The 71,433-nt window shown below is 46.5% G+C and overlaps 2 long non-coding RNA genes and 1 pseudogene across 3 annotated transcripts; 2 read left to right on the forward strand and 1 right to left on the reverse strand.

Annotated features, from left to right (window-relative positions):
• Window positions 1-19,805: 19,805 nt before the first annotated feature.
• On the forward strand, window positions 19,806-41,483 carry LOC105487610 (uncharacterized). 2 transcript variants are annotated; one of them, XR_011623210.1, is made up of 3 exons: window positions 19,806-21,047; window positions 33,111-33,309; window positions 34,842-41,483. It is a non-coding gene; the product is annotated as an uncharacterized lncRNA (long non-coding RNA). The 2 variants fall into 2 exon arrangements; XR_011623211.1 differs by having other exon boundaries at window positions 33,111-33,255.
• A 43-nt stretch (window positions 41,484-41,526) lies between these two features.
• Window positions 41,527-46,444, reverse strand: LOC139363254 (uncharacterized). Its single transcript, XR_011623212.1, has 3 exons — window positions 45,648-46,444; window positions 45,154-45,227; window positions 41,527-42,726 (listed from the first exon to the last, which is right to left on the reverse strand). It is a non-coding gene; the product is annotated as an uncharacterized lncRNA (long non-coding RNA).
• A 103-nt stretch (window positions 46,445-46,547) lies between these two features.
• Window positions 46,548-49,370, forward strand: LOC105487609 (cytochrome c pseudogene; annotated as a pseudogene).
• Window positions 49,371-71,433: the final 22,063 nt, after the last annotated feature.

Consider the following 71,433-nt stretch of genomic DNA (forward strand, 5'->3'; position numbering starts at 1 on the left):
TTTGCTCCTCCAGCACTGCAGGCCAGGTGAGGTGTTGCTGGTGGTCTGGTTGTTCAGGGAAGGTTTCCACAGCTGGGGCTCCTTCCAAAAGTGCCTGGAGAAATTCCTTTCACCCCTTTCCATGAATCAGAATCAGCTAAAGAAAAGCCAGGGGCCCTGGCGTATGGAACCAGCCCAGGAAGAAAATCAGCCATGAGATTGCTTTGGTCTTTTCCATGGGCAGAGACGTTAGTAGTCTGAACAAATAGGTATTCAGGATTTGCAGCCCAGGCCACTGGAAGCAGCTGCAGGGGCTCCTCTGGTGGGGCTGGGCCTAAGGGGAAGCAGGTCTCTAACCTGGGACTGCTGCATGAGCACAGATGACTCTCAGGGCTGGAGCTGAGGAACAAGGGATGGGATCCTCCAGAGAAAAGCTGCAGCCCCAGTTCCAGGAGTGGAGTCTGGCCTCGGGTAGAATGAGGAGCAGCCGGTAACTGACAAAGACCCCAGGCTCACAGGCACAGAGTCGGGCAGCAGGGGAGGCTGCGCCAGTGCATCCACCTGGCTCCCGTGGAGGACTAAGGAGACAAAATCAATGTACGTGAAAACGACTTTAGCAAGATCCAGTGGTCAGCAAGAGGACCACCAGGTGTGGGTGATGTGTGGCTCTTTAGAGGTGGCCCAGGCACAGATTGAGAGTAACAGAACTGGCTTCCAACCAACACCCATGGTGCAGCAGCAGATGTGTCTCCTCCTTTCCAGGACTACTTGGGAAGGCACTCACCCTTCTAGTGATGCTCCCTGTGTTTAGATGTTGGGAATTTCCTTTTCCGTATGGCCTTCAGGGCCTGCAAGTTCTTCTTGGCACTTTCAGAGGAGATACATCGTCGTTTTGTTAGGACAGATCTGATTCAGGATACAAACAAGAGTTAAAAGGGATCAAGCCCAGAGAACAGCAATGATAAGGCAGGGTAATGGCATATGAAGCAAAAAGTGAGATGAGACCATAAATGATTGAAAACCATGTGTTTTGTGGTCCATTGTTAATCAGCAATTCTAAAAGAGCACTCCAAAAATGTCCAAGCAAAGCTAGCCTCACTGGCACAAGACTAAAGCCTTCCAAAGCAGCCTGTGTAAAGGAACTGTACTCATTTAATTCCCCCCAAAGTTCAGGCATGTTTTTCGAAATTCAATCTCATTATATCAGTCTTGTCTCATAAGGCCCATTCTTCTTGGTCTTGAAAGTTATTTGATTAGGTTGACAGGATCAGACTCAGAGATCTGAAGCAGTTGAGCCCAGATGGCAAATCCTCAGCACACATACCACTGCCTGCACCACTCACACTCTTGGCAGACATTGCTAATCGGTTATGACATCTCGTCTCATCACAGGATCCCAGGGGGCACTGCCAATTTATGGAAACTTGAACAATAGTTAGAGTGCATTTGCTATCCCTGGAGGAAAAGTTGTGGATTCCACAACTTTTTAAAGAACCTGTATAAAAGGACTTGAGTTCCAAGATGGTAGCATAGAAACAAGCTGGATTCACTCCTCTCCAAACCCACAAAGCCTAAAACAAATATATAGTGCTGAGATTCTCACCAGAAATATCCCAGAAATCAAATACAACGATAAAACCATTCCTGGGGCCACAGAGAAGTGAAAAAGCTGTGAGCAGATGGTAGGAGAATTGGACTTCCTCATCCGTGACACCCCTCTTCCTATTCTGCCCAGTACCAAGCACATGAACATTTCCCCCATCTCACTGTTTCTACATTGGAAAAGGTGAAATTGATGTAGACAAATAGCTTCCCCACCATCTTGGGTTCGCTAGCAGGAGATCTGTCCCTCTCTTAATCCACAGGAAGCATCATGAGTGCCCGAAGGGAGAAATATCCCTGAGGACAGCCAGAGACAAAGGAGACAAGCAGGATTCCCACACCCAGCCCTGGAAACTCTGCTCTGTAACTCAGTCCCGGAAACTTTGTTCTGTAATTCAGTCACAGGAATTGCCAAACCAGAGTGGCTGTTCAGCAGCACCAGGCTGTAGGAAGTTTGTCCCACAAGCCTCCTGGGCACAAACCCCTAAGCCAGCTTCCCACACTGCTGGGATATCCCTTTCGGGACCTCTCCCATCCAGAAACAGCAGTGTTCTAATCCTTTGCTAGAGCTGAGGCAAAACTGGGTTTAGGGCACCTCTTGAAGCCATAAGGGATGCAGTAGTTTAGTGGTAAGGAACCTCTAAGCAAATATATTCAATAATAACAAAATAAAGCTGGGTAGAGAAGACTGGAATAAATAACCAGTCCTTCAATGCAAAGACATAGATGTTCACCCACAAGAAACAACAGTAAAGAAGGAGCCATGATCTCCTCAAATGGACAAAGCAAAGACAAAATGAAATAAAAGAAACAAAAACTGACCCTAATGAGAGATCCATATGCCAGCTTTCCGACCAAAGAGTCAAAAGAGTAGTTTTAAGGAAATTCAGTCATCTCCAAGATAATACAGAAAAGAAGTTCAAAATTTTATCAGAGTAATTTAACAAAGAGTTTAAAATTTAAAAATAAAACAGAAATCTTGGAACCGAGAAACACATTTGCTGAACTAAAAAAAATTAGTCTCTCAATAGCAGAATGGACTAAGCAGAAGAAAGAATCAGTAAGCTGGAAGACAGACTATTTGAAAATACACAGAGGAGAACACAAGAAAAAAATAAACACAGATCTCCTACAAGATATAGCAAATGACCTCAAAAGACCAAATCTAATAATTACTGGTGTTAGACAGGGGGTTGAGCAAGAGCAAGGGGTAGAAACTTAATTGAATAAATAATAACGGAAAATTTTCCACAACTCGAGAAAGATATAAGTATTCAGGTACAGAAAGGTCAGAGAACACCAAACTGATTTAACCCAAATAAGATTTCCCCAAGGCATACGGTAATCAAACTCTCAAAGTTCAAGGACAAAGAGAATTCTAATACCAGCAAGAGAAAAGAAGCAAATAATATATAAAGGAGTTCCAATTCATTTGTCAATAACATTCCCAACAGAAACCACACAGACCTAGATGGAGTGCAATGACATTTTCAAAGTGCTGAAAGAGAAAACACTTCCATCCAAGAATACTCTATGTAGCAAAGTTATCCTTCAAGTATGAAGGAGAGATAAAGACTTTCCCCCAAAAAAGTTGAAATAATTCACTAGCACCAGGCCAGTCTTACAAGAAATGCTAAAGAGAGTTTTTCAATTTGAAAGAAAAAAAAAAAAAACTACTGGGAAAATAACTGAAGATAGAAAACCCACTGGTAAGATTAAGTACATGGACAAACCCAGAACTCTAATACAGCAACTGTTGTGTGAAATCCACTCATAACTCTAGTATGAAGCTCAAAAGAAAAATCTATCGAAAACAACAATAGCTACAGCAACCTATGAAGACATAAGCAGTATAAAAATAAATAAGTTGAGACAACTAAAAGCCAGCTGGGGAGGGGGTAGACCTAAAATGTAGACTTCATTTTTTGTTTGTTTCTATTATTTTCCTTGTGATTTAAGAAAAGTTGTCATCTCTTTAAAATAACTTGTCATCTCTAAAATAACTGTAAGATGTTTTGTGTAAGCCTCATGAAAACCATAATGCAAAAACCTATAATAGACTCACTAAAAATAAATAACAAATTAAAACATCCTACCAGTGAAAACCATTTAACTAAAAAGGAAGACAGGAAGAAAGGAAGGGAGGAGCTACAAAATAACCAGAAAACAAGCAACAAAATGGCAGTAGTAAGTCCTTACTTATCAATAATGACACTGAATGTAAATGGACTGAATACTCCAGTTACAAGGCATAGAGTGGCTGAATGGACAAATAAATAAGACCCAACTATATGTTTGGGCTTTTTGTTTGGTTGGTTGGTTTTGAGACACGGTCTCACTCTATCACCCAGTCTGGAGTGCAATGGTGTGATCACAGCTCACTGCAGCCTCAACGTCCCAGACTCAGGTGATTGACCCACCTCAGTCTCCCATGTAGCTGGGACTATGGGTACACATCACCATGCCCAGATAATTTTTGTATGTTTTATAGATACAGCATTTCACCATGTTGCCCAGGCTGGTCTCAAACCAGCTATATGTTGCTACAAGAAACCCACTTCATCTATAAAGGCACACACAGACTGAAAGTGAAGGTATGGAAAAACATATTCCATGCAACTAGAAACCAAAAACAAGAAAGGCAAGATAGCTATAATTATATCAGATAAAATAGACTACAAATCAAAACCTATAAAAAGAGACAGAGAAGGTAAATATTTAATCATAAAGAAGTCAATTCCTCAAGAGGATATAATGATTATAAATACCTATGCATCCAACACCAGAACTCCCAAGTATGTAAAGCAAACAATAATAGATCTAAAGGGAGAGACAGATGACATTACAATAGTAGTAGGGTACTTCAATGCCCCGCTTTCAGTAATGCACAGATCATCCAGACAGAAAATCAAAAAGGAACCATCAGAGTTAAACTACACTCTAGACCTAATAAGTTTAACTGACATTTACAGAACATTTCACCCAACTGTTACAGAATACACATTCTTTTCATCAGAACATAAAACATTCTCCAGGATAGACCATATCTTAGACCACAAAAGAAGTCTGAACAGAGTAGAAATCATATCAAGTATTTTTTTCTGATCACAATGGAATAAAACTAGAAATCAGTAACACGAAGAACCTCAGCAATGTCACAAACTCATGGAAACCAACAAGCTTCTGAATAACAAATAGATCAATGAAGAAATTAAGAAGAAAACTTAAAAATTCCTTGAAACAAGTGCCAATGGAAATATAACATACCTAAATCTATGGGATGCAGCACAAGCAGTGCTAAGGGGAACATTTATAGCAATAAACACCTACATCGCAAAAGTAGAAAGACTTTCAATAAACAGCCTGACAATGCACCTTAAGGAATGAGGAAAGCAAGAACAAAGCCAACCCAAAGTTAGTATAAGGAAAAAAAGCAAAGAAAGATTACAGCAGAAGTAAATGAAACTTAAAAAAAATAGAGAAGATCAATGAAATAAAAAGGTAGTTATTTGAAAAGATAAACAAAATCAACAAAATTTTGTCTAGGCTAAGAAAAAGAGAGAAAATCCAAATAAATAACGTCAGAAATGAAAAAGGAGACATAACGACTGAGACCACAGAAATAAAAGCTATCATTAGATACTACTGTGAACAATTATATGTCAAGTAATTAGAAAACTTAGAAGTGGATAACTTTATGGACACATACAACCTACCAAGATTGAACTATATAGAATGTATAAAATCTCAATAAACCCATAATGAGTAACAAGATTGAAGCCAAAATAAAAAGTCTCCTATCAAAGAAAAGCCCAGGACGTGATGACTTCACTGCTGAGTTTTATCAAACACTTAAAGAAGAAAGAAATTGAAGAGGACATCAAAAAATAAAAAGACATTCAATGTTCATGGATTGGAAGAATTGATATTATTAAAATGTCCATACTAACCCAAAGAAATCTACAAATTCAATGCAATGTATATCAAAATACCAATGACATTCCTCAGAAATAGAAAAAAAAATCCTAAAATTTATATAGAATGACAAAAGACCCAGAAGAGCCAAACCTATCCTAAGCAAAAGAACACAACTGCAGGAATCATAATACCTGACTTCAAATTATACTACAGAGCTATGGTTATCAAAGCAGTGTGGTACTGGCATAAAAACAGACACATAGCCCAATGGAGCAGAATAGAGAATCCAAAAACAAATCCAACACCTAGAGTGAACTAATTTTCAACAAGGGTGGCAAGAACATACATTGGGGAAAAAACAGTCTCTTCAATAAATAGTGCTGGGAAAACAGGATATCCATGTTAAAAAGTGAAACTAGACCCCTATCTCTTGCCATATACAAAAATCAAATCAAAATGGATTAAAGGTTTAAATCTAAGACCTGAAACTAGGAAACTACTAGAAGAAAACATTGGGAAAATGGTATAGGACATTGGTCTGGGCAAAGATTTTTTGGGTAAGATCTCAAAAGCACAGATAGCCAAAGCAAAAATAGACAAATGGCATCACATCAAGCTAAAAAGCTTCTGCACAGCAAAGGAAACAATCAACAAAATGAAGAGACACCTACAGAATGGGAAGAAATGTTTGAAAATTATCCATCTGACAAGTGATTAATAACCAGCATATATAAGGAGTTCAAACAACTCTACAGGGAAAAAAATCGAACAATCCAATCAAAAAATGAGCAAAGATTTGAATAGATGTTTCTCAAAAGAAAACATACAAATGACAGGGTGGGTGTGGTGGCTCACACCTGTAATCCCAGCACTTTGGGAGGCTGAGGTGGGAGGATCACGAGGTCAGGAGATCAAGACCATCCTGGCTAACATGGTGAAACCCCATCTCTACTAAAAATACAGAAAATTAGCCAGGCATGGTGGCGGGCACCTGTAGTCCCAGCTACTTGGGAGGCTGAGGTAGGAGAACGGTGTGAACCCAGGAGGTGGAGCTTGCACTGAGCCGAGATCTTGCCACTGCACTCCAGCCTGGGCAACAGAGCAAGACTCCATCTCAGAAAAAAAAAAAAAAAAAGAAGACGTACAAATACCAAACGGGCACACAAAAAGATGTTCAACATCATCGATTATCAGAGAAATGCAAATCAAAATTGCAATGAGATACTGTCTCACTCCAGTTAAAATAGCTATGTCCAAAAGACACACAATAACAAATGCTGGCAAGGATGTGGAGAAAAGGGAACCCTCGTATACTGTTGGTGGGAATGTAAATTAGTATAACCACTATGGAGAACAGTTTGTAGCTTCCTCAAAAACACTGAAAATAGAGCTGTAACATGACCCAGCAATCCCACTGTTGTGTGTGTACCTAAAAGAAAGGAAATCAGTACATTGAAGAGATATCTGCACTCTCATATTTGCTGAAGCACTGTTCACAATAGCCAAGATCTGGAAGTCACCTAAGTGTCCATCAACAGATGAATGGATAAAGAAAATATAGTACATATACACAAAGGAATACTCTTCAGCCATAAAAAAAAAGAATGAGAGCCTGTCATTTGCAACATGATCAAAACTGGAAATCATTATCTTATGTGAAATAAACCAGGCACAGAAAGACAAATGTCTCATGTTCTCATTTATTTCCTGGATCTAAAAGTCATAACAATTGAACTCATGGAGATAGAGAGTAGAAAGATGGTTACCAGTGGCTGAGAAGGGTAGTGGGGAGGTGTGTGGGGGTGGGAGCTAGATGGGGATGGTTAATGGGTACAAAAAAATAGCTAGAAAGAATGAGTAAGACCTACTGTTTGATACCACAACAGGATGACTATAGTGAATAATAATTTAATTGTACATTTAAAAATAACTGAAAGAATTTAATTGGATTGTTTGTAATGTAAAGGATAAATGCTTCAGTGGTGGATACCCCATTCTCCCTGATGTGATTATTATGCAATGCATGCCTATATCAAAACATCTCATGTACCCCATAAATATATACATCTACTATGTGCCCACAAATTTTTTTTGAAAAGGACTAATGTCAATTTCACCCAAACTCTTCAATAAGACTGAAGAGAAGGGAATACTTCCAAATGCATTCTGCAAGGATGGCATTACCCTGATGCTAAAACCAGACAAGGAAACAATAAAACCAAATTATAGGCAAATATCACTGATGAATATAAATGCAAAAGTTCCCAACAAAACACTAGCTAACTGAATTTAACAACACATTAAAAAGATCATTCACCATAAACAATTGTGATTCATCCTAGGGATGCAATAATTGTTCAACATATGCAAGTCAATAAACATGATACATCACATTAGCAGAACCAAGACCAAAACCATATAATCATTTCAATAAATATCAAAAAAGATCTGATAAAATTCAACATCCCTCTATGATGAAAACCCTAATCAAACTGGATATAGAAGGAACATACCTCAAAATCATAAAGTCCATAAATGAAAACCCACAGCTCACATCATGATGAACAGGGAAAAGTTGAAAGCCTTTTTCCTAAGATCTGGAACAATGCAAGGATTCCCATTTTTACTACTCTTATTCAACATAGTACTAGAAATTCTGGCCAGAGCATATCAGACAGGAAAAAGAAAGGGAATCCAATTTGGAAAGGAAAACAGTAAAATTAGCCTTGTTTGCAGATGACACGATTTTATACCTAGAGAAACCTAGGCTCCACCAAAAAACAAAAACAAAAACAAAAAAAAAAAACTCTTACAACTGATAAGTGAATTCAGTAAAGTTGTGGGTTATAAAATCAACATACAAAAGTCAGTAGTATTTATTTACATCTATAGTGAAAAATCAGAAAAAGAAACCAAGAAAGTAATGCTGTTTACAATAGCTACAAAGAATATAAAATAGCTAGGAATCACTTCTTTAAGCAAAGAAGTAAAAGACCTAGAAAAAGAAAGCTATAAACACTGATGAGAGAAATTAAAGAGGACACCATAAAGCGGAAAAATATTCCATGCTCATGGATTATCTGAAGTTATCCAGGACTATGGAAGAATTAATATTGTTAAGATGACAACACTGCCCAAGGCAATTTACAGGGTCGATGCAATTCCTATCAGAATGCCAATGACATTCTTCACAGAAGTGAAAAACCCTAAAATGTATATGGAACCACAAAAGCTTCTGAATCGCCAAAGCAATCCTGAGCACAAAGAACAATGCTGGAGGCATCTGCCTGACTTCAAAATTTACTACAAAGCTATTGTAAATGAGTCAGCATGATACCAGCATAAAAACAGACATATTGACCAATAGAACAGAATAGAGAACCCAGATATAAATTTGTGCCTTTACAGCCAACTGATTTTCAACAAGGGCACCAAGAACACACAATGGGGGAAGGATTGTCTCTTCAGTAAGTGATGCTGGAAAAACTGAATAATTATATGCAGAAGAAACTAGGCCCCTGTCTCTCAGCACACACGCAAGTCAAATCAAAATTGAAGACTTAAATGTAAGACCTGAAACTATGAAATGACTACAAGAAAACATGGGGGACATGCTATAAAACATTGGTCTGGGCAAAGATTTTTGGGGTAAGATTTCAAAAGCGCAAAGAACCAAAGCAAAAATTGACAAATGTTGGGAGGCCAAGGTGGGTGGATCACCTGAGGTTAGGAGTTCAAGACCGGCCTGGCCAACATGGCGAAACCCTGTCTCTACTAGAAATACAAAAATTAGCCGGGCATGGTGCCAGGCACCTGTAATTCCAGCTACTTGGGAGGCTGAGGCAGGAGAATCGCTTGAGCCCCAGAGGCGGAGGTTGGAGTGAGCCGAGATCATACCATTGCACTCCAGCTCAGGCAACAGAACGAAACTCCATCTCAAAAATAAAAATAAAAAATAAATTTAAAAAAACACGACAAATGGGATCACATCAAACTTCTGCACAGCAAAGGAAACAATCAACAAAGTGAAGACAAAGGTTGACCACAGAGTGGGAGAAAATATTTGGAAACTGATCACTTGGCAAGGGATTAACAACCCCAGTATGTAAGGAACTCAAACAACTCTATAGGAAAAAAATCCAATAATTTGATTTCTCAAGAAATGTCTATTTCTTGACATTTGACAAGACAGACAAATGGCCAGCAGGTATATGAAATAATGCTTAACATCACTAATCATCATGGGAATGCAAATCGAAACTGGAATGAGGTACCATCTCACCCCAGTTAAAATTGATTTTATTAAAAACAGACAGTAACAAATACTGGAGAGAAAAAAGGGAACCTCAGACACTGTTGGTGGGCATGTAAGTTAGTACAGGCCCCCATGGAGAACAGCATGGAGGTTCCCCAAAAAACTAGAAATAGAACTACCATACAATCCATCTACTCCACTATTGAGTGTACACCCAAAAGAAAGGACATCAGGATATTGAGGAGATCTCTGCACTCCCATGTTTATTGCAGCACTATCCACAGTAGCCAAAACAGAGAATCAACCTAAGTGCCCACTGACAGAAGAATGGAAGAAGAAAAGGTGGCACATATACACAATGGAATACGGTCAGAAGAATGGAAGAAGAAAAGGTGGCACATATACACAATGGAATGTGGTTCAGCCAGAGAAAGGAATGAGATTCTGTTGTTTCCAGCAACATGGATGGAACTGGAGGCCATTATGTTAAGTGAAACAAGCCAGGCACAGAAAGACAGTAGCTAAAATAGTAGATCTCATGAAGATAGAAAGTAGTGGTTACTGGAGACCAGGAAGGGCAAGGGGTGTAGGAATGAAGAGAAGTCGATTAGTGGATACAAATGTACAGTTTGAAAGAAGAAATAACACCTAGTTTTTGGTAGGTTTACTATAGATTACAATAATCTATTGTATATTTCAAAATAGCTTGAAGAGAAGAATTTTAATGGTTCTAGCAATAAAGAAAAGACAAATGTTTAAGGTGGTGGATATCCCAAGTGCACTGATTTGATCTTTACAAAATATGTGAATGCATTAAATTATCCCATTTAGCCTGAAACCAAGTACATTTATAGCACATCAAATACATAAATAAAGTGATGAAAAACCTGAATAAATGATGAAACACTGGGATCTTATGTAGAACAAAATAACATTGTTAGTATGGCAATTTTACATGCAATAAGTTTTAAATTTAATTTAATTTTAAGGCCAGGCACAGTGGCTCATGCCTATAATCCCAGCATTTGGGGAGGCCGAGGCAGGAGAATCACTTAAGGCCAGGAGTTTGAGACCAGCCTGGGTAATGTAGGGAGACCCTGTCTCTACAAAAAATAAAAATAAAAAAATTAGCTGGGTGTGGTGGCGTGTGCCTATAGTCTCAGCTACTTGGGAGGCTGAGGCAGAAGCATTACTTGAGCTCAGGAGGTTGAGGCTGCCTTGAGCTCTGATCACACCTCTGCACTCCAGCCTTGGTGACAGAGTGAGAACTTGTCTCTTAAAAAAAAAAAAAAAAAAAGAATTCTTTTTAAATGTTTGTAAAAGTATAGATAAAATAATTTGGAAAAATACGAAGATTTGCATTATCAAATATGAAATACATATTACAGAGCCATAAAAATAAAAAGAGTGGTGTTGTTACAGAAATCAACCATCAAACAAACAAAAACCAATGTAATAAGGTAGAACCTCCAGAAGCAGATCTGTGGCCATTACAGAGACAGTCCCATGAACACTGCAGAAAGGATGAATGTGGCAAACGTAGCTGGGAAAGCACTGTTTTGGATCATAGAGACTTGAAATCTTTTTTTTTTTTTTTTTTTTTTTGAGATGGAGTCTCACTCTGTCACCCGGTCTGGAGTGCAATGGTGCATTCTCTGCTCACTGCAAACTCTGCCTTCTGGGTTCACGCCATTCTCCTGCCTCAGCCTCCTGAGTAGCTGGGACTACAGGTGCCCACCACCAAGCCTGGCTAATTTTTGTATTTTTAGTAGAGGCAGGGTTTCACCATATTGGCCAGGCTGGTCTCAAACTCCTGACCTTGTGATCCACCCATCTTGGTCTCCCAAAGTGCTGGGATTACAGGCATAAGTCACTGAGCCCAGCCGAGACTTGAAATCTTTTAAAGCTCCAGGTCTGCTGCGTCTCTGTTGAAAACTCCTTTTCCACTGCCTGGGTAGACAGTTGAGCCTCACACGGTGCCTATGCTAATATCTTGGTTCACACCACAGCCTGGAAATGACTGCCTCCCACCAGCCGTACCTCTCTAGGGCCCCAGGGGGGTGCCCACGGAGCCTCCCTGGCAGCCTCCCCTCCATTTCCCGTGGGTGAGAGCAAGGAGACACAGGCTTCACCTTCCCTCTGGTCTGAATAAATTTAACAATAAATTTATCCCACGGCCATAACATTTTCCACCATCCAGAACCAATGTTTATATCACTGAATATGGCAACCTTGGTGTTGGAGATAAATGCTTATAATAAATGCTTATAGGCCGGGCACATGACTCACGCCTGTAATCCCAACACTTTGGGAGGCCGAGAGGGGGGATCACAAGGTCAAGAGATCGAGACCATCCTGGCCAACATGGTGAAACCCCATCTCTACTAAAAATACAAAAATTAGCTGGGCACAGTGGCAGGCGCCTGTAGTCCCAGCTGCTCGGGAGGCCGAGGCAGGAGAGTCACTTGAACCCAGGAGGCGGAGGCTGCAGTGAGCCGAGATCCCATCACTGCACTCCAGTCTGGCGACAGAGCTAGGCTTCGTCTCAAAAATAAATAAATAAATAAATAAATATATAAATAAATAAATACTTACAATAAAGTTATTCTTTCCTTGTTTAAAAAAGAAAAAAAGCCTGCATGCAAGAGAGGCAGGTAAGACCAGGCCACGAGAAGCCCTCGTGATTCACCCTCATGGTGGAAATCCCTGGCAGGCAGCACAGTGGGACAGAACCCACTGCTCCTTCTGTGGGACGCCCCAGCCGCGGGGCAGCTCGCAAGTGGTTTCCTGCCCAGAGCCGCCCCTTGTGCACGGCAGCTGCAGCTGCTTTCAGGCCACAGCCACAGAGCTGCGTGGCGGGGGTGGAGGCCGTGGGGCCCTGAAGCCGAAAATCTGCAGTCCTTGGTCCTTCACGGGAAACTGTTTTCTAGACCAGGGCGGAAAGAGCCAGACTCCTTCATCAGGATTCTTTTTAACCTCAAGCACTAAAGTTTCATCTTCACATAGGCGTGAGAAGGTGCAAACACACACGTGATTTATTCCTACAATGCACGATTCCAGAGAAAACCTGCCCCCTGCTCACTCCCTCTCATGCTGGCACACCGCACTCTGGCACTGCCTGTAGCTTGTCACATCAAACCGCTGAGCAAGTTTGTTTGCTAATGGGAATAAAAGCAGATTGTTTCCAAAAGAGTCTGAAATGGTCATAACCAGGTGTCCAAGTGGTCAACTGACCCTGCAACACGCTGACCATGATGCCCTGTGGCCGGGAAGACGCCTGACATTTCACAGAGCTCTGCGCTGTTCCCACACACACCAGCTCACCTGATTGTCAGAACTCGCCAAGGTCATGTAGAAGGGGCTGTCGCGACTTTAAACATCAGACCGAGATTAAAGGACTTCAGGATGAAGCATGGGGGAGGGTCAAATGGGACCAAAGCCCAGCCCTCCACTGCTGCAGCTCCATGTCCTAAAGGCCCCTCAGCATGACCCAGTAGCCACTATTTTCCAGTGAAGGTACCACCCTGGGCATCTCCCAGAAAATGCCTCTCACACCATGTGGCAGGTGCATTCCAGGTTGCAGCGTGGATGTGGGGTCTGAGGCACAGCCCTGTGAGAGGGGAGCACCAGGCCTAAACCCGCGAGGGCAGCAGATCTGCAATGAGGGGCCGTGCTGTGTGGGCTGTGCAGGCTTGGTGGGCTCTGTGTTCTTGGGAAGATGCTGCTGGAGTGCCTCGTTCCAGCTCAGAATTCCCAGAACCTGACAGACAACCGCGGGACAGGAAAACCTGTGTATAAAGCATGAGGGTCCCACACAAAACCTCGCAGGCCTGATAGAAGAGGAATCTGTCCCAGCCTCACCACCTGAGTCTCATCGTCCTTGCATATAAAATGGAAATACTTGTATTCTTCCATGGTTGCTAAAAAGATGAAGACAGAATATTTGAATACAATTGGCACAGGGCTGAAAACAGGAAAGGCACCATTCATTTCCCCGGCACAGGACCTAGCACGTGGAAGGTGATGTCATTTCCCCAGCACGTGGAAGGGGCCTTTGTTTACTGAGCAAAGCACCTCGCACCTGGGAGACACTTTCAACTGCCCAGCACAGGACCGAGCATGTGGAAGGCACCTGCACTTACCCAGTGCAGCACCTACCACTGGAAGCTACCTTCATTTACGCAGCACAAGACCTGAACAGGGAAGCTCTTTACCTAGCACAGGACCTAGCTGTTGGAGGCTGCCTTCATTTACCTAGCCCAGGACCTGGCACACGCAAGCTACCACCGTTTACCCAGCACAGGTCTGAGCTACTGGAAACTGCCTCCATTTACCCAGCACAGGACCTAACATATGTTAGACACTTTCATTTACTAAGCAGAACACCTGTCACACAAAAGGTACCTACATTTGCTCAGCAAACCACCTAGCACAGGAAGGTAGCTTCATGTACCCAGCACCGCACCTAGCACAGGAAGGTGCCTTTAGTTACCCAGCAGAGCACCTACCACATGGAAGGGACCTTCATGTACAGCACAGCACCTAGCTAAAAGAAGCATCATCCATTTACCTATCACAATGCAGAAGACAAAAAAGGTGCCTTCGTTTGTGCGTCCAGTACTTAGAACAAAGAATACACCATGCGTTCACTGGGCAGGGTGCCTGGCACATCAAATATACCATTTACTGGTAACTAACTAGCATATGACCAGCAAATCCCTCCATCCATCCTAGAAGATCACAAAACTTCTATCAGAAGCATTAATCTAAGGAAATTAATGTCAGGATTCAGTGTGGCCAGGCTCCAGGGTCTGCCTGGGTGAGGATGATAGCCAGAGTGGCGAGCACCCAGCCCTGTGTGGCCATGAGGCCTGGACAAGGAGGGAGACATCCCTGCTGCCCCTCAGCAAGCATCCACTGCCTCCCTCCCACCCATCACAAGGCTGCCTGCAGCTGCACAGGGGCCCCTCCTGCCTTGGTGGCACAGCCGGGCCTCAGCTGGCACCTGCTGCCCCTCATCCGACCCGGCCTCCACATTTTACATATCAGGACGTTAATTTTGCCATGTCAATTTTCTGATTTCAGAAATGTTAAAATGTTTTGAAAAATTCAGTTTTGAATTGAAACAACCTGTGGCTTGTTTTTAGTTTAACCAAGTCTTCCCAGGCACTTCCCTGTGCTCCTGGAGTCAAATCTTGCCCGGTCCTGGGGTAGTTCAGACAGGCCCTGACCATGGGGCCTCAGAGGCAAACCGTGCTGGCATTGTGTGCTCTGGCATGGCCCGTGAGGGCTTCTGTTTTGTCCCCTCCGTCCAACACCAGGTGCACGCGGAAACTGACCCTGTGGACATGCAAGGTAGGGTGGCTGAGAGCCAGGGCTATGGGACGAATCCTAGCCTCCGTGGCATTCAGGGAAGCTGCCAGACCCTCCCAGGATTCTGCCAATGGCTGCCTCTTCCCATGGATGACACCGGGTTTCTCTCCTTGACAACAGAAAAGAAAGGCCCCACGTGGGTTTTCCTGAAACTCAGCTGTCTGGGGAAAGCACACAGCCTAAGCTCCCACAGGACAACCTTGATGGCAGCAGCTGCCAGCAGCCGGGGGCAGAGGAGAGAGCTGAGGGAGTCGGAGTCAACTCTGCCCCCATGGTGTGGTTCTGAGGCAGAGCAGGTGAGGGTGAATTTTGTGTGTCAACCTGACTGGGCCACACTGTGTTGAGGTGTTGAGAGATTCAGTCTGCAAGGGTGCATTCGGATGAGATGGACGTTTGAATCGGTAGACTCAGTAAAACAGACCACCTCCCCAACGTGAGTGGGCCTCAGCCGCTCAGCTGAAGGCCTGAAGAGACCAAAGAGGCCAACCGTGCCCCAGGGAAGAGGGCACTTCTGCCTGACGACTGGAGCTGGGACCTTGGTCTTTTTGGCCTTCGGATTTGAACTGAATTGGCTTTCCTGGGATCTTAAGCTAACTACGGGTCTTGGGACTTTTCAGCCTCCACAATCTCAGGAGCCAATTCTTTATAATAATCTCTTTCTCTCTGTCTATTTCTCTCTCATTATCTGCCTGTCTATCCATCCATCCATCCATCCATCCATCCATCCATCCATCCATCCATCCATCCATTTATTCACCCACTGACCCTGTCTATTTACCTATTATCTATCTATCTGTCTATTTACCTATTATCCATCTATCTATCTGTCTGTCTATCCCATTGGACTGTTTCTCTGGAGAACCTGGACGAATACAAGTGTGCAGTTGAGAAGCATATTTGTTTGGATGAGTAACTCTCTCATTAGCAAATGCTTCTTTGTCCACCTGCACACAGCAGGCACTTAATAAATGCCTGCTGCTCAAAAGAACTGCTGCTTCTAGCTCTGCTGCCAGCAGGTGCACCTTTTGGCAGACAGCCAATCCGAACTGTACGTCCAGGGACTCTGCCCTGCTGACACAGCTCCAGCAAACCCTGCTTGAAGGCACAGGTGCAGGAGTGTGAGGTGGGGCTCCCAAGGCACCCGCCCAGCTGTGACTCCACCCCGCAAGATCAAGACCTTGAGAAGCACTGGCCCGTGCACGTGCTATCACCCGGTGGCAAACCAGGTGAGCACAGACGCATCTGTGCTCAGACCCGGCAGGCATCTGAGTCCTGCCACAGAACTCATCAGAGGCTTGTCATTGACCACTGTCCCCGCAGTGTGCCCAACAGTGACATCCCTCCTCAACTGGTACTTCCCATGCCCTGTGTTTGATTCATCACCCATCTGCAGGTGAGGCCAATGTGACCTGCAAAGGGATGACCTGCCCATGGCCATGGGCCTGGGTTGCTGGGGTCCAATTCCTGTTTGGCTCCTCTGTACCAGCCCCCAATCCCAGCCACTGACAGAAGCTCAGTCTGGCTGTGGTGAGCGGCCTCAGGCACGTCCCCTACAGGTTCTCTCCGTGGACCTGTCTCTCCCAGCTGCAGAGGACAGAAGCACCAGGGAGGGGGCGGGGGGATGGGGGATGCTGGTGAGGCATGGACTCTGTGGGTTCCTCGAGAAGCTGAGAAGCTGTGATCACCAGGATGCAATGTGCACTGGACACAGCCCAGCCTCGGCTGCCTGTGCATGTGTTTGTGCAGGTGTGCAGGAGTGCAAGTGTGAGCGAGTGTGCATGAAAATGTGTGTGTGCATGTGCCTTGTGTGTGTCAATGCTTGAGTGTGTGCACATACATGTGTGAGTGTGTGCATATATATGACTGTGTGTGTGCCTGTGCGTAGGTGTGAGTGTATGTGTGCATGTGGGTCCATATGTGTTTGTGTGTGATGGGTGTGCTTGTGAGTCCGTGTGCATGTGTGTTTATATGTGTGATGTATGTGTGCAAGTGTGTGCATACGTGTTTGTGTGTGGTGTGTGTGTAAGAGAGTGTATGTGCATCTGTGTTTATATGTGTGGTGTGTGTGTGTGCTGAGTGTGTGCGTGTGTGAGTGCATGTGTGTTTTTATGTGGTGAGTGTGAGCGTGTGTGCATATGTGTTTGTGTGTGGTGAGTGTGAGCGTGTGTGGGTGTGAGTGTGTGTGCATGTGTGTTACTGGTGCCAAGGGAGCCTATCCCAATGTAAACACAGTGTTGTCCTGAAGCCAATTCGGAAGATAGGAAGGAAGGCCAGGTAAGCGGGGCCATGGCCTGCTGGGCCACTAACTGAAGACCCAAGTACCACAGCGACCTTGGGCTCTCAGCCCCAAGAATGTGTCCTTGGGCCTTGAGGTGAGTGACGGCTGCCCCGGCCAGCAACCTGTGCTGCTGCCTGACCCGCAGAGAGGCATTGTCCCTGCCTGAGTGGGAGGCTGTGGGGTGGGGGTGAGAGGGAGGAGAACTCAGCTAGAAGCCAGAGCAGTGCCAGAGCAGCTCTAGGCAAAGGCATGTTTGCACCTGACCATGAAGGAGGTTCCAGAAAGGGTGGGAGGGATGGAGAGAAGGGACCCTCAGCCCCAGCCCCCAGCTCAGCTTGTTTGCAGTGTGTCGCTACAAAGGACCCTCACTGGCCCACTGCTCACCTCAAGGCAGCCCAGGCACACACAGGGAGGTGCTCATCCAAGACCGCGTGCACGGCTGTGAGGGTATGAACGTGCCAAGGGAACATTCTCTGTGTGCCAACGGTTCACTCAGGGCCAACCTGAGAAAGAGTTTGTCTGGCACTCCGACCTTCCCCCCAAACACATACCCACCCCACACACTCACATGCAGACATCACAGAGACTGAGGGCACACCAAGTGTGCAGGTGCAGGGTAAAGACGCCCGTTAATTCCGTTTGCAGCTATGTTGTTTGGAACAAGGGCATGGGGCCATCTCTCAAGTCTGTGCACTACCGGAATGAAGCTAGTGGTGCTAAGAGGGTGCAGCCAAGAGCTAGGACCTGGGGCTGCTCCCAGCCCTCTGGAGCGTCCACAGCATTCGTCCTTAGAGACTGGCCAAGGCCAGCATGGCCCCTGGTTTGATGACAGCATAGAAAAAATGCAAATGAATGACTGGATTTCCCCCCATTGCTGGGAAAGCAGATTGCAGAGACACAAAACCCCTGGTACACCCAGGATGGGGGTCACACAGACAGAGCAGAGCAGAACGGGTTTTCAGAGCTGAGTATCTTTGTGTGTGTTTATTGTTGCTAAAAATAAAAGCAGGAAGCTAAACATAAGGAGGCAAAACGATTTCCTCAGGCCAAAGTGTCGAGATCTGGAGCTGCTTTCCCATAACATTGCGTTCTTCTTGTTAAATATTTAAAACGTAGACATGAGACAGATGGAGTGAGGTGTCCACACCCATGAGAACATGTGTGTGACGGTACCATCATGTATTAATGTATGTGACTACACTCGGTTAATGTTTATCCAAGGATAAACAAACAGCCTACAGAACATTAACAATCCATTACTGATTATACAACGCAGCGCGTCAAAACCCAGCGTCCTCTCAGCTAAAAGAAGTGGGTGACTCCAGTGAAGGCAGACACTAATCTTTCCTGGCACTTCCAACCAATGCTGCCTGTAGAATGGGGCACCATGACTGCAAGAAGAATTAACTCCTTCAGGATCTCTCCCACTCTCCCTCCCTGGCTCACTCTGCTCCTTGCTGACCATCCCTACCTCAGGGCCAGCGCCAGCTCTGTGTCCCACACAGGGAGTCTTTTGTCCCCGGTCGTGGGCACGGCACAGTCACCGGAAGTGGACGCATGCTCCCTGCTTGGGGACTTGCTGCCCACAGATGGCGGGCAAGAAGCACAGGGGTTTCTCATGTGTTTTGTTTTGCAACTGGTCCGTCATGACTCGGGGCTCCAGGCTGGGTTGTCTAAATGCTCACATCTTCCTGGAATTCACGTGCTCTTTGAACAGGATGCCATTGATTCTCAACGCTCAGAAACTGCTGTCATCTTCTGCAGACATCACAGAGACACAGAGCCACGCGGGGAGGTGTGATGAGCACAGTTCCTGCTATTCCCGCAGGCACATCCCAGGAAAAGGGTCAACTGTATGCCAAGCCAAAGACATCGGCATTATTGTCACCTGCTTAAAATCAGAAGCCCTGCTTAATTCCAGATCTGTGGCCTGGCAGAGCCCAGGAATCTGCATTTGACAAACGTGTGTGATCTGAATACACAGTGAAGTGTAGTAACCACCGGCCTAGGGAAGACTCAAATGTAAGAGATAGGCGCCAAAAGCAAGACTCTTAAACATTTAACGTCACACATCCTCCTGAAACACTGGTGAAAGCTACAAACCATCCTCAGAATTATTCCTTTACAAAGGTGCTTAAACTCTAATTTGTATTGTAAACTATACCAAGTATCATTAACTATGTAATTGTATCTTAATATACAGTACTATGTCTCACTGTGCTATTTTGGGTGTCCCATAGAGATGACATTTGGAGCCCTGGTCTAAGGAAAACCAAGTTCACAGTTTGGGTGTTTACTGTCATAGGGTAGGTCTTCAAATCTAAACTCTAGAGTTATTCCCCAAGTCATCCAGAAAAGTATTAGTCCATTCTCACACTGCTATAAAGGTACTACCTGAGACTGGGTAATTGAGAAAGAGGTTTAATTGACTTAGTTGTTCATGACTGGGGAAGCCTCAGGAAACTCATGTGGAAGGCTAAAGGGAAACAAGCACCTTCTTCACAAAGCAGCAGCAGAGAGAGAGCAGGGGAAACTGCCCTCTTTAAACCATCAGATCTCGTGAGAACTCCCACACCATCACGAGAACAGCCTGGGGGCAACCGCCACCTTTAAACCATCAGATCTCGTGAGAACTCCTACACCATCACGAGAACAGCCTGGGGGAAACCGCCACCTTTAAACCATCAGATCTCGTGAGAACTCCCACACTATCAGGAGAACAGCCTGGAGGAAACCGCCACCTTTAAACCATCAGATCTCGTGAGAACTCCCACACCATCACGAGAACAGCCTGGGGGAAACCGCCACCTTTAAACCATCAGATCTCGTGAGAACTCCCACACCATCACGAGAACAGCCTGGGGGAAACCGCCCCCATGATCCAATCACCTCCCAGCAGGTCCCTCCCTCCACACATGGGGAATCACAATTCTAATGAGATTTGGGTGTGGACACACAGCCAAACCATATCAGGGGCTCCTGAGGGATCCCATTTCATGCTGCCTTTATTCAGAGGAGAGGAGCAAAGTGAGAGACGATGTGGGAAGCCCCGTCTCCAGCTACCTGAACCGGGCATGGCCGAGGCTCACAGGAGCCGCACAGGCCTCGCCTGCCTCATTCCTGCAAGTATCTCGTGACAGGCAGGGCTCTGCACACTGAGGAGCACCTGGAGGGTACTCACAGACAGAGAACTCAGGCCTCGCACTGAGTTTCAGCTGCCGCACAGTGAGGTGAGGCGGACGCTGTAACCGCAGTGCTTCTTACCCACCTGACATGGAAGGAGTGTTTCCTGTTTCCAGAAGGTCCCTCTAGGCTCTGGCTCAGGGATGCGGCTCAGACACAGAGGCCCATGGCAGTGGCCCTGCTCTAATGGCAGAGATACTCAGGGGTCACAGGGAATGTGACCTCCTTGCTGCACGTTCAGCCTTGGGAACGTGGGAACAGATTTACTCCAGCCCCTTTCCTTCCCACCTGCAAGAGCTTGTGGAGGTCCTAAAGCTCTGTGACTTTTGAGGAAAAACAGGAGGAAAAGTGGGAGCTGAGGCCAGCAGAGAAGGAGCCAGCGCAACCGGGAGGAGCCAGAGGCTCTGCTGAGCAGTGCAGGGGAGATGGACAAGGCTGTCCCGGCCTCACTACTGCAAGGTGAGGTGGGTGCCCGAAGGGGAGGGCTGGGCCACAGGAGAGCCGGCGGGAGGCAGCCGGGGAGCAGGGCCTACAGACTTCGGGTAGTGGCAAGGGCCCCAGAAGCTACCTCCTCAGATACAGGGCACTGAGCCCCCAAAAGGAGCTCCCAAAGCTCTTTCTGGATCAGAACCCGGAGCAGGGCAGGCCTGCAAACAAGGAAACCTGATGCCAGATGCAGGACAGCTACAAGGGGGAAAAGCTGCTGCACAGGAAACACAAAAATGTTTCTAACAAGAGGCGAGAGTGAGTGGAAATCAGCCTCAGGAAGGACCCGTTGTTATTTAAGATCTATGAAGTCATAGATGCCAATTTGATATGATGTTTGTGGTAGGCGAGTCATAACCTCCCCTGGAATATGGCCACGTCCTAATCCCCAGAACCTAGGATTCTGTGACCTGTGAGGCAAGAGGGACTTTGCAAATGAGATTAAGTTAAGAACCTTGAGACAGGAAATTATCCCGGATTACCCTGGGCCCAGTTTACTCTGGGTAATCACCAGGGTCCCTGTAAGAGGGAGGGGTCAGAGAGAAGGCCCCATGGTAGCAGAAGCAGAAGAGGCTGGAGTCATGGGCTTTGAAGACAAACGGGCCAGGCCGGAGCATCCCGGCGGCCCCCGGAAGCTGGAAAACAAGGAAAGGCAGGATGCCGTCAGGCCTCCAGCAGGAATCAGCCAGCCAGCACCTTGACTTGGCCAGTGAACCAAGGCTCGCCTTGTGCTCTCCAGAACCGTAAGACAATATGTTTGTGTTGTTTTAAGCCACTACATGTGTGGTAACTTATTACAGTATCAACAGGTAACTGATACAGAGTCCTCACTGCTTTATTTTACTGAATAGTTAAAAAGCCCCTAATGAGTTTGTCAGTCCACATTTCACCTTAGTCACCTAATGTTACTTTTTCTATAAGATGTTATTCTTTATAACTACACATTTTTCTATTGCAAAGGTTTTTAGAAACCTAAGTCATAAAATTCAGAAAGACTGAGTTCCTTCCTCACCCTCCCCAGAGATAAGTCTCCATGCGCACAGGGTCCCCGTCCTTCACCGTAAAAACGGAGAACTACTGGCAAAACAAACCTCTGGTGGTATCGTTATTCCAGGCTTCTGGGGAGAAGGCAAAACAGCCTGGGCTGGAGTTACTCACATCTGCACACAGCAAACTCAGTCCCGAAGCCGCTGGAGAGGTGTGTGCACACCCCCTGTCTTGGTGCACAGTATTTTCTCTTTTGCACTTTGGAGAGGACTTGGGTCCACTGTGGGCTTATTCCCTCCAACATCTGTGTTCTGCCCTGTGCTCTGGGCATGGGTGGAGCTGGAGCTCCCACACACAGCCCGGCGGCTCTCAGGCCTCCTCCCCAGTTGCCAGGGTCTCACAGGCACTAGTGACCCTCCTTGCATTCCCACAGGCACACACCCTAGAGAAAGGAGCCCCTGGCTGGGCTCCCACTATTGGTCAGTTCCATAATGGACACATTCTCCAGTGGTTGCAAGGCTCGCTGTGTCTGAAATACCAGTAGATCCTCCTTCACGGGGTGTAGGGCAGGGGAAGGAACAGGCTTGAAGGAGAGGAAGATGAGCTCAGAATTGGACATTTTAAGTTTGAGTTATCGTGTGTTGTCTAAGCAGAGAAATCCAGCACTCTTAGATATCTCTGGATCTCAAGACAGAGAGCTGGGGAAATTATATAGACTTGGGAGCCATTAGCATTGAGTTCTCAGTTAGAGTCCTGGGAATAAATGTGATAACCAGGACGAACGTGTAGGTAGATGACAAGGCGGTCAAGGATGGGATTTGGGGAAATGCCAACATTAAGGCCCAAGAAAAGCGTCAGGTAAACAGAGTGTGTCATGGAGACTTTAGAAAGCGAGAAGGAGGATGAAAGACAGTGATGACTGAGAAGCTCTGCCTGGGAGCTGACAGGGGTACCTCCTGGTGGCCTGGGGGAGAGGACGAAAAGCAAGGGGGTGATGGAGGAGGGAAGGGAGGGGAGGAGCTGAATGAGCAAGGCCAACTTCGTGGAGGGGACAGAGGAGACTTCAGCCCACCTCCACCACGAGGGGAAGCCAGCAGGCCAGGAGGGTAGACGCGAAGCCTCGTCTCGGATGGGGAGAAGGAGGGGCTCTGACAACGTTTGTCGGCCACGGGAGGACTGTGTGCAACGGGCTTCTGTGTCAGAAAGTGTCTTCGCTGTGGCGGCTCCATCAACACGGTCCCTTCCTCAGAACCCGCCTCTCGTGGGTTTTCCTGAGCTTGCTGCCCTGAGAAGCTGGAAGTTGTGGGTGCTCAGCCTGGCCTCATTTGCCTTCTGATCTGATGCAGAGAGCAGAGAGCACCCCTCTGGGAGGATTCTTGCCAAAAAGAGGGCACCTAGATCTAACCACCAATTTCTAGGAAACACAGCTAAGAGAGGAGGATGCAACGAGGACCCACTCAGCGGTGTCCAGAATGTAGAAAATTCTATAGGAAAAATTACCCAGTGTCTTCAGTTAAAATGCACTTCACAGAGGAAGAAAACGGCTACAGACTGAAGGACTTTCAGAGACGTGCCATCCAGAGGCCAGCTGGGCGTGTTCAGAGTCCGACACAAACACGTCCCACGTCCATGGTCAAAAAACCTTCAGAGGCCCCCAGGGAAAGTGAACATGGACTGGGTATTGCATGACATTAGGGAATTATTGCTAATTATTAGGTGAAATAACTCTATTGTGGTGATGTAAAGAAGAGAACCTATTTGTTAGAGACGTGAAATAGATGGAAGAGATTACACGTTGTCTGGGATTTGCTTTAAAGTATGTGGGGACACAGCTGGAGGCAGGGTAGCAGGATTTTGCTGATTTTTGAACCTGGGTGATGGGGTCACTCTACTTTTCTCTTTACATTTAGATGTGCGTGAAAATTTTTAGGATAAAGGATTTTAAAAGAGGAGATTTACTGTCACCACTGCAACTGAGGCTGTGTGGCCTCTAACACCCAGAGTCCGTGGTTTCTAACAGGATTTATGGTCTCTGGTTCTTCTTCTCCAGGAAGATGGCCCATCCTATTTCCCCAGCACTCCCTTCTCTCATTTAAAGGCCCCAGACAGCAGCCCTGCGCTCAGCGTCCCATGGTCCCTGCACAGACATCGGCACCTCCACGCAGGCCTCCTCCCCAGCCTTGAGATGCACAAAGCGAATTTGAGGCTGCAGCTCGGGGATCACATTGGCCCAGGTGGACAGGCGGAGAGCCAGCCTCCTGACACTCCTGAAGGGGCCTCCATGCCCTTGACTTGCCCAGGTGGACAGGCAGGGAGCCAGCCTCCCCACACTCCTGAAGGGACTTCCATGTCCTTGACCCCGTGTTCTGAGAGCCGGAGCACAAAGGCCACCATGACTGTGACGACTTAGGATGCTGTATTTTGCCGGAGGTTTGCAAACAAAAGTGAGAGTCGGAGGAATGTCAGAGTAGGGAGAAGAGAAGGAGGAATGAAAACCAGGGCAAGAAGGTCAACATGGAAACCTGTGGCTCCATGACAAACGTCTTTTAATGAGCTCAGCTGTGCCTTTCTAGGCCCACAATCAATAGGCAGCCGTTTGAATGGCCATTGATGAGCAGAGGTAACAGCTGCTGAATGTGGTGGCCAAGCAGGCCTGTGGGTTTGGGGTGCGGCCAGCTGCTGTTTCAGAGATTTGTTACACGTGACAAGAGACACGCAGGGCCCTGTGCAGCCAACAGAACAGGCTGCCCTCGGGTGTGGCTGCAGAGCTTTGTGTGGAGCCCTGGCGTGCCTGTCCTGAAACCAGGTGAAGGTTTTTAAACGCCAGCCACCAATGCTGAGAAGTCAGAGCTTCATTCTCACTACACCCAGGATAGTGGTGGAAGGAGAGGCCAAAATTGTCAGTTCTGTGAAGACGGGAACTCAGGCCAGCCTCATTCTGCCCAAGAAGGGATTCTCTATAAAAGATGAGGCAAGAAGACTTCGATACCTTAATAACCACTGGCTAAACATGAATCAAAAGTGTTTATGTAATTGAGTTTGGAGGTGAAAGAGGGGCAATGGTATTCATGCAGCCAGAAACCTTATCTGGAAGAGAATAATGAAGAAGATAAAATGGCCAGGCACAGTGGCTCACGCCTGTAATCCCAGTACTTTGGGAGGCCGAGGCAGGCAGATCGCCTGAGGTTGGGGGTTCGAGACCAGTCTTACCAACATGGAGAAACCCTGTCTCTACTAAAATTACAAAATTAGCCGGGTGTGGTGGCACATGCCTGTGTTCCCAGCTCCTAGAGAGGCTGAGGCAGGAGAATCGCTTAAACCCGGGAGGCGGAGGTTGCCGTGAGCTGAGATCGTCCCATGAGCTGAGATCGTCCCATTGCACTCCAGCTTGGGCAACAAGAGCGAAACTCCGTCTCAAAAAAAAAGACAAAATGAAGTTGTAAGCTTTTGTATTGCATCCAGTTGGTATTTCCACTTTTGTTAAATTGGGGGAAACACTAACATTTTCAACATTTGTGGGTTGCCTTCAGAATTCTGAAAGTTGAGAGTCCCCGAGCAGTGTCCATGAGTGCTGTCCCTGCAGAGGAAGTCCTGTCCCTCCTACAAGCAGCTGTCTCTAACGAACCCTGCCCAGCTGTTTCCCTGCGTTGCAGACACTACAGGTGATCAACAGAGGGTCAGGCTCCAGAGGGGAGACCACACCAACAGGGTGAGTGCACCAGGACCCCAGGACCAGCAGTCGAGGGATCCAGCATGGTCATTAGTGCAGCCTCCTGCTTCAACGGATGAAGGCTACGTGTCAGCCATCTATTGCTCCTTAGCAGCCTAATCAACAAATATTGATGATCTCACACCATTTCTGAAAGTCCAGGATCTGGGAATATCTTTGCTGGGTGGCGCTGACTCAGCAGTGAGTTGGCAGCTCGATGAGGCAGATGGAAAGGATGAGGAAAGAGATATCCTAAAGTGATGGCAGCTCCTCACTGTAATTATGTTCCATCAAGTCACCGCCAACATCAAGTCAGTGAGTCCTGAACCATCGCTCCTCTGGCAAAGTTCTTGAAAGCTTCTGGTCCCACTTTCATCAACCAATCAATCCGTAAGCTTGTTTTATGTGCGTTTCTGTTTAAAGACAGCTGATTTAATATGGGTCGTTAACACTTGTACTAGTCCATTCTCTCACTGCTATAAAGACATAGCTGAGACTGGGTAATTTATAAAGAAAAGAGGTTTAACTGACTCACCATTCCACATGACTGGGAGGCCTCAGGAAACTTACAATCATAGCAGAAGGCAAAGGGAAAGCAGACATGTCTCACATGGTGGGAGGAGGAAGAGAGAGAGAGAGAAAGGGGAGGTGCCACACACTTTCAAACAGCCAGATCTCATGAGAACTCACTCACAATCACGAGAACAGCAAGGGGGAAATCGCCCCCGTGACCCAGTCGCCTCCCACCGGGCCCCTCCTCCAACACTGGGAATTACAGTTCCTCCTGAGATGTGGGCAGGATGCAGAGCCGAACCATATCAACACCCAAGTCACCGCCTAGGGCAGCTTCTCAACGTGAGGCACAGCACCGCCTCCTCTCAGCCAGGAAGACTAGCAACTGCACTTCCTCATGGAGCCTGGGTTGTGTGTAACAGCACAATGTCTAACAAAAAGCATGGAAATGTGAGACTAACTAGGGTGTGAAGAGCACTTGTTTACGGCATGAGCTGAAACCAGAGGGCAGTGACCACTCCGCTGGGAACCTGGGCCTTGGAGACACAGACTTTTCATCGTTCTTCCAATGTCATCGAAAGACCACAGAAGTGCCAGGTACTGATTTGGGGAAAATAGATTCAGCAAGTGGTGGTTTCACAAGTGGTGAATCTGCAGTGACTGAGGGTCGACCACGGTGCTGCTGAAGGGAGGCATGTTGTGAAGGCCGGGCGGGAGCTCAGGTGGGGCCAGGCTGCCGTGGCCTCCTGATGAAGCAACATGCTCCTAGCTTCGGCCTGGAAACTCCGTGAAGGCTATGAGTGCTTGGCTGAGCTTGACCTCTTCAGGAGGCTTCTCGAGGCCCTAGAGAGCCAGCCCGAGTGACTGACAGCTTCACAAGCATCCACCAGGCAGGACACATGACCTCCCAAACACATTGGTGACCCTCAGCTTTGACTGACAGGTGCTGAGCCTCTCAGAGCACATTGTGGCCTCTCCGGGGCATCAGGGAGCTCCCACAGGCTCCTCTGCAGCCCGCAAATCCCGTTTCCTGGGGGAGGATGGAGTTGTGCCTTCCTCTTTCCTCTGACACCTGTGGCCCATGTGCTCCTGCCCCTGGAAGAGCCTCATCCCATCCAGCTGCTGACGCTATGCTGATTCCCTCAAAACAGTGCCTGGTGTCCCACCCTCCTTTAGTAATGAATGACGAACAGGGTTGCATCTCAAGACCCCCAGAAGTGACAGCTGAGTGTGGGGACCACAGATAAAAGGGGCTGGGGACGCCACACCCCTGGGGACTTGCCGGGAGGTGATGGAGCAGGGAGGGCTGCGTGTCGATCCCCCAAAATCATAAGCTCTGGAGGCGACCACTCAAGAATGTGTGGTTTCCCCAGGCACAGGGAGCAGGAGAGGGTGCAAGGTGCTGTTCCCTGGGGTGACCTCTGCGGGGCCCCACACCCTCCTCAGCCAACAAGAGCTCACCCGGAAAGGATCAGGGTCCTGCCAGCCCTGAAAGAGGTAGAACCTAGCCCTTCCCCTCCTAACAACTTGGTGGTCTCTCCCCAATACTCCCCTTATAATAAATTCCATGACCGGCGCCAGAACGCGGCACTGCGGCAGCCCCCACACTGCTTCTGACAGCAAAGGCTCCTCAGGAGAAACCCAGCCCTGGGGAAGAGATCACGCGCACATATTAATAAACCGACTATTTGTCATCAGTGGCTTCCATAGAACTTCTGGCGGGGGAATGACAGTGGATCACGTTTCCTGGGCTCTGGCAGGCACTAACCTTTGCATGTTACTGTCTTACATGATCTCTACTATAACCTCATGGGATCTGGAGATGGGGGCCCCCGGTTACAGGCGAGAAGCTGAGTTTGGTGGCTCCAGCTCACTCAGGCTCACAGTGGTGCGATGGGGATTCAGGCCCAGGTCGCCTGAATCCAGAGCCCACAGGCTGAATCTGCTCATAAGGGGCTGTCAGTCCAGCTTGCCGCAGTTCCTACAAGGATCTGTGAGCCTAAGTAGGTGGCACCCCACCCGTAACACCTGCGTCCTGTCTGCACACCTGTCTTGGAGGCATCATCCCCAGTGTTGGTCCCTGATGAACAGGGCCACTCTCTGTTCATTTTCTCCCGAAAATATCCACCCTCATCGCTCTGGCCCCCAACTTGGTCAAGCAGCAGGTGTGCTTTTCTGTTCAAGGAAGGCTGGAGAAGAGTGAGAGAAGAGGAAAGACAGAAGTAAACAAAGTATTTCAAGCAGGCAGCTAAGAACCTCGGCCTTGCAGGAGGCTCAGAAGTGCACCTGTGTCCCTGAAGTAACCATGCCGGTACCAGCTGAAGAGCTCTGAGCTGCATTCCAGGGGGTGCAGTTCTAGTGCCCTACCTACCATGGAAGGAAAAGGATGGGCAGCATCTCGGGGCTGAGGTCCTTAAATACATGGCTGCTTTGGGGGCAGGAGAGGGAAGAGGCAGCGAGAGGGCACCAGAGCTTATCTCCAAGGAGCAGCACTGGGAGCCAAGCTCCAGAAGGGCAGGTGTCCAGGCCAATGAGGAGGTACAGCTTGGCCGTGCCACCAGCCAGGTGAGAGCATCTAATCAAGGCAAGAAGGGGGCTGTGCCAAACCTTCAGGACCTAATCCTGGAAGTCTACTGCCTCAGAGCAGCCCACAGCCTCTGTCAGCAGAGGCCTCCCTCGCAGGCTCATATCTGCCAAGATGCCTTCATTGACTTTGCAAAAAGGAGGAGTAATATGGCAAGTGGGACGTCCACAGGAAACACGTCAACCAGGACGAGCTGTGTAGTTCAGTTACTCAGCTGCAAGAAACCTGTCAGTCCCAGGGATTCTGTGGGGCACAAGCAAGTTTATCGGGTCTGTTTTTTTCCATTACCACACCCTAAATCTGTAGGCTTTTCGGCACACATGCAAATATTTTCTATAACACTAGTTTGTATTTGCATATTAAAATTCTGTTTTTGTGCTTTGTCTTCAATGAGTTCCAAAATACATTTGCATAATATAGCATTTGCCTATTTTATTCTAGCTACGTACATGAGGTTGCCTCCACCTGGTTTCTATGGTAAAGTACACAGTCTTGCACACCTTTGTCTTTTCTCGCTTTTATTGTAGGTTTTGTTTTGGCTGGCCTTGGGTATTATTGTAGGTTTTGTTTTGGCTGGCCTCATGGTAGCAGGTACAGACATCACTCTAATCGTGGTAGCAGGTACAGACATCACTCTAATCCTGCTGGACATCGTTTTTTTTTTTTTTGTTTTTGTTTTTTTTTGTTTTTTTTTTTTTTTTTTTTTACTTTAAGCTCTGGGATACATGTGCAGAATGTACAGATTAGTAGCCATAAAAAAGAATGCGTTCATGTCCTTTGCAAGGACATGGATGAAGCCAGACGTCATCCTTAAAGAGTGACACTGCCGTTCCTTTTGGTGGGAAACCCCATCCCAGAGTGAGCCATGCCCCCAGGACGTTTCCTTTCTCACAGCCGCGGGTGTTTCTTGCTGTGGCGGCAGCTGAATGTGGCTCTGGATCAGTACAGTCCTGCACTGGGGATGGAGGAAAAGAGACCTGAAAACACAGAAGGAGGGACTGAGACCATGTTCCAGGTCAAATTTCTCTCATCATCAAACCTGTCTTACAAGATGGAGCTGTCCTGTGCATGTGGAATGGCTCCATTACAGTGAGCTTGTTACATTCAACTTTTTGAGAACTATGTGCCCACTAAGGAAAACGAGGAGCATCTGAAATAGTCACTATTGATGAGAAAGGCTCATCACGTTCATATGTCCTTGTCATGCCAACCCTTTCATTAACATACTGAGTCAAGATGATGTCAGTGGCACAAAACCATGGCTACAGTCCCATGATGATTCAACTGGAATTAAACCTTTCACTAAACAATGTCGGCTCTCTTCCCAGAAACTGGGATCTGATACAGTGTGATTTGGGACATAGCTTCTACACCACATGGATGGAGGGTCCGCTCAGTGTGAAGGCAATTCACTGGCTACAAGCTAGCCTCCTTCATTTCCAGTCTTGCCCAGACTTGGAAATAATGGCCTCAAAAGTCAGAAGCTAGGTAGTCATCCCTGTGAAGTTATAGCCATTGAAATAATCACTTTATGGTTATAAATTATATAAAGAGCCTGACCACCTATCCCACTCGTCTTGAGAGAGGATAACCTAGGAATGTCGGCTCTGCATCCCCTAAACCGACAGCCCGATCTCATGCAACCCAGGCCAAAATGGCACCTTAGCTGGAGAATTCCCGTTCTCCAGGCAGCAGATGGGGAGACCCAGGATCCCTGTCATTTCCCATTTGCTGGAACAGTGACAGGGACGCAGCCCAGGCAACTGCCTGTAAGTAATCCTTGAGCCACATGACTGGAAGCTGCAGAGTGGCTAATGAGGAGAAGGATGGTTGCCCGGATGCTTCCTCAAGAGGTATGGTAGCTAGCTTCCGGATGGCTTCATTGGGCCTGCCCGGGCAGGGACCCCTTCCTTCCCAGAGGGGCTCCAAAGGTCGGGAGTGAGCACACCTTGGGCGCAGCTTGCACCTCTTTGCTTGGGAAAGGTGATGGTGCGACTGGTCCGCCACATGGCCAGTGCAAGGTTAGTCTGAGTTTGGGGGTCCAGTCATACTTAGTGGTGATTAGATAACTCTACAACCTAAGACAGCTACACTCCTCTCCTTGGACTAGCCCTCATAATTCCATCTTAGTGGCTCAAGATCCCCTTAGGAAGGATCACAGAGTCTCACAAATAGATAAATTTAAAGGGTAAAAATGAGCTAACTGAGAGTAGAGGCAAACATAGGAACAGCGAGGCCATGAAAATAACCTGAAGTTAATCCACGATTAACTTTCAAATGTGTCTTGAGATTCTGAGATGAGAAAAGCAATACATTATTCAACAAAATATATGACAGTCCCTGTTCTCAGAAAGTATTATTGGGGATATGTGAAAGGCAGATGCAGATATAAAATATATACTTTATGATTTAGTGTAGTATTTAAGTTCCAAAGGAGTGGTTTAAACAATAACTGGTATAACCATTCAAAAGAGGAAAATAATTACAGACTCACCTGGTCAGAAATAACTTCTCAAGGAGCTGAGACTTAGAAGGGAACTCAGTGCAGCACTGGGATTGGCAAAGAGTCCACTGAAAGAACAGAAGTGGTGAATTCAAGGGGCCGCTGGGAAGGTGTCCAGGTCTAATGGGGAAGGAACACAGGGACTCACCAGACCAGAGCAGACCATGAAAGTGGGAAGCAGCTGGAAGGAAGGAGAAGCAGAGCTCTCTTCCCCAGAAATGTGTATCTCATCTTCCAGAGTTCAGAAGAGTCAACCTCAGGTTTTATTCAGTACAATTAAATAAATGAACATCTATTGAGTATCAGCTGACAATTGCTTCCCATTGGTCAGATTAATCTCTAGTAAAACAAAATAAATAGGGTGGGAACTGTCTTGGTTTTCTGAGACTGACTGCTGTGGCTCCAAAAAAGTACTGGCTTAGGAAGACAGCCAAGGGGTGTGGGATAAAAGTCTTGTCCTAAAAGACACCAGTTCTCCCCGGGGGCCAGAAGGGCTGCCATCAGTGACAAACTGCTACTCACTCTTGAAGACCTAGTAAATTCAACTGATGGATTGAGTCCACTCAAAATATACAATAGTGTATTTTAGACACTGCAGTAACACCTGCAGTCTCTTGTGAAAGGAAAATAAATCTCAGGATCCCAAAATCACTAAACCTAAGGGAAGTCAGGGTGGGAAGTGTGTTGGGCAAAACTGCCTCCCACTCTATTCCTAAACAAGATGGCTAAGAAGATTTTTAACAAGCTACGGACCACCCTCACAGTTTGCCCACAAGGAAATTCCTCGTGGATGAAGGACAGACAGAACTCAGTCATCCCTCTGCTCACATGAGACAAATGCAGCTCGGATCACTTCCTCTGCCCTGTTGTGTCACTCAGCCAGAATAAGGCACACGTAACTATTCCTGTAAATTGCGCATTTAGTGAAAGGCTAATCAGAAACTCAAAAGAATGAAGCCATTTGTCTCTTATCTACCTATAACCTGGAAGCCCCCTCCCTGCTTTGACTTGTACCATCTTTCCGGACAGAACCAATGTACATCATACATATAATGATTGATGTCTCATGTCTCCCTAAAATGTATAAAACCAAGCTGGGCCCCGGCCACCATCACCAGATGTCCTGAGGCTGTGTCATGGCGTGTCCTCAACCTTGGCAAAATAAACTTTCTAAATTAACTGAGACCTGCCTCAGGTATTTTGGGTTCACATTTTTCATCAGCACTCCCTGAGGAACATCTTTTTTCCAAATTTCCAGAAGATTACGGAATACATGAGATAAAGATGGCCCTGCCAGAGGAGGACTGCAGTAAATTCTCCTCTGGGGTCTGGGCAGGCCTGGGGCCCACATGACCCAGCCATCCTCTCTGAAACTCCCTGGGTCCCTGGAGAATGTGGCCTTTCTCCTTCCTCTCAAGCCACCTGGGTGTTTTCTTTGTCATAAGAGGAATCGGCTTCCCAGGGACCAGGTCTTCCCAGTGAGGAAGTTCATTGCTAAGTTCTGATTTTGCTTCTTCATGTTCTTCATTGGCCACAGAAAGAGAACTAGTTCCAATGGTGTACTCTCTGCATGAAGGTCACCAGTGCTCAGCAAAGAGGGGCGGGGGTGGGACACAGCATCCTCACCCTTGACAGCTGATGCATGTGGCATGTGCCCGGCAGCTCTCTGCTGTTCAGCATTTATTTTACTAATAAAATAATATTATCTGATAATAAAAAGATGATGATGTTGATTTACAGATGTCATCATGATTGTTCTGGAAAACCCTAGAGAATCAACGGAGAAACTAACAATTGGAGAATACGGGAGAGGAGTGCCATATTCTTTAGTAAACAGGATCGGCAGGTGAAGATCAGCAGGAGAGCTGTGGTGCCAGGCCCTGAGGTGGGCATTGTCCTGGGACACCAGAGGACCTGCAAAAAGAGTGAAGTGGCTGTGGTATGGAGAGGGCATGGCATGGAGTGGGCGTGCGTGGGCGTGGTGTGGAGTGGGCATGGTGTGGGGCCAGGCATGGCATGGAGTGGGCATGGTGTGGAGTGGGCATGCTCATGGTGTGTTGTGGGCATGGGTGTGGCATGGAGTGGGTGTGGCATGGAGTGGGCATGGCATGGATGCCATGGTGTGGAGTGGGCGTGGTGTATTGTGGGCATGGTGTGGTGTGGGCGTGGGCATGGCATGGAGTGGGCATGGTGTGAAGTGGCTGTGGCATGGAGTGGGCATGGTGTGGAGTGGGCATGGTGTGGGCGTGGTGTGGTGTGGGCCTGGTGTGGTGTGGGCATGGTGTGGGTGTGGTGTGGTGTGGGCGTGGTGTGGTGTGGGCATGGTGTAGTGGGTGTGGTGTGGGCGGGGTGTGGTGTGGGCATAGTGTAGTGGGTGTGGGTGGGCGTGGAGTGGTCGTGCTGTGGTGTGGGCATGATGTGGGCATGGCATGGAGTGGGCATGGGGAGGCCCTGGGAGAGAAGGGCAGCAAGCAGCACCGAGACTCGGCAGCCAGGCGAAGAGGACAGCTTTACTCAGGACCAACAGGAACTTGCTGATGGTTTGGGGCAGGAGAGTAGCGAGTTGATCCGCATATTTCAAAGATCCTTGTGGCTAGCGCATCCGTGTCACTTGTGGCTAAGTCTGTGTCACTTGCCACAGCAGCCATTGGCAGCCAGCACAGGCATCTGGTGCTCCTGGGAGGGTTTTCAGTGTGGTCCTCTGCCCACCTGCTCTGGGGTCCCTTGTGTGCTGATGAAAAGCGCAGCTTCCTGGACCTCACTGTGCAAGGGCCAATGGACCGCAGAGTCCATGCTGGCCACTTTCTGGCCTGCCCGCGTGGGTGGGGCACTGCCCCGAATTAATTTCTAAGTCACTGAGATGAGGAGAGCAGGTGGTGTGGAGACCGGTGCTCCGTGACTGCTGTCTCCACTGGGAATTCCGTGGCTGGACGGAGGCGTGAGGAGCAGCACTTGGAACTGCCTTAGGCCTCAGGGTGCACCTAAGTGGGCTGGATTCGATGGGGGCAGCAGGGGTGTGAGGGAGACAGGGGCGTCCACACGGGAGTCCTTTCCCAAGCGCCTTTATGAGTCAGGGAGACCCAAGGTGTAAGCGCATCACCCACAGGCGGGCTCTGGGACTCCGGGAGGCTTGGGCTCAGGGCAGCTGCACGGCCCGGGGCGGGGTTTGGGTTTCGGCTCATGTCATTGGGCCTAGCGTGTGTTCAGCATCAACTCACGCATTGTCCGGAGCGCTGGACGCATCGTTATTACACGCACCAAACAGCCAGTGCAACGGCCTCACTCTCAAAGCTACTTTGAAAACGAAGTCTGGGCGCCTTAACATCTGGGAAGCTTCCCGCCCTCTCCTTGGCCTCCCTCACCCTCTCCCTCAGTCTGCGCTCGGGCATCCATCGTTTCATCCTCTTCATCCCTGCCTGCTCCGCCCCGAGCTCTGTGATCACCGGTGTCTCCATCTCCTTTTCATTTCAGTGACTTTAGACACTGAACACCCCCAAAGACTCTTCGCAAATCTCCCAGTGACCTTCCCTGGAAAAGGGGCTCATGTGGTGGGAGGTGCGGGCTGCGGCCCCGCACTCAGATTCCAGGACGTTTCTGCCCTTGCTTCGGGAGCAGCCGCATGGGGCCATCCCGCCAGCCGGGCATTTAATTAACTAATTACAACCTGCTGACACGAATCCTTGGAATATGGCCTTCAGAGTACAATCTTTTCCTTTCAATTCATTTCTCATGGGCCCCCACATGCAGCTGAGAGGCTCTTCCCTGAGGGGATGCGGTGGTAATTGGTCCTCCCACACGAGGTCCCGGCTGGGCTGTCAGCACCGCAGCCAAGCGTCACCATCTGTCAGCCGTGCTGTGCCCCCACCTCGTGTCCTGCAGTCAGGGGTGCAGAGGGTGACAGAGGGGGACGGAGATCGTTTTTAACGTGATGAGCATGACAGTCAACCGAGAGCGGTCACGACAGACCCTCCCAGGATGAAGCTGTCAGGAGGCAATGGAGAGTCCTCCCCCGCGTTCCAACCACGGCCCTCTAACTGGCTGATGCTGCACAAATCTCATTCAAGTACACAAGCTGATGAGAAGTCAAGATGACTGCGGCCGTAGCACCAGGCCCCAGAAGCAGGCTGGACTTCTAATTAGGACAGAAGAAATAGGGACTGCCCCTGCTCCTTGGTTTCTGCTCCCTGGGAGCCTGCTGCCTGGAAAGCCCTGCAGGGGACTGGAACCAAGGGTGTTTGGGGCAGTGCCCCAGCCACGTGGGCAGGCTGGGAGGTGGCCAGGGCAGGCTCTGGGGTCCCTCAGCCCCTACAGGTGAGGTCCAGGAAGCTGCACTTCTCATCAGCACCCAAGGGACCCCAGAGCCAGTGGGCAGAGCACAGGACACCTATGTCAGCCGCTGATGGCTGCTGTGGCAGGTGACAGACTCAGGCCTGTCCTAGCCTTCTGTGGGCCAGAAGTCAGAAATGGTCTCATGGGCTGAAATCAAGGTGCCGGCAGGGCTGTCTCCTTCTGGAAGCTTTAGGGGTGACTCTTGTTTTCCAGCTTCTAGGAGCCATTGTGTTCTGTGCTTATGGCCTGTCCTCCCTCTTCAGATCAGCAGTGGTCAGTACAGCCCTTCTGATGTGGGTGTCTCCCAAGGTGAAGGGCCCTGGGATCACAGCGGCCACCCTGACAACCAGGATCAGCTCCCTACTTCAGGGCCGGCGCTTGGCTACATTAATTCCCGCTGCCTGAATCTCTCTTTGCCATGTGCGAGACACATTCCCAGGATCTAGGGATTAAAACAAACATTCTGGGGGCCGTTATTCTTCCCACTACACACCCTAAGAGGATTTTAAGGTGAAAGCGTCCAAAACTGCAGAGGAAAATAATGCCAGCGGCTGACGAGAATGACCAGATTTCTCTGTGGGATTGGCCCAAGAAGTCTGCTTTGCACACAGTAGGTGCATCGTAAAGATTTATTGTGGGAAAAATTACGACAGTCTACAATGAGGACAAACATTTCTTAGGCTAATATATGACTAATAATAAATCGGGACGTGTTTTCAGCTCAAATAACAGATGTTCTTCCCAATTTTTTCATTTTTTCATGTGATGTCCTTAAAATTTCTATGGGGAAGTGTTTCTTCCAACGTTCTGCTCATTTTCTAAGTTGGGTTGTTTATTTTCTTGTTGTTGAGTTTTGAGAGCTCTTTGTGTACTGTCAGATATCATGATTGGAAACTGGCTTCTTCCAGCCTTCTCTTAAATATGTCTTTCATGAGCAATGGCTTTTAATTTTAATACAATTAAATGTATCAATTTTTCCTCTTCTGGATCATGAATTTGGTGCTCAATCTGGTAATCCTTTGCTTAACCCCAGACAACAAAGGTTTTCTCCTATAAAGTCTCCTAAAATTTTAGTTTTATGTTTTACATTTAGCTCTGTAGTTCAATTTCAGTTAACTTTTGTAGAAGGTTTGAGGTTTAGAGCAAGATGGTTGGTTTGCTTGTACTGGCACATGGATGCCCAGTTTTTCACACCATTTGTGGAAAAGTCTATCCTTTCCCCATCAAATTGCCTTTCCACCCTTTTCAAAGGCCACTTGACAATATTTGTGTATGTAGATTTCTGGGTTCTCTATTCTGTTCATCTGATACATGTTTCTGTCCCTCTGTCAATATCACTGTCTTGACTAATGTAGCCTTATGTTAAGTATTAATGGCAGGCAGTGTGAGTCCTCCAACTTTTTTTTCTTTTTCAAAATTATTTTAACTATTTTAGTTTCTTTGCCTTTCATGTAAATAGCAGAATGAGCTTACCTATATCTATTTTTTAAATCCTGTTGGAATTTGTATTGAAATTGCGTTACATATAGAGATCGATGTGGATAATATTGACAAATAACTAAATTCTGTCTTCCAGTTTACAATGTGTCTCTCAATTTATTTAGATATTCTTTGATTTCTTCCATCAGTGTTTTGTAGTTTTTGACTTATAAAGCCTATGTTTTGTTGGGTTTATACCTAACCATTTTTTGTCCCTATCATAAATGGTGTGTGTGTGTGTGTTTGTGTGTGTCTGTGTGTGTGTGTACACATGTGTGTATGTGTGGTTATGTGTTTAAGTTTCCAGTTGTTCATTGCCAGTATACAGAAATATGATTAATTTTGAATGTTGACATTCTATCCAGAAACCTTGCTAAGCATACCTATTAGTTCCAACAGCCTTTTTTGTACATTGCTTGGAATTTTCTACATAAATAATCACATCATCTATGAACAGGGACAGTTTTTTTCCCTCTCAACTGCATGCCTTTTAATTTCCTTTTCTTGCTCCATTTGCTGGCTGGGGTTTGCAGTGTGATGCTGAATAAGAGTGGTGAGAACAGACAACCTTGACCTGTTCCAAATCTTAGGAGAAAGCCCTTCTCTGTCACCATCATGGTATCAGCTGTAGTGATTTTTTTTTTTTTTTTTTTTTTTTTTTAATAAACGCCCCTTATCGGGTTAAGGAAATTCCCTTCTCCTCCTAGTTTGCTGAGAGTTTTTATCATGACTAGATGCTGAATTTTGTCTTATGCTTTTTCTTCATCAGTGGACAAAATCACATAGTTTTTGTTTAGTCTGTTAATATAGTGAATTGCATTGATTGACTGTCAAAAGTAGAACCAGCCTTGCATTCCTGGGATAACCCCCATTTCATTGTGATGGATTATTTATTTAATATAGTGTTTGATTTGATTGACTGATATTTTGTTGAGAATGGATGATGATGAGGGCTGCTGGTCTGTAGTTTCTTTTTTTTCTCTGGTTTAGGGGATCAAGATTAGACTGGTTTCATAAAATAAGTTAGTGTTCCTTCCTCTTCTATTTTCTGAAAGACTGTATACAGTTTCTGATATTTCTTCTTTGAATGTTTAGTAGAATTTTCTAGTGAAATCATCTGGACCTGGAGTTTTATTTTTGGAAGATTTTTAACTGAAAAATCAATTTCTTGAAGAGATACAGGACTACTTAGTTTATCTATTTCTCGTTAGGTGTGTTTTAATAGTGTGTGGCTTTTAAGGAACTTGGCCATTTAATTTAACTTGTCAAATTTAGGTGCAAAGAGTTGTTCATAGTGGTCCTTTACTGTCATTTTTATGTTGGTTGTGTCTATAATGCTATCATTTCTTTCAGTCTTGATGTTGACCATTTGTTTTCTCTTTTTTCTCTCTGTCATTTACCAGTTTTGTTGATATTTTTAAAAACTGTTTTGAATTCATTGATTTTCTTTCTTCATTGTTTTCCTGTTTCCAATTTTCATACAGTCCAAATTTTTTTTCTAATTTCCTTGAAATGTCCAGTTGACCTATGGATTATCTAAGTCTGTCATTTAGCCTTCAAGTAGCTGGAGGTTTCCCCAATACCTTTTTGTTATTAATTTCTAGTTTAGCTTTATTGTGGTCAAAAGCATGTTTTGCGTGATTTCACATCTTATAAAATTGTTAGAGCTTTCAATGACCCATGGTATGATGTACCCTGGTGAACATTTCACGTGCCCCTGAGAAGAACGTGTGTGCTGCTATTGCTCGGTAGTGTCTTCTGCACATGTCAAGTGAGTCCAGGTGGTTGGTGATGCAGTTCAGTTCTTTATCCTCCTTCTAGAAGATTTTCTGTTCTATTAGTTCTAACCACTACTGATAAAGGAGTGTTGAAGACTTCAACTACCAACTACAGTTATTAATCTATCATTTCTCCTCTCGGCGCCACCAGTTTCTGCTTCATGTATTTTGAAGTTCTTCTGTCAGGTGCACACTCAGGATGGCAGCGTCTGCTTGTGGACCTGACCTCTCACCATCATGCAGTGTCCTTCTTCACCAACCACAGTCTTCCTGGCTCTAATGTCTATCTTGTCTCTGCACCCACCGAAGCTTTTTTATTATCATTAATGTTTATGTGGTGCATCTTTTCATTTCCCTACATCATTATATTTAAAGTAGGCTTCCTGGAGGCAGTGTAGTTTGGTCTTTTTAAAACATCCAGTCTGATCATCTGGTTTTTTATTGATACGCTTAAGCCATTTATATTTAATTACTGGAGTGTTTGGATTTAAGTCTGTCATTTCATGATTTGTTTTCTGTTTGTGCCTTACATTTTTTTCATTCATTTCCCCTTTTATATTTCCATTTGGATTCTTAGAATAGTTTTAACATTCCATGTTAAGGGACTATTGGGGTCTGGTTTATATCTCTTTGCACAGCTGTGTGGGTGTGTGGTTCACGTACGAATTAAAATTTATAGGTTTAATTTTTCACAGTCTACTGAGGATAATATTTTGCTGTTTCATGTGGAACACAGAAGCCACTTCCACAGCGGTCCCCGTGCCCTCCCCTCTGTGTGGAGTGTCTACGTTGGCTGAAAACACCACAGTGTTATGGATGCTGCCTTCGTTCATAATACGCATCGAGAAAAGGGCTGTTTTATTCACCCAGATATTTATCATTTCTGTCACTTTCCCTTCATTCCTGAAGTTCCAGATTATCCTGTTACTGTTTCTCTCTGCTTGAAGTTTCCTGAGGCTCTTCTTTTATCACAGGTAAATTGGAAACAAATTCTTAGTTTGTCTTCATCTGAGATTGTCTGTATTTCACATTCATTGCTGAAAGACACTTTGGCTGGATAGAAAGTTCAAGGTGCATAGCTCTTTTCCTCCATGCTCTGGGCCTGCTCTGCTGCTTTGAGGCCTCCAGGGCTCTTCCTGAAGGTGAGTCCACACTCCTTTGGACTTTTGCTCCCTGCTGATTCCACTGGCTGATTTTAAGATTTCTTCGTGTTTGATTTTCAGCGGTTTTATTATGCTGTGTCTGGGTAAGGGACTTCTTTAAGTTTATCATCTTTGGGTGGCAGAATAAATTTCATAAGCAGCCTATTCATACTCTCTTAGATGGGTCATCGCGATGTCTAATTGGCTAAAGGAAACTCTAGAGTCTTGAAGGAATTACTATTTTTCCCTGAAATTAACTTAGAAGATTGAGAGTAATAAACCATTCTTACACATATATAGGTCCACTAGAAATAAAAAGAAAGAAGAAATGTTTCTCTTTATTATTTTCCAGTAGGAGAAAAAATGACAGCCTACATTTTAAGTTTGGGCCTTACATATTATTTCTGCGTAGGGTGAAAGTGGAGGAAAAGGCCTTCTGTGTGATAATTATGTACAAGGTGCTTCTGGGGGGCCTCACAGAACACAGCAATTCACAAGGGGGTGTCTTCACCCATCATCATCACAGCTGATGTAGGCTGGGCAGTTCTTAAACGGCAGGTGCTGCACCCACCTCTTTACATGCACCCTCTTGTGTTATCCTTGGAAAAACCTTGTGAGCTTAAGCATTATTAACCCCAATTTGCAGGTGAAATTGAGGCATAAGTAACTTTCCCAAGAACATACAAGCAACAGACCCAAGAAGTCCATGTTCTTAAACCCCAACATGAAGTCCTGTCACATCCTGAGAAGGCACCATGCTGAGCAAGTTAAATGAATCATCTCACCCAACCCACACGTTAGCTGGGGGCACCATTTCCTGTCTCATTTCCTATCAGTGTGCGTCTCTTATCATTTGGAAAAGTAGAGGAGGCTTGGTTAAACCAATCTATCCTTGAAGCCATGTTGTAGAAAGGTAAATGTTGCTTCTCATGTCACATATTTGATCATGCTTCTAAACTAGCTGAGCAACCAGAGGTGCTGCTCGAGGACACAGCTCTCCCTGTGGCTCTGGGTACTGTCCCAACTCTCTCCCTCTGCTGCTCTTAAAACGCCCTTATCCATTAGAAACACAGCAGTTACATACAATTATATATTTTGGGATGGCCCGAAAATACTCTAATCCAAAGAGAAAGAGAGATAGAGAATGGGGAGAGGCAGAAACTAATGAAACAAGTTGAGTAACGAGTCAATAGTTATTAGTCATGAGCCACCTAATTATTCATCAGGTGGTACATGATACGTGGGAGTTCATTATACAGTACTTTCTACATTTGTGTGTACTCTTTAAATATCGAAATAAAAAGTTAAATTTTAAAACATAAATAGAAAACTAGAGTGTGTATAGATGTGTTTATCCATGTATATACCTGTGTGTATAAATCTGGTTTCTGCACTGACTGTTCTACTGAAAGGAGTGGCTCCACGAGGGCCCCGAATTTCCGAATCCACAGGTCTGTTTTTAGACTTCTTCACAACCAGACGGCGGTGGACTCTGCTGATCTCTTTATTTATATGAACTGGCAACTGGCGATCTCTTTATTTGTATGAACTGGCAACTCGCTCCCCTCTCACCGTTTTTGTGAGCTCCTTAACTTCTGCCCTGTTCTTGGTTTATTTGGAGTCAGGTTTCCTCTCCCCCATTTCTCACACGTTTTCCCTGAAGATGCTCTTCCGCTCACACGGCTTCTACTGTTAACAAGTCTGAGGGAATTCCTGTTCTAAATCCCTTTTCAAAGGAGCAAATTGTGCTCCGAAGCAGCCCCTGTCCCGGGAGCAAAGGCTCTGGTCACCAGGAGCGTTCTCTCGCGCGGGAACAGCGCCCCCTGCCGTGGTGTGGAGATACTGCTGCATGGAGACCCTCCAGCGACCCCGCGCCCGCGCAGCTGCTGGCAGGACTGAACCTGTCCCCTGCCTGGGAGACCTCTTGGCAACCAGGCAGTTTCAGGGGGTTGGTTCCTTGGCCCTTTCCACTCATCAGTGTTGAGGGGTTAGAGCAAACCAGCCTCCCTCAGTCACCAGCTCCCAGCAGATGAAGTCCGGGTGAGAGAAGAGGCTTCCTCATCCTCCTGTGACTGGAGGTATCTCCGCCCTTTGGGAAGCAAGAAGAACAGCGGCCGTTTCTGCCAAAGTCTTCATCTACCTGTGGCTTCCGCAAGCCACGCCGTGGTCATCTGTCAGGGTCTGGGAAGAGAAAGAAGCCACGGAAGCCACCGGAACGGAGAATTCCCATGAGGAACTGATGTAGGGAATCCGTAGGTAGAAGGTCCTTAACTGGGGACCAGAGACGAAGCTGCTGCCTCCCCAGGCTTGGAGGGAAAAAAGGAAGAGACGACTTGTTCGCGTTTTGATCTTAAAGAAGGGACCCATGGCCTGAAGAGGGGGCCCCAGCTGCTGTGAGGGTCTCAGAGGGAAAATTGCAAATGGGGTTTAGGAGCCACTGTGCAAAGTGACTGAGCAGCCGTGCAGCTGTGGAGCATTGCAGGGATGCAGAGCTCGGCTGTGGCACAGAGAAGGCCGCAGGTGACAGCGCCGGGCCCCTTCTCCTCCCGAGGGTGGGCAGGGCTGCGCTGCTGGAGGATGAACAGCTGAGGGCTGGGCTGCTGCCGGATGCACTGCTCAGGTCACTCTCTAGAGGGAGGGAGAATTTTAGGGCTGATTAAAGTCTCAGGACACATCCTTGGCAAACACAGGGAAGATACGTGGTTAATGCTCCAGGCAGAATGCTCAAGCATCCCAAATTCCTAGGCTGAAACCTTACCCACAAGGTGAGGGTGTTAGGAGGTGGGTTCCTTGGGAGGTGATGAGGTTGCGAGGGTGGGGCCTCATGGTGAGATTAGTGCCCCTACAAAAGAGGCCCTAGCGAGCTGCCTTGTCCCTTCCGCCCCATGAGGACACAGCAAGAAGGCTCCCTCTGTGAACCAGGAAGTCTGCCCAGACACCCAGACACTGGAGCAGAGACATGGAGAATGCAGGAGTAGCCAGGTGATGGTGAGTGGCCCTCTATGGCCTGACTCCAGGTGCCTAGGGGGTGGAGAAGGATCAGTCAAGGGAGCTGTGCCCTAGGTGGGTGGCCAAGGCCTGTGATGCCACCAAGACTTAATGCTCGGGGCTGAGGATGCCATCTAAGGCACTTGAGACAATTCTATTACAGAGAGAGGTGGTCGTGGCCAAGGGACTAATTTAGAAGCAGCCACTCTAATCTGACTAATGGCTGAGTACGTGTCCTAAGCACTTGAAAAGCAGGCAAAACAGCAGCAGCAGAGGAAGATGCAGAAAAGTTCAGTCTGGACAGACTTACCAAGAAGTTTGCAATCAGCAAATTCAGGGGGATTTTTTAAACCATAGTTTAAAATTTGTCTTGTTGCAAAATATAGATATAAATATTAGAGTTACATGTGGGAGAGTGTCGTAAGGTCCTGTGTGTGGTTAGGGCCCCTAAATGTTTCCCTCTGGCCCTGTGGGCAGTACCCCACAGTTAGGGAGTCCAGGCCAGCATGCCAGGACCCCCATGCTCACTTCTCTGCTGGCCTCAATGGTGATGGAGCGTTCACCTCTGGAACAGTGTCTCCTATTGGCTTCCAGGCACCCTCATCCCCCATCTCTCCCCCAGGTGACTCCAGTCCTGCAGCTGAGGCTCACTCACCAGCCCTTGCCTGGCCCTGGCCCCTCCCCTGTGCTTCCTGCACCTGCATGGGACATGAGAAGACACTCAGCTGAAAGCAGCCAATGCCCTCCTCTCCACACCCTACTGCGCCCTCTGGCAAGCAAATGGCCTCACAGTCTGTCTACCCAATTTTTCAGGCCAGGACACAGAGTCATCCTCAGTCCCTTGGTCCTCCTCATCCCCCACGCGGCTGCTTCCAAGTGCCCCCTGTGCCATCCTTTCCCCCATGCAGCTGTCCCAGCCCAAGCCACCTCGGCCTGGCCTTGACCACCAGGCTGCTCTGTCCCAGTGTTCTTTGGCTGTGAGCCTTTAAAACACAGTCAGGGGGTTGTTCCTCCACCCAAACCCTTTGCTGGCTTCAGCTTGCCCCAGAAATAAACCCCAGAAGTTTTCCCAGGCATGCGTGGTCCACAGGGGTAGCCCCCAGGTCTCTTTGCCACCCTGAAGGCTGAGACCCCACCTGGGCTCAGGGCTCCTTGGCCAGGGCCTGGCTGCTGTTCTCCAAGGGCCGCTAAGGTGGCCTCAGGGCCTTTGCACTTTTTATTCCCCCATTTCCTCCCTCCTCTAATTTCAATTTCAACCCAAAGACAGCTCAGAGGTGCCTTCCCTTAAGCCCCACCCTCACCCCATCAGGTCCCCTCCCCGTGCACAGCGTTGGCATCCGTTCCTGTTGCTTTTTGTTTGTTGTCTGTAGGGTCCAGGAGAGCAGAGCCTTTGCTGAGTCCCACCTTTACCCCAAGAGCCCACAACATGCCTGGTTTACAGTCGGTGCTGGACAAATGGGTTGAACTCACAAGACTGAGGAAGGGAAGGGCTAAGGCAAGTTGCATACTTGTGGCCAGCAACCCTTAACTGGCCTGCAGATGTGTTTGGGGCCTTTAAGAAAATATTATGTTAAAAGTGAGTTGTTTTCATGTTGGAACCCAGATCTGCTGGTCCGCTGCCCGCTGTACCTGCCATCTACTCACATCCCCACCTGGCATCCCAGATGTGGGATTGGCTTGTGTGGAACATGAGAGCAGAGAGGAACAGGGTAACGGCGGGAGCCTGGTGAGGCACAGCCCTTCCTTGAGGCTGAGGTGTCCAAGGAAATGTCCATTGGGGAGCAAGAACCAGGAGGTCACACAGCCCTGGAAGTCACACCGCCCAAAGACACAGACAGGGAGGAGGCAGAGCCACCCGCAGAGAATCCAAGGCAAATCAAGGCCGGCTACCAGAGGATCAGAGGAGTCCCCCACAGAGGCCCAGGCAGGAAAGGAGGTGCGTGGAGCTCCTACTTCTTAGCTGGGAACTGGGCCGAGTTCTAGCGCTCCAGGCGGTGAGACACTGTGAAGCCTTCTGCAGAACCCTCCTATACAGGAACAGCTAATGCACTTTTGAAGCAAACTCACCCATGATCCCAAGAACAGACCCCAATTGTCTCACTCCATCAGGGATTCGTAACACCGGCTTCAAATTAGGGTCACTGGTGAATCAAAACAAAAAGCACCTGCATCAGGCTCTTAGCTGGGATCAGATCAATTAAATCAGTTTCTGAAAGTGGGATCTGGATTTAGGAGGTCATAGAACTTTCTGGGGGATTCCAATGAGCAGCCAGGACTAAAAGTCCCTGGGCTTCAATATAAGGATCAGGGTGAGTTTTTAAAACATCCCCCAAAGCTAAAGAAGAGAGCAGGCAGCGGAGGAGAGAAGAGAGAGGAGGATGGAGGGAGAGACAGGAGGAGGAATCAGATTAAGCAGAGACTGAAGGCTGCTAAGGACCAGCAGGGACGCTGCAGATGGGGAGTAAGGCAGGCAGGGGGCTGAGCTGCGTCTGTATTTGGCCTGCAGTACCTAGCTGCCTGCTCCAAATCCTCCCCATCTGAATCTGAGAGGCCCCTCTCACCCGCTCTTGGCCTCAGGAAGGACACTGGAGGCTGCAGCTCAGTGATCAGGAAGAGCAGGCCAGTCTTGGCGTCCACCCCTCCCAGGAGTGTAGTCTGGGGCCCTGCCCATTGTCACCTCCCTTCCCCGCTCTTTGCTGGCGTGGAAAGTGCCCTGGCCTCAGAACTGTTTAGAGTGGCCCGTTCTGTTTTCTTAACTCTGTCCTTCATTCCCATCTCACACTGGGACATCACTCTTCCCTAGTGTCCAGCACGGTGGCTCTTTTCATTTAAGTGGCACACAGTAATTGTGATGTGCTGACACTTAGAGTGTATTGTGATGAAATCAGGGTAATTAGCATACCCACCACCTCAAGCATTGATGAGTGCCTCATGTTGAGAACATTGAAAATCCTTTCTTCTAGCTGCTTGAAAATATTGTTAACTGTAGACCCCTGCAGTGCTATGGACACTAAAAATAATTCCTCCTGTCTAGCTGTGATTTTGTGTCAGTTAACCACCCTCTCACTCTCCCCGACCTTCCCAGGCCTGGTAGCCACCATTCTACTCTGCTTCCATGAGATCAAATTTCTTTTAGCTTCCACATATGAATGAGAACATCCAATATTTTTCTTTCTGTTCTTGGCATATTTCATTTAACATAATGTCCCCCAGTTCCGTGTACGCTGCCATGAATGACAGGATTTGAATGTTTTTCATGGCTGAGTAGTATTCTAATTTGTATCTGTACCACATTTTCTTTATCCAATAGTCTGTGGATGGACATCTGGGTTGATTCCATATCTTGGCTATTGTGAATCATGCTGAAATAAACATGGGGATAAGGTATCTCCTTAATGTACTGATTTCCTTTTTTTTTTTTTTTTTTTTGGATACATCCCAGCAGTGGGATTGCTGGATCATATTGTGACTCTATTTATAGTTTTTGAAAAATTTCCACATTGTTCTTCATAGAGGCTGTGCTGATCTACATTCCCACCAACATTGTATAGGAGTTTCCTTTTCTCCACTTCCTCACCAGCATTTGTTACTTTTTGTCTTTGTGATAACAGCCATCCTACTGGTGGGGGTTGTGTTGGTATCTCATTGTGATTTTGATTTGCAATTCCCTGATGATTAGTGTCGAGCATTTTTTCATATACCTGTTGGCCATTTGTATGTCTTCTTTTGAGAAATGTTTATTCAGATCATTTGCCCATTTTTAAATCTGATTACTTGTTTTTTGCCATTGAGTTGTTTGAGTTTCTTGTAGATCTTGGATAATGGTCCTTGGCTGGATGCATGGTTTGTATTCATGAACTGGAGCCAAGGGAGTGAGACTGGATTTTGAAAGTTTCATGAATTCGGCAGTTTCCGCCTCAGCCCACTGTGTGGCTTGTCTGGACCATGGTAGGGCAGCAGACACAGTCCCTCGTACCCCCTCCGCCCCTCCCATCTGACACAGGTGGACACAGGCTGCCCATGAGCACTGAAAACAAGGATCCGCTCTGTCAGAGTGATTCCATCTGATTCCATCTGGTAATCACCAAACCTGAGGGAAGATGACGGCAGCTCCTTGAGAGGGTCGGCCCCCGGCATCCCTACGAGAGCTCCGAGTCTGCTCCAGGGCTCCTCTCTGAACCCACAGGAGAGCCCCCGGGACACCCTGAGTGCAGGGAGAGAAGCAGGACTTTTGGTCTCTCCTCTCTTCCCTTTCACAGCTGTCTGCAGTGTTTGAAGTGGAGGACACCATGTCAATGGAGCACCCCATGGGACAAAAGAATCTGAACAGCAGCCCTTGAGCCCCAGGTCTTCCCTCTGACATAGTCTACCCCAACGGAAGGAACCAGAGAAATAATTCTGGTTCAAGGCAAGGAGGGGCAGGCGACCCTAGTCAGCTGGAGGGGTAGGAGGTGCAGGGAGGATGGGCTGTGCTGAGGCAGGTTTTACACACAGCACACAGATCCCTGGTGCAGAAAACTAAAGATCTCAGAGAAAGCAGTCCTCACATGGGAGGGAGGGCTCAGCTCAGAAGAACACGTCCCCTCTCGGCTGGGGATGCAGCCTTCCCTGTGGGTGTCAGGACCCGATGGTTTGCAGGTGGCATCCCAAGCACAGCCCTGGATAGACACAGGTGCTGATTGAACCACTCCTTCCAGTACAGAGTCTCACTGTTCCGTCAGAATGGATGCAGGCTTCTCTGTTTCTTCAATCATCTGATCTGAACCCTGCCAGCCCCCTGGGAGCCTCATCTGCTGTCTGTATCATTGCTGTGATTGACACGATCTTGAACATTTCCAGAACGCAGACCTCCCTGTGCTTTAGGAAGGCGCCAGAGCACAGAAGGCTGCCCCACCAGCGAGTGGGCTCACAGGGTGTTTGGATGGGGTTCCTCTGGACATCAGGGCCCAGGAACATGAAGCATTGGCTTGTGGAGATCAGAACTTGGAACAGGAGAATCAGCAAGACCAGCCAGGCCCAGAGAGACTGACACCGCACCACCTGTGCATGGGGGAGCTGGAACAACAGGACCCGGGGGAGGGCAGGAGGTGGTTAGGGTGGTGTGGGGACTATGCAGGGTGCAAAGTTTCAGGCAGGTGTGTGGGTTTCCTTGACATCTGCTGCCCAGTTCAGGATGCAGCTAATGAGAGGGTGTTGTGCATTTCAAAGTCAAGAGAATAAACTTCAAGTCATTTAAAAAAATACATGGGAGAGAGTGGGGACGTCCTGCTTTGGAGCGGGAATCTTCGTTGTGCCAACGACTGAAAAGAGAATTAAATATGGGTGATGTTGAGAAAGGCAAGAAGATTTTTATTATGAAGTGTTCCTAGTGCCACACTGTTGAAAAGGGAGGCAAGCACAAGACTGGGCCAAATCTCCATGGTCTCTTCGGGCGGAAGACAGGTCAGGCCTCTGGATACTCTTACACAGCCACCAATAAGAACTAAGGCATCACCTGGGGAGAGGATACACTGATGGAGTATTTGGAGAATCCCAAGAAGTACATCCCTGGAACAAAAATGATCTTTGTCAGCATTAAGAAGAAGGAAGAAAGGGCAGACTTGATAGCTTATCTCAAAAAAGCTACTAATGAGTAATAATAATTGGCCACTGCCTTCTTTATTATAAAACAAATGTCTCATGACTTTTTTATGTGTACCATACTTTAATAGATCTCATACACCAGAATTCAGATCATGAATGACTGACAGAATATTTTGTTGGGCAGTCCTGATTTAAAACTAAGACTGGCTTGTGGTTAAACGAATATGTTCAGTTTTTGAATTTTAATAGTAATTCCAATTCAGTAAATGCTATCACTTTACCCCTTCTAAAGATATGATTAGACTTTGTTAGTAATGTTCAACTTTTCTCAAAGATGGTGAGTGCCATCTTAAAACTTACTGGAGATTGGTTTTATATTTAGATTTCTATAGCTGGTCATGTGAATATATTTAAATACTGGGGAAATTCCTTCACTGTCTCAGAACCCAGCAAGATTCACCTGTATTTTGTGTTTATTTGCCTCTTAAAGGCAAGGGTTGAAGATAAATAAGGTAGCAATGTTTAGAGTTTTGGCCTTAACGATGCCAATCTAATTATAATTCCCTGTATTTAAAATGGTTCCTTTTACTTACTGAAAAGCATTTTAGTATGGTTTATGTGTAATATTAAAGATTATTCAACACTTCTCACATCTCACAAATCTATAAGGTCACATGCTTTTAAAATAGTAGCAAGTTAAACTTCACTCTCGAATTGTTTACAGTCTATGTCAAACTAAGTTATAACTTAGGATTGTCTTTAAACAGCCATTCAGAAACATAAAACTGTAGAACTGTGTATTTGTGATTGGGAATGGTGCTTTTGCCAACTTAAAAGGATTAAAGTAGTGTAGATATACCCAAATTTTAAAATTATGGGTGATCGCAAGACTAAAGATAATTAAAAAGAAAACCAAAGAACATGAAAAAAAAAATGGCAGATAGGAGGCAGGACTAACTTGCAGCTCCCATTTGGACAAACAGAGCAGCATGTGGAGACTCACGTTGTGAACTTTTACTCCAAGAAATACTGCAGGAACATGGCGGGAAAGCCAAGAGAATCCACAGACCCTTTGAAAGAAGTAGAGTGCCTCTGCACGCTCCATAAGACAGTCAAAAAACCGTGAGCGCCCAAAGTGTGAGAGGGGAACGTCCACTCCTGAACAAATTCTTACTGGGGAACCTGAAGGACCAGATCGCAGGAGAAGGATTAGAACTTATCTGGAGCTGTAACAAATTTAGAGAGCTGAGCAAAATATCGGGGTAGAGGAAGCAACAGGAAGAGCCCTGGGGGCACTCTCAGTTTCCAGGGAAGTCATTTCTGACTTTGTCTCACAGGGATCCTTAGGAAGAGCTGCCAGTGGAACTGGGGAAAGACCACGGGGAGAAGGAAACTTCCAGCTGAATTTTGTAACAATTTCAACTAAATGTGAAGCTTCCCCGGCAGAATCCCGGGGCAGGGGGTGAACCAGAAGTGCAGACATAGCACAGAATCCGTGGCAGGCAGGGATGTGGCAGACGGGGATGTGGCAAGCGGGGATGTGGCAGGGGGGGATGTGTGAAACCTGAAAGCCCTGCTTGCTTTCCCAGTGGGGCAGGCTTGTAGCCCTGCTCACCGGCTGCCTAGAAATAAACTCAGTGCTGTTGTGGGGGCACAGCCGGAGGGAGACTTGCCTTGCTGGGTGTGTGGGAGCTGGGTGAGGCTGGTGGCTGCTGGCTTTCCCCCACTTTCTTGGTGACCTGCATGACACAGCAGAGGCAGCCATAATCCCCCTGGGATTATAACTCTATTGGCCTGGAAACCACATTCCCATCCTCCACAGCAGCCACAGCAAGCCACATCCAAGGAGAGGCTGAGCTCAGATATGCCTATCCTTGCTCCCACCTGGTGGTCTTTCTCTACTCACCCAGGGAGCTGAAGACAAAGGATATAATCTCTTAGGAGTTCTGTGTCCCTGCCCATCATCTGAGAAGCCTGAATACTTATCCAGGTGACCCTAAGGCAAGCTGGTATCCGCCTATACTACCACAGCTGATGCAGTCTTGAAAGTACCACCTCCTGGCTGGAGGCCAACCAACATAAAACCACTGCACTAAACAAAACTACAACCAAGGACCCTCACAGAGTTCACTTCACCCTCCTGCTACCTCCACCAGAGCAGTTGCTGGTATCCACAGCTGAGAAACCTGAAAACGGATCACATCACAGATCTTTTTGCAGACGTTTCCCAGTACCATTCCAGAGTCCAGTAGCTCCACCGGGTGGCCACACCCAGAAGAGAAATAACAATCACCCAGTTTGACTCTCACGAAGTCCCATCCCTAGGGGAAGGGGGAGAGCACCATATCAAGGGAGCACCCCGTGGGACCAAAGAATCTGAAGAGCAGCCCTTGAGTCCCAGATCCTCTTTCTGACATAGTCTACCCCAATGAGAAGGAACCAGAAAAACGATTCTGGTAATATAACAAAACAAGGTTCTTAACACCCCCCGAAAGTTCACACGAGCTCATTAGCAATGGACCCAAAACAAGAAAAAACCTCTGAATTGCCAGAAAAAGAATTCAGAAGGTTGATTATTAAGCTAATCAAAGTGGCACTAGAGAAAGGGGAAGACCAACTTAAAGTAATTTTTAAAAAAATATGGCTGTATTAGTCTATTTTTATGCTGCTGATAAAGACATACTCAAGACTGGGCAATTTACAAAAGAAAGAGGTTGAATTGGACATACAGTTCCATGTGACTGGGGGAGCCTCACAATCATAGCAGAAGGCAAGGAGGAGCAAGTCACGTCTTACATGGATGGCAGCAGGCAAAGAAAGAATGAGAGAGCCAAGTGAAATGGTTTCCCCTTATCAAACCATCAGATCTCCTGAGACTTATTCACTAGCACGAGAACAGCATGGAGAAAATTGCCCCCCACGATCCAACCATCTCCTGCCAGGTCCCTCCCACAACACATGGGAATTATAGGAGTACAATTCAAGATGAGATTTGGGTGGGGACGCAGCGCCAAACCCTATCAATGGTATAGAATATGAATGGAAAAATATCCAGTGAAATAGAGAGCATAAATAAAAAATAATCACAACTTCTGGAAATGAAGGACACACTTAGAGAAATGCAAAAGGCACTGGAAAAATCTCAGCAATAGAAATGATCAAGTAGAAGAAAGAACTTCAGAACTTGAAGACAAAGCTTTCGAGTTAGCATCACACAACAAAGACAAAGAAAAAAGAATTTGAAAAAATAAACAAAGCTTCCAAGAAATGTGGGATTACGTTAAACAACCAAACCTAAGAATAATTGGTGTTCCTGAGGAAGAAGAAAAATCTAAAGATTGAAAAATGTATTTGAGGGAATAATAGGAGAAAACTTCTCTGGCCTTGCTAGAGATCTAGACATCCAAATACAAGAAGCTCAAAGAACACCTGGGAAATTCATTGCCAAAAGATCATTGCCTAGTCACATAGTCATCAGTTATCTGAAGTCAAGACAAAGGAAAGAATCTTAAGAGCTGTGAAACAAAAACATCAGGTAACCTATACAAGAAAACCTATCAGATTATCAGGTTAACAGCAGATTTCTTAGCAGAAACTCTATAAGCTAGAAAGGATTGGGGTCCTATTTTTAGCCTCCTTAAACAAAACAATTACCAGCCAAGAATTTTGTATCCAGCTGTGAACCCTGAAAATTTGAGACAGGTCTCAATTAATTTAGAAAGTTTATTTTGCCAAGGTTGAGGATGATTGCCATGACACGGCCTCAGGAGGTCCTGATGACATATGCCTAAGGTGGTCAGAGCACAGTTTGGTTTTATATATTTTAGGGAGACACAAGACATCAATCAACATATGTAAGGTGAACAATGGTTCTGTTTGGAAAGGTGGGACAACTCAAAGTAGGTAGGGGGCTTCCAAATTGTAGGAAGATAAGAGACAAATGGTTGCATTCTTTTGAGTTTCTGATTAGCCTCCCCAAAGGAGGCAATCAGATATGTATATATCTCAGTGAACAAAGGGGTGACTGAATAGAATGGGAGGCAGGTTTGCCCTAAGGAGATCCCAGCTTGACATTTCCCTTTAGCTTAGAGATTTTGGGGTCCCAAGATATTTTTCTTTCACATTCCCCAGCCCCTTTTCTTTTTAGAAACCTTTTGGAGAAAGCATTTTAGAGAAAATGAGTCTCTGGTTCTAGGTTTCATCTGATCTCTCATGGCTAGGATGGTTTATTCCTAGACAGGTAGGTCTCAAGTTATTAGGAAAGTTCATTTTTAGAAGGTTGTGAAGTCTCATGTCCTATGAAGAGAAAAACAGGGGGAGGAAGAGAGAAAAACGATAACAAACGAAAGAACAATCCTTGAAAATTGATATAGCCCTCATTACCCTGGAGTTTATATATCAGTAGGCAGGTATGAAAGCAGCTCGTGTATGTAAATAGGTTGCTGTTATTTTCTTCTGAAGTTTAAGTTGTCCAGCATCAGTTCAAAAGGCTTTAAAAAAGCACAACTTAGTTTTCAGTGACTCCAAATTAGGAAAAAATGAAAAAGAAGAAGGAAAAAATTGAAGACATTATTCTGAAGACTTGTAGCCAAGAAAAATTAGAATTCAGTCCAAATGGTAGAAAAGTACTAAAAATCGAAAAACATTAGGCAAGACTAGAATCTAACACGTGTTTGATTATAGTTAGTGTTACAGTTTTTGAAACACAATTTTTCTCTCTCCAGTTTCCCATTTTTACTAAAGACAGATCATGATAAGACTGATTGCTTTATTGTACTTGGCCTAATTATTTGTAGACAGTGCAGCAAGAATAATTATTTTTTACATAGACTTTTAAATGGGCTTTGACGGAACATTGTTCCATAGAAGGAATCTCAAATAAGACTTTTTTTAAAGCCAAGCCCAGCCATACATTTATGCCATTAAATACCTATGAGTTGGGTGATCCTCTCCTCTTGGGGTTCCAAGATAAACTTGGGTCTCCTGGGCCTGTCAGAAAGTGACATTCTTTACTTACCACAGGTCAGGAACCCTGTACAGTGAAGTATGAAGTCAGTTTCCCAAAGGGCTTTTATTGGCTCCATAAGTCAAGTTTGATTCCTTAAAGGAAAGCTCACCATTCCAGTCAAACCCTTAGTAAGATAACCAGTTTCTTCAATTGTGTCCTGTTGCATTCATGGCTGCTGTTTCAGAAGCACAGCCACGGTTCTTTATGTTTGGCCTGGCTAGCAAAAAGACGGCCTTTTACGTAAATAAAGCCCCTTAGGTAGTCAAAATCAAAAATCTTTCCTTTTCTTCCTTAAACTAGCCATTTTTCTACCCCCATTATACCACTTTTTTTTTTTTTTTTTTTGGTGGGAATTTAGCCACTTAGAAGCCTCATTATCCATAATTTGGAACTTACCTTTGGATTTGATCAAATTGGATAGAGTTGGTCAAACCCAAAGGGAAAAAGACTGAAAGAAAAATAGAAACAAACAACAACAACAACTAAAAAAAAAGTTAAGCAAAACAAATGGTTGTACAACTTATATGATTACTGAGTGCTCTAATGGTAAGGAGAAATTAAGACCAGCTGTTTGTTAATTTTAACTTTAGCCAAGACAAACCCCAATACAGTTACTTACCTAAGGATGGGTCTCCGGCTGAAGACAGCTCTTTACCGTCCTAGAAGCAGGAAAGAAAACCTCATCTTCCCTGTTGGCAGCAAGCTGAAACTCTCAAACGGAGTTACCTGCCTTCCGTCATCATGGAAGCAGGAAAAACTTGCCTTCCTGTGTTGGAAGCAAGTAAAACCCCCAAAAAAAGGAGGTGTACAGCAAAATAAACATTAGATCTTGACCAAATTTTGAGAGATCAGGGATTCTCTGGAGGGGATGCTCCCAGACCTCAGCAAATTGTTCTATTGGTTTGAGCCATAAAGTTAGCTCATGCTGGTACCAAGCACCAATAGGAGATTTTCAAAGGTCATGGACTTCTCCATTCAGAATCCCTCCATGAGTACAAAAATGTGAACCTCAAAAATTTGAGACAGGTCTCCGTTAATTTGGAAAGTTTATTTTGCCAAGGTTGAGGATGCACACCCATGACACAGCCTCAGGGGGTCCTGATGACATGTGCCCAAGGCGGTCAGAACACAGTTTGGTTTTATACATTTTAGGGAGACACAAGACATCAATTAACATATGTAAGGTGAACATTGGTTCTGTCTGGAAAGGTGGGACAATTCAAAGTGGGGAGGGGGCTTCCAAATTGTGGGTAGATAAGAGACAAATGTTTGTATTCTTTTGAGTTTCTGCTTAGCCTCCCCCAAAGAGGCAATCAGATATGCATTTATCTCAGTGAGCAGAGGGGTGACTTTGAATAAAAAGCAGGGCAGGTTTGCCCTAAGGGGTTCCCAACTTGACATTTCCTTTTAGCTCATTGATTTCAGGGACTCAATATATCTTCCTTTCACTCAGCAAAACTAAGCTTCATAAATGAAGCAAAGAGAAAGTCTTTTTCAAACAAACAAATGCTGAGACAATTCACCACTACCAAGCCAGCACTACAAACACTGCTAAAAGGATCTCTAAATCTTGAAACAAATCCTAAAAGTACACCAAACTAGAATCTCCTTAAAGCATAAATTTCACAGGACATTTAAAACATAACACAATGAAAAAGATAAGTAAGGTATTCAGGCAACAACTAGCACAACGAATAGACTAGTACCTCAAATCTCAATACTAACGTCAAATGTAAATGGCCTAAATGCTCCACTTAAAAGATATAGACTGGCAGAATGGATTAGAATTCACCAACCAAGTATCTGATGTCTTCGAGAGACTCACCTAACACATAAGCACTCACATAAAGTTAAGGTAAAGGGGTGGAAAAAGACATTCCATGCAAATGGACACCAAAAGCAAGCAGGAGCAACTATTCTTATATGAGACAAAATGGACTTTAAAGCAACAAAAGCTTAAAAAGACAGAGGAATCTTGTATACTGATAAAAGGACTAGTCCAACAGGAAAACATCACAATCCTAAATATATATGCACTTGCCACTAGAGTTCCCAAATTTACAAAACAATTACTACTAGGTCTAAGAAATGAGACAGATGGCAACTCAATAATAGTGGGGGACTTCAATACTCTACTGACAGCAATAGACAGGTCATCAAGACAGAAAGTCGACAAAGAAACAATCGACTTAAACTATACCCTACAACAAATGGACTTAACAGATATTTACAGAACATCTTGCCCAACAACTGCAGAATATACACTCTACTCATCAGCACATGGAACATTCTCCACGATAGACCATATGATGGACTACAAAATAAATCTCAATAAATTTAAGGAAATTGAAATTATATCAAGTAGTCTCTCAGACCACAGTGGAATAGAATTGGAAATCAACTCCAACATAAACCCTCAAAACAGTCCAAATACAAGGAAATTAAACAACCTGCCCCTGAATGATCATTGGGTCAACAATGAAATCAAGATGGAAATTTAAAAATTATTTGAACCAAGTGATAATTGTTATACAACCTGTCAAAACCTCTGAGATACAGCAAAGGTGGTGTGCTAAGAGGAAAGATCATAGAATTAAATGCCTACATCAAAAAATTGGTAAAAGGACAAATAGACAATCTAAGGTCACACCTCAAGAAACTAGAAATAAAAGAACAAATGAACCCAAACCCAGCAGATGAAAAGACATAACAAAAATCTGAGCAAAACTAAAGGAAATTGAAACAAAAAAAAATACAAAATACAAATGAAACAAAAAGCTGGTTCTTTGAAAAGATAAAAACTGATGGGTCACTAGTGAGATTAGCCAATGAAAAAGAGAAAAGATCCAAATGAACTCAATGAGAAATGAAACAGGAGATATTACAACTGATACCACAAAATACAAAAGATTATTCAAGGCTACTATGAACACCTTTATGCACACAAACTAGAAAACCTAGAGGAGATGGATAAATTCCTGGAAATATACAATCCTCCTAGATTAAACCAGGAAGAAATAGAAACTCTGAACTCTGAGCAAAAGCAAAAAGATTGAAATGATAATTTTAAAATTGCCAACCAAAAAACGTTTAGGACCAGACAGATTCACAGCTTAATTCTACCAGATATTCAAAGAAGAATTGGTACCAATCCTATTGACACTGTTTCAAAATGTAGAGAAGAGAGAATCCTCCTTAAATTATCCTAGGAAGCCAACAGAACCCTAATACCAAAACCAGGAAAGGACATAACAACAACAAAAATACACACCAATATCCCTGATGAACATAGATGCAAAAATCTTCAACAAAATACTAGCTAACTAAATCCCACAGCATATTAAAAAGATAATCCACCATGATTAAGTTGGTTTCATACTAGGGATGCAGAGATGGTTTAACGCCCATAAGTCAATAAATGTGATACACCACATAAACAGAATTAAAAAAGAAAAATCACATGATCGTCTCAATAGATGCAGAAAAAGCATTTGACAAAATCCAGCATTACTTTATGATTAAAACCCTCAGCAAAGTCAGCATAGAAACGGCATACCTTAAAGAAATAAAAGCCATCTATGACAAACCCACAGCCAACATTATACTGAATGGGGAAAAGTTGAAAGCATTCCCCCAAGAACTGGGAAAAACAAGCATGCCTACTTTCACTTTTATTCAACATAGTACTGGAAGTCCTAGCCAGAGGAATCAGACAAGAGAAAGAAATAAAGAAAGTACATCCAAATTGGTAAAGAAGAAGTCAAACTGTCATTGTTCTTTGGTGACATAATCATATGCCTAGAAAAACCTAAAGACTCATCCAAACAGCTCCTGGAACTAATAAATGAATTCAGTAGTGTTTCAGAATGCAAAATTAATGCACAAAAATCTGTAGCACTGCTATACACCAACAGTGACTACATTGAGATTCAAATCAAGAACTCAGTCCCTTTCACAATAGTTACAAAAATAAATAAATAAATAAATAAAATACTTAGGAATATACATAATCAAGGAGATGAAAGACCTCTAAAGGGAAAACTACAAAACACTGCTGAAAGAAATTATACATGACAAAAACAAATGCAATCACATCCCATACTCATGGATGAGTACAATCAATATTGTGAAAATGACCAAACTGCTAAAAGCAATCTACACATCCATGCAATTCCCATCAAAATACCACCATCACTCTTCATAGAACTAGAAAAAAAAATCCTGAAGTTCATATGGAACAAAAAAGACCCAGTATAGCCGAAGCAAGACTAAGTAAAAATAACAAATCTGGATGCATCACATTACTTGACTTCAAGCTATACTATAAAGCTATAGTCACCAAAACAGTACAGTAGTGGTATAAAGAGGCACTTAGACCAATGGAGCAGAATAGAGAACCCAGTAAGAAAGTGAAATACTTACAGTCAACTGATCTTCAATGAAACAAACAAAAACATAAAGTGGGGAAAGGACACCCTATTCAACAAATGGTGCTGAGATAATTGGCAAGCCACATGTAGAAGAATGAAACTGGATCCTCATTTCTCACCTTACATGAAAACAAACTCAAAATGGATCAAAGACTTAAATCTAAGACTGAAACCATAAAGTGCTAGAAGATAACATTGGAAAACCCCTTCTAGATGTTGGCTTAGGCAAAGACTTCATGACCAAAAACCCAAAAGCAAAAGCAGCAAAAACAAGGATAAATAGATGGGACTTAATTAAACTGAAAAGTTTCTGCACAGCAAAAGAAATAACCAGCAGAGTAAACAGACAACCCACAGAATGGGAGAAAATATTTGCAAACTATGCATCTGACAAAAGACTAATACCCAGAATCTACAGGGAACTCAAACAAATCAGCAAGAAAAAAAATAAATCCCATCAAAAAGTGGGCTAAGGGCATGAACATACAATTCTCAAAAGAGGATATACAAATGGGCAACAAACATGAAAAAATTCTCAACATCACTAATTATCAGGGAAATGCAAATCAAAACCACAATGCCATACCACCTTACTCCCGCAAGAGTGGCCATAATAAAAAAAATCTGGAAAATCAAAACATAATAGAGAAGTTGGCATGGATGTGGTGAAAGGGGAACATTTTTACACTGCTGGTGGGAGTGTAAACAAATACAACCACTATGGAAAACAGTGTAGAAATTCCTTAAAGAACTAAAAGTAGATCTAACATTTGATCCAGCAATCCCATTACTGGTTATCTACCCAGAGGAAAAGAAGTCATTATACCAAAAAGATACTTGGACATGCATGATTTTAGGAGCACAATTCACAATTGCAAAAATATGTAACCAGCCCAGATGCCCATTACGGATAAAGAAATTGTGGTACATGTATATCATAGGATACTACTCAGCCATAAAAAGGAATGAAATAATGACATTTGCAACAACCTGCATGAAACTGAAGACCATTATTCTAAGTGTAACTCAGTAATGGAAAACCAAACATTGTTTGTTCTCACTCATAAGTGGGATCTAAGCTATGAAGACGCAAAAGTGTAAGAATGATACAATGGACTTTGGGGACATGGGGGGAAGAGTGGGAGGGGGATGAGGGATAAAAGACTGGGTGCAGTGTACACTGCTCGGGTGATGGGTGCATCAAAATCTCAGAAATTGCCACTGAAGAACTTATCCATGGAACCAACACCACCTGTTTCCCCAAAAGCTATTGAAATAAATACTTTTGTAAAAAATCAAGAGAAAAAGAGAAAGAGAATAAACTTCAAAATGTTCTCACCACAAAAATGTGTTAAGTATTTGAGGTGAGGGATGTGCTAATTCCCTTGACTGAATTATTCCACATTGTATTAATTGTATCATTGTTTTGTACTCCATATAGACAGTTACACATTGTCCATTTACAAAAACAACAAAGTTAAAGCACACACACACACACACACACACACACACACACACACAGCATGGCCTGCAGGTGCAGGAGGACCCCTCCATCCATGAGGGTAGCCTTCAGGTGAGGAAAGACCCCTCCATCCATCAGAGTGGCCTGCAGGTGTGGGAGAACCCCTCCGTCCATCAGCGTGGTCTGCAGTGTGGGAGGACCCCCCCTTCGATTGGCGTAGTCAGCAGTGTGGGAAGACCCCTCCTTCCATTGGCATAGTTTCTGAGATTTTGATGCAGTGTGGGAGGACCCCCCCTTCCATCAGCATAGTCTGCAGTATGGGAGGACCCCCTCTTCCATTGGCCTAGTCTGCAGTGTGGGAGGACCCCTCTTTCCATCAGCATAGTCTGCAGTGTGGGAGGACCCCTGCTTCCATCGGCGTGGTCTGCAGTGTGGGAGGATCCCTCCATCCATCAGCGTAGTCTGCAGTGTGGGAGGACCCCCCCTTCCATTGGCGTAGCCTGCAGTGTGGGAGGACCCCCCTTCCATCAGCATAGTCTGCAGTGTGGGAGGACCCCCCCTTCCATCACCGTAGCCTGCAGTGTGGGAGGACCCCCCCCTTCCATCACCGTCGTCTGCAGTGTGGGAGGACCCCTCCATCCATCAGGGTGGTCTGCAGGTGCAGGAGGACCCCTTTGTCCATCAGGATGGCCTGCCGGTGTGGGAGAACCTCTCTGTCCATCAGCGTCGTCTGCAGTGTGGGAGGACCCCCTCCGTCCATCAGCATAGTCTGTAGTGTGGGAGGACCCCCCCTTCCATTGGCATGGTCTGCGGTGTGGGAAGACCCCTCCTTCCATCAGCATGGTCTGCAGTGTGGGAGGACCTCCCCTTCCATCGGCGTAGTCTGCAGTGTGGGAGGACCCCTCTGTCCATCAGCATGGTCTGCAGGTGCGGGAGGACCCCTCCATCCATCAGGGTGGTCTGCAGGTGCAGGAGGACCCCTTTGTCCATCAGGATGGCCTGCCGGTGTGGGAGAACCCCTCCGTCCATCAGCGTCGTCTGCAGTGTGGGAGGACCCCCCCTTCCATTGGCATAGTCTGCAGTGTGGGAGGACCCCTGGCGTGGTCTGCAGTGTGGGAGGACCCCTCCTTCCATCAGCATAGTCTGTAGTGTGGGAGGACCCCCCTCCATTGGCATGGTCTGCAATGTGGGAGGACCCCTCCATCCATCAGTGTGGGAGGACCCTTCTGTCCATTGGTGTGGCCTACAGGTGCTGGAGGGTCCTTCCAAGTATTACTGTGTCCTGTGGTTGGCGTGAAGGTGTCTGGGGCCCCAGGGTTGGTCACCAGGCACCACACGAAGAGCTTCACGAGCCACCAAGGGCTCCAAGAGAGGTGGGAGCCTTTGTTCTCAGTCAACCACAGCCGACCATAGGCCAGTGCCGGTCTGTTGCCCCAGACACTAAAGAGGCTACAGGTGCTGCCAGGGGGAGCTGGTGACTGTGGGATTAGGGTCCCTCCTTTAGGTTTGACTCTTGTAAAGGTGTCTTTCTTCCCTTTTCTCCAGACCCCAAATGCATAGAGATTGTCTGAAAGTATCAGGCACTTTCTTGGCAGTTCCCTCTCTTTCCTACACTGGCTTTTGTATCTTGTTTTAGGTCAGAAAAATCATTTGAATAAGACCCTTCTGTCCTCAGCCTCCAGAAATACCTTTTTCTAAGGATCACTTGAAGCTACCTCCACCTTCCACCACTTGACTAAGAATAAAATTTAGAAAACATTTCTCAAAGCTAATGTTTGTGAAGATGCTTCCAAATTAGTTGGGTAAAATATTCTGAGTGTTGCTATATCTCTGTTTAAAATATCAGTATTCCTCTGTGGCCAAATGTCACCAATAACCATCAACATGACCCTATTAAATTATTAGAGTGACAACCTCCTGTACCCAGAAAGTGGGAAATAAAGGACAAATCACCAGGGAGAAGTTTATTCCAGAAATAGATTTGCGAGCCCAGAAAAAGACGTCATTGTTCAAGCCAAGAGCAGGTGAAGTCTTCTAAAGTGAAATAAAGTCGGGGCAGAACCAAGCCTTGCTAAACCTGGCAGCTTTATAATGGGATTGGTTGGTGGGGGGCAGTTATTCAAGAAAAGGAGTCCCTCCACACATATTCAAAGGGAGAAGGCAGATGGAAACAAATTACATACTTGAAAAATCAGGCAAAGCCACAAACATCACAGAATCCAAAATCAGTGTTTTCAGTCACCTGCCTGACACTGCCTCATTTCTCCAGCTCTTACTTTTTCTACACTTTCTCACACCTTTGACTGTTTCTATGTGTGACAATTTTGATACATCATTTCTTTTTTTTTTCTTTCCCTTTTTTTTTTTTTTTTTTTTTGAGATGGATTCTTGCTCTGTCTCCCAGGCTGGAGTGTTGGAGTGTAGTGGCACAATCTCGTCTCACTGCAACCTCCGCATCCCAGGTTCAAGTGAGTCTCCTGCCTCAGCCTCCCGAGTAGCTGGAATTACTGGCACACACTACCGTGCCCAGCTAATTTTTGTATTTTTAGTGAGGACGGGAATTCACCATGTTGGCCAGGCTGGTCTCGAACTCCTGACCTCAAGTGATCCGCCCGCCTTGGCCTCCCAAAGTGCTGGGATTACAGGCGTGAGCCAATGCACGCTGCTAATATATCATTTTCTATTAAGAGAAGAGAAAGATAATTCAGCCTTTCCACTAATAAGTTTTATATAAATTTGTTTTTATCATACAAATATCTCAAACCCATTTCCTGCAGTTTCATATTTTGTTATTGAACTTCTAAATTTTTGCACGTGAGAGCATTCCTGGAAGGATTCCTGCACCGGACACTGGCAGTAACTTCTCCACGCACAGAGGTGAGGCAACCCCACTGGCATCCCGACTAAACCCGGCTCTGTCCCTGGCTCCGTGGGCTGTAGCTGGACACCAGGTGCAGCCGCCACACTGAACAGCCAGCACGATGCTGTCGGGGGTGCGGATGGAAGGAGAAATCCCACCTGCTGGGGCCTGGGGCCTCAGAAAATCGCCCTCAGAAAGGCAGGCATTGACATCAAGGCCAGCTAACCTTGTGGTAACAGCCTGGGCGGGACCACTAATTTTGGTGGTGAGGGGGCCGGCAGAGGACAGGAGCAATGGGGAGTTTGGAGTGTCTGCCCCTGGGGACCTGTGGAGGCGAAAGTTTGAAAAGGTTTGATTTGCCCATGAAATGCATAGGGGCACAGGGGAAAGTTGAGGGGTCCCGAGTCCACCCTGACTTGGGGATCGATGTTGTGTCAGGGTGGGAAGTGGGAGCGTGGCAAAGGCACACCCACGGAACGGCCGTGGAGGAAGGGGCGCCACTCATCAGGGCACAGCGCAGGCTCGGGTTCTGCCTGTAGTGAAGGAAACCAAGACCCACTTGGCTGGGGACGGGGAAAAAGAGAGGCAGCAGCCAGGGGTGCCCAGCTGAGCCACAGCCCATCTACAGCACATAGTGGGTTGGAGAGGGAGGAAGGGAGTCGGCTCTGAGTGTGGACACAACGGTGAGGGGGAAAGAAGCAAGGCTGTTCTCCTTGCGGGTCCTGTCCTAGCCCAGGGGCCACTTAGGGACAGCTCTGTGCAGTCTCTTCCATCGTGAGGCCGCTCTTGCCTTTGGTCTGCGATGACAGGCCCGGCACAGCCTTATGCCACCAGGCCGACACTGGGACCCCACATGGCAGGGAAGGCATTGAGGCCTTGGTGGACACTGGGCTCGGCCAGGTCACTCCTCAGAGGCCAGCCCCAACCTCCCCTTCTGTGGTGAAGGCAGCTTCAGAACAGCGGGCAGGCTGGGGTCCACATCAGTGCAGAAACCACTCTTGCAGCTGGGGAGGGGACCCACAGGCAGGAACAGGCAGCCTCTGAGCACATTTGGTTGTCCCTGGTGGCTCTAAAGTGGGGTGAGGGGCGGCAGAGACACCAGATAATATTTTGGCATTTGGGGTCTTCTCCAGTCGCACAGCTCAGGCTGACCCAACATTGTTCCCCACAGAAATACCAGAGCAGGATGCCTGCCTTTCCCCGTCTGAGCCTAAGATTTCATTCATCTGGTCTTGACAAATCCCATTGTCCGAGGGCCAACGCTAACTCAGCTGGCGAAGCTCTGTGACAACGCCCCCAAAGCTGGTGAAAGGGTCCTGTCCAGAGGCACAAAGCTCACCCTCACCCCAGCCCACCTCTAACAGCACTGCATGCCAGGGATGGCCCAGGACAATGCTACCTCTTCCCTCAAGTTCCCTGGACCCTAACTACAGGCCTCATGCTATTAAGATTAAGACACTAATCCATGCTTCGTCTCCGGTCCTTTGAGGCCACTTTCAAAGGTAATTCAGTGCTACCCATTTGAGGACTCGAGACAAAACCTTGGGCAGGAATGACCTTTGATTCCCATCGAGGCTCTGACTAAGGCCTCAACAGGTGAAGCCTTTAAAGTTAGCCTTTTTCATTCTATCCTGACAATGCTGGTTGATAACACAGAGCTAATCTCCTGCCTTTGTTCCCAGGGGGCAAAGGTTTGAGCTGCCCCTTTTGAATCTGGGTCTTTTAACTATTCAGCGAGTGAATCATAACGGGACCTGAGACCCTGGGATTAATTCCCTGCGGGACATGCTTCCTGGGACCCCAGAGACCAGGGCCTCTCCTTGGCTGAACACAAACTGGGGGAAACCACACCTAGAATCTGTGTCTGGTGCGCCCCCCCAACCCCTGACGGGAAGATCAGCAACAGAGAGTCTCATTATCCACAGAGCTCACACCAGCTGATCTGCACAAGCAAGGCCTGGGGAAACCCCAGGGTCCTCCCAAGCCTTTGACCGGTGAAAGCCTCTCTCGTGTCTGGTTCAGCTGCAGCAACTGTTCAGTGGCCTCTAACAGCCCCCAGAGGTACAGGTGTGCAACCTCCCCACCGAGGCCACTCCCCTGAGCCCTGCCCACCAAGGCCACTCCCTTGACCCCTGCATCATGGGCTCAGTGACTTCCTGCTGCCTCCTACCCAGGCTTTCTGTCCAGTTGTTCCCTTAACCCATCCTACGCTCAGCTTCCCTAGGCAAAGCCGGAGAGTAACACAGGCCAGCAGAGATAGAAAAAAGAAACAGAAATGAATTTTAATCATATGTTTTATTAAACCAATAGAGCCAAATGTTATTTCATCATGCCATCAATATGAAACGATTATTGATGACACATTTTATATTCTTCTATCATGCAACATCTCTGAAGTCCAGGATGCATTTGACACTGACAGCACATCTCAACCCAGACCAGCCACATTTCTAGGTCTCAGGGCCACAGGCAGACACCACGCTTGACAGTGCAACCCCAGGTACTGACCTCTTAAAGCTTTTTGTCTGGAACCCTAGTTACTACATACCTTAGCACTCACAGAATTAGTTGCATGAATTTTTACATGTATTTCCAGAATTAATTTGCATTCAAAGTTTGACATCAGATACATAATGCCACACATCAAAAGAATGAAATTTCTAAAGGTGGAATATTGTCAGTGGCTGGAGATCACTAGAAGGAAAGGGGGTTATTTTCAGAATCTGGTTACCATCTTGTGGCTGCCTTGTACACACCGAGGCCTAGCCATGACTGTAACAGGAGAGTCAGGGAATCGCTTCTCAAGAATAAAAGAAATGACCCAGGAAGGCCAATGGTAACCCAGCCAATGAGTTTTAGAGATAGCCAGAATGCCCAAGGACCCTTTGAAGAGAAACACAAATACACAGGGAATGGGCAGAAAATGCCGCCCTCTCAGAAAGCTCTGCCTTGAGAGACAGCAGAGGAGGAGACACCACTGGGGCCTGGACACCCAGACCATGTGGCCTTTGAACAGGCACGGCTGCAACTCCCACTGCTCTCTGTGTCTGAAGCCACGGGACTGGAGCAGGAGGAGAGTCGGGGTAACAGGAAAAGGAGCAGGAGCTTGACCTGAAGCAGAAACACTGTGGTGTTGCCATGAGGTGACCATCAAGCCTGAGGCCTAGTGAGCTGGTGGCTGCCGGTGCCTCTACTAAATCCAGAGACAGAGGCATGCACTCCTGGAATGTTGATAAATGGCAGAAGTAACAATAAAAATGAGGGAAAATAATATACTAATAGAAAGTAATAATGATATGACCAAAAAATGCAAAGGCAGCAAAAGGAAAAATAGATAAACTGGACTTCATCAAAATTAAGAACTTTTGTGTATCAAAGGACTCTTTCTAGAAAGCAAAAAGACACCTACAGAATGGGAGAAAATATTTACAAATCATATATCTGATAAGGGATTAATATCCAGCACATATAAAGAACTCCCATGACTCAACAACAAGAGCAATTAAAAAACAATGTTAAGATGGGAAAGATCTTGAATAGATATTTCCCCAAACAAGATATACAATGATCAATAAGCACATTAAAAGATGTTCAGTATCATCAATCATATGTACACGCAAATCAGAACCACAGTTGAGATGCCACCTCACATCTAATAAGATGGCTATAAAATAAAAAGCAATGGAAAAGAAGTGTTGGTGAGGATGTGGATGGAGAAATCAGAACTCTCATCCATTGATGCTGTGGAAAAGTTAGGAGGTTCCTCAAAAAATCAGACACAGAGTGACTGTAAGATCCAGGAATTCCCCACCTAGGACATCTAAAGGAATTGAAGTCAGGAACACAAAGAGATATCTGAACACCATATTCATAGTAGCATTATCCTCAACAGCCAAGAGATAGAAACAACACAAATGTCTATCCACAGAGGAATGAATGAACAGTGTGGTCCATCCATACCATGGAAATTATTCAGCCTTACAAAGGAAGGGGCTTCTGACAGGCTACAGCCTGGACGGAGTTTGAGGACATTGTGCTTAGTGAAATAAGCGGACACAAAATGGTGAATATTATTTGACCCCACTCGTGTGACACAGGCAAAATCACAGAGACAGCAAGTAGAAGCGAGGTAACCAAAGGCTGGGGCAGGGGGAATGAGGAGTGAGGAGTTGGTGTTTAAAATGAACAGACTTTATGTTGTGTATGATGAAAAATCTTGGGCAAAAATGGTGGTGATGGGCACACATTACCATGAATGTGTTTAATGGCATTGAATGGTACACTCATGCAAATGCTTAGAGTTAATATATATATTGCATACTATAATACAACATTACGTACAGTATTATATATTGTATAATCCCCACCTCCAACATTGGAGATGTTGTAGGTAGGAAGCACAACATTGTCGATTTCAACAGTTGTTGGAGGTGGGGCTTTGGGGGAGAGGATTGAATCATGGGGGTGGATTTCTCATGAATGGTTTAGCAAGGTCTCCTTGGTGCAGTCCCCACAAGATCCAGTCATTTAAAAGTGTGTGGCACCTCCCCCCTTTGCTTCTGTTATGTACCTGCTCTGGCTTCACCTTCCACCTGGAGTAAAAGCTGCCTGAGACCTCCCCAAAAGCAGAAACCTGTACAGCCTACAGAACCATGAAGCCAATTACACCTCTTTTCTTTACAAATTACCCAGTCTCGGTTGGTTATTTCTTTATAGCAATGCAAGAACAAACTAATACACCCATGAACAAATTAACAGCTAAGAAAATGCTGACATGACACGACGATTAAAACGAAGGACACGCATACCAACAAAATTAACCCAGCGATAACACTCAGAATAGTTAACAACCCTTGAGGCTCCATGCTCCAACAACACAGGCTCCACAACCCTCCCCAGCCCAGGGCGAACAGCTAAGCCTCAGCACTGGAGGTGTCTTCAAATTGTACAGTCGAACTTAGCTTTTCAAACTTTTTACAGCATTTCAAGTTTGAACTTCAATTGCATTATTTCAAGATTCAAGTAGGGCATAAAATACTGAATTTTATTTCTGGAAACATAAGTAGTTACATTTACATATGCGTAGCACACTCTCTTCCCAAATGTCACCCAACTCTACACACCGAATTCAGAGCAGAGTCACCTCAGAGAGTGGGAGCATTGACTTGAGGAAAGGGATGGAAGCATTTCAATGTGTATGTGATGATGCCTTGTGTATTTCAGAAAATAATGAAGTGTGGAGAAATATTGTGTTTGGGAGTTAGGTGGTGAGTACATAGAGGTTCTATGTTGTTCTCTGTACTATTCTGTGAGTTCTAACCAAAAACAAATAAATAACAAATTACTGTTATTTATTGACAGCAGGGGCTGTCTCTGCTGGGGGTGTCAGTGCTGGGTGCGTCAGTGTTGGGGTGTCAGTGCTGGGAGTCTCAGTGTTGGGGTGTCAGTGCTGGGGACATCAGTGTTAGGGTGTCAGTGCTGGGAGTCTCAGTGTTGGACTGTCAGTGCTAGGGGCGTCAGTGTTGGGGTGTCAGTGCTGGGGGCATCAGTGTTGGGGTGTCAGTGCTGGGAGTGCCACTGTAGGGACTGTCAGTGCTGGTGGTATAAGTGCTGGGGGTCTCAGTGTTGGGTGTCAGTGCTGGGAGTCTCAGTGTTGGGGTGTCAGTGCTGGGAGTCTCAGTGTTGGGGGTGTCAGTGCTGGGAGTCTCAGTGTTGGGGTGTCAGTGCTAGGAGTCTCAGTGTTGGGGTGTTAGAGCTGGGGGCCTCAGTGTTGGGGTATCATTGCTGGGAGTCTCAGTGTTGGGGTGTTAGAGCTGGGGGCCTCAGTGTTGGGGTGTCATTGCTGGGGATCTCAGTGTTGGGGTGTTAGAGCTGGGGGCCTCAGTGTTGGGGTGTTAGAGCTGGGGGTCTCAGTGTTGGGGTGTCAGTGCTGGGAGTCTCAGTGTTGGGGATGCCATTGCTGGGAGAGTCAGTGCTGGGAGTGCCACTGTAGGGACTGTCAGTGCTGGAGGTATAAGTGCTGGGGGTCTCAGCGTTGGGGGTGTCAGTGCTAGGAGTCTCAGTGTTGGGGTGTCAGTGCTGGGGGCATCAGTGTTGGGTGTCAGTGCTGGGAGTCTCAGTGTTGGGGTGTCAGTGCTGGGGGCATCAGTGTTGGGGTGTCAGTGCTGGGAGTGCCACTGTAGGGACTGTCAGTGTTGGAGGTATAAGTGCTGGAGGTCTCAGTGTTGGGGTGTCAGTGCTGGAGGTCTCAGTGTTGGGGGTGTCAGTGCTGGGAGTCTCAGTGTTGGAGGTATAAGTGCTGGGAGTCTCAGTGTTGGGGTGTCAGTGCTGGGGGTCTCAGTGTTGGGGGTGTCAGTGTTGGGGTGTCAGTGCTGGGGGCGTCAGTGTTGGGGTGTCAGTGCTGGGGGCATCAGTGTTGGGGTGTCAGTGCTGGGAGTGCCACTGTAGGGACTGTCAGTGTTGGAGGTATAAGTGCTGGAGGTCTCAGTGTTGGGGTGTCAGTGCTGGAGGTCTCAGTGTTGGGGGTGTCAGTGCTGGGAGTCTCAGTGTTGGAGGTATAAGTGCTGGGAGTCTCAGTGTTGGGGTGTCAGTGCTGGGGGTCTCAGTGTTGGGGCTGTCAGTGTTGGGGTGTCAGTGCTGGGGGCGTCAGTGTTGGGGTGTCAGTGCTGGGGGCGTCAGTGTTGGGGTGTCAGTGCTGGGAGTGTCAGTGTTGGGGTGTCAGTGTTGGAGTCTCAGTTTTGGGGTGTCAGTGTTGGGGTGTCAGTGCTGTGTCAGTGCTGGGAGTGTCAGTGCAGGGCTGTTAGTGTTGGGGATGTTAGTGATGGCGGTGTCAGTGTTGGGGTGTTAGTGGTATAGGTGTCATACCCATACCTGGGGGCTTCAGTGCTGGGGGTGTCAGTGCTGGGGGGATTAGTGCTGAGGGAGAAATTCTGGCGGGGGGTCAGTGCTGGAGTGTCAGTGATTGGGGGTCAGTACCGAGGGGAAGTCAGTGTTGCAGAGGTCAGTGGTGGGGGTGTCAGTGCCTGGGAGTTCAGTGCTGGGGGATCAGTGCCGAGGGAGCAGTGCTGGGGGGGTGGTCAGTGATGGGGGTTAGTGCTGGTGGTGTTACTGCTGGGATGCCAGTACCGGGGGTGTCAGTGCTCGGGTATCAGGGCTGTGGGTGTCAGTGCTGGGGATGCCAGTGCTGGGGTGTCAGTGCTGAGTCTCAGTGCTGGGGGTGTCAGTGATGGGGTGTCAGTCCTAGGGGTGTCAATGATGGTGCAGTGGGTGCTGAAGTGTGCTAGAGAAATCACTTCTGGGTGTGTAACTGCTGAGGAAGTCTGTGCTGGGGCTGTCACTTTCGGGGGTAAGTGCTGGAGGTTTCAGGGGTAAAGGTCAGTGCTAAGGAGGTCAGTGTTGGTGGGGTCACTGCTGGGAATGTCAGTGCTTAGGGTGTCAGTGTTGAAGGGTCATTGCTGGGAGTGTCAGTGCTTGGGGTGTTGGCATTGAGGGGTCACTGTGGGGGAGTCAGTGCTGGGGGTGTCAGTGCTGTGGAGGTTAGTGCAGAGGATGTAGCTGCTGGGGAAGTCAGTTGTACGGGTGTGAGTGCTGTGGTGTCAGGGGAGGGGTGCTCACTGCAGGCAGTGGTCAGTGCAGAAAGGGTCAGTGCAGTAGGGCTCAGTGCTGGGAAGGTCAGTGCTGTGAATGTCAGAGATGAGGGGGTCAGTGCAGAGTGGGTCAGTGCTGCTGAAGTCACTGCTGCCAGTGTGAGTGCAGAAAATTTAAGTATTGGGGGTCTGTGCTAAGGGGAGTCAGACCTAGGGGTAAGTACAGGGGGTGTCTGTGGTGTGGAGAGCTCTGTGGTGTGGAGAGCTCTGTGGTGTGGAGAGCTCTGTGTATGTGGAAAGCTGTTTGGTGTATAGAGCTCTGCGTATGTGAAGAGGTCTGTGTTGTGGAGAGACCTGTGGTATGAAGAGCTCTGTGGTGCAGAGGGCTCTGTGTCTGTGGAGAGCTTTGTGGTGTGGAGAGTTCTGTGTCTGTGGAGAACTCTGTGGTGTGGAGAGCTGTGTCTGTGGAGAGCTCTGTGGTGTGAAGCCCTCTGTGTCTGTGGAGAGCTCTGTGTCTGTGGAGAGCTCTGTGGCGTTGAGAGCTCTGTGTCTGTGGAGAACTCTATAGTGTTGAGACCTCTGTGTCTGTGGAGAGCTCTGTGGTGTAAAGTCCTCTGTGGTGTGGAAAGCTCTGTGTCTGTGGAGAGCTCTGTGGTGTGGAGAGCTCTGTGGTGTGAAGTGCTCTGCATATGTGAAGAACTCTGTAATGTGGAGAGCTCTACGTATGTTGAGAGTTCTGTGTCTATGGAGAGGTCTGTGGTTTGGAGATCTCTGTGGCATGAACAACTCTGTAGAGCTCTGTTGTGTGGACATCTCTGTGGAGAGCTCTGTATCTGTGGAAAGCTCTGTGTCTTTGGAGAGCTCTGTGGTATGGAGATCTCTGGTGTGGAGAGCGCTGTGTCTCTGAGGAGCTCTGTGGTGTGTAGAGCTCTGTGTGGAGAACTCTTTGGTGTGTACAGCTCTGTGTCTGTGGAGAGCTTTGTGGAGAGTTCTGTGGTGTGGAGATCTCGGTGTATGTGGAGAGCTCTGTGGTGAGGAGGGCTCTGTGGTGTGAAGAGCTCTGTGGTGTGGAGAACTCTGTGTATGTGGAGACCTCTGTGGTGTGGAGAGCTCTGTGACTCTGAAGAGCTCCATGTTATGGAGATCTCTGTGTTCGTGTAGAGCTCTGTGGTTTGGAGAGCTCTGTAGTGTGAAGTGCTCTGCGTATGTGAAGAGCTCTGTGTGTGCGGAGAGTTCTGTGTCTATGGAGAACTCTGGTTTGGGGATCTCTGTGGTGTGAAAAGCTCTGTGTATGTGGAGTGCTCTGTGTGGACATCTCTGTGGAGAGCTCTATGTCTGTGGAGAGCTCTGTGATATGGAGAGTTCTGTGGTATGTAGAGCTCTCTGTCTGTGGAGAACTCTTTGGTGTGTAGAGTTCT

This window comes from Macaca nemestrina, chromosome 5, assembly GCF_043159975.1.
Source record: "Macaca nemestrina isolate mMacNem1 chromosome 5, mMacNem.hap1, whole genome shotgun sequence".
Classification (NCBI taxonomy): domain Eukaryota; kingdom Metazoa; phylum Chordata; class Mammalia; order Primates; family Cercopithecidae; genus Macaca; species Macaca nemestrina.